We start from the raw sequence: 72,089 nt of genomic DNA, 5'->3' as shown, positions 1-72,089 counted from the left end.
TCTAATTTCTCCTGTTACCCTTGTGAAAATAAGAATTTGTGGGCGAAAAGATCATTTTTGTGTAAACAAATGTGATTTTTTATTTTTACGGCTCTACGTTATAAACTTCTGTGAAGTACTTTGGGGCTCAAAGTGCTCACCACACATCTAGATAAGTTCCTTAAGGGGTCTAGTTTCCAAAATGGTGTCACTTGTGGAGCGTTTCTACTCTTTAGGCACATCAGAGGCTCTCCAAACGCGACATGGCGTCCGATCTCAATTCCAGCCAATTCTACATTGAAAAAGTAAAACGGCGCTCCTTCTCTTCCAAGCTCTGCGGTGCGCCCAAACAGTGGTTTACCCCCACATATGGGGTATCAACGTACTCAGGAGAAATTGCACAACAACTTTTGTGGTCTAATTTCTCCTGTTACCCTTGTGAAAATAAGAATTTGTGGGCGAAAAGATCATTTTTGTGTAAACAAATGTGATTTTTTTATTTTTATGGCTCTACGTTATAAACTTCTGTGAAGTACTTTGGGGCTCAAAGTGCTCACCACACATCTAGATAAGTTCCTTAAGGGGTCTAGTTTCCAAAATGGTGTCACTTGTGGAGTGTTTCCACTGTTTAGGCACATCAGGGGCTCTCCAAACGCGACATGGCGTCCGATCTCAATTCCAGCCAATTCTGCATTGAAAAAGTCAAACGGCGCTCCTTCTCTTCCAAGCTCTGCGGTGCGCCCAAACAGTGGTTTACCCCCACATATGGGATATCGGCGTATTCAGAAGAAATTACACAACAAAATTTATGGTTACATTTCTGTTTTTACACTTCTGAAAATTTAAAAAAATGGTTCTGAATTAAAATGTTTGCAAAAAAAAGTTAAATGTTCATTTTTTCCTTCCACATTTTTTCAGTTCCTGTGAAGCACGTAAAGGGTTAAAAAACTTTGTGAATGTGGTTTTGAGTACCTTGAGGGGTGCAGTTTTTAGAATGGTGTCACACTTGGTTATTTTCTATCATATTGACCCCTCAAAATGACTTCAAATGTGATGTGGTCCCTAAAAAAAAATGGTGTTGTAAAAATGAGAAATTGCTGGTCAACTTTTAACCCTTATAACTCCCTAACAAAAAAAAATTTTGTTTCCAAAATTGTGCTGATGTAATGTAGACAAGTGGGAAATGTTATTTATTAACTATTTTTTGTGACATACAGTGGGGCAAAAAAGTATTTAGTCAGTCAGCAATAGTGCAAGTTCCACCACTTAAAAAGATGAGAGGCGTCTGTAATTTACATCATAGGTAGACCTCAACTATGGGAGACAAACTGAGAGAAAAAAATCCAGAAAATCACATTGTCTGTTTTTTTAACATTTTATTTGCATATTATGGTGGAAATAAGTATTTGGTCAGAAACAAAATTTCATCTCAATACTTTGTAATATATCCTTTGTTGGCAATGACAGAGGTCAAACGTTTTCTGTAAGTCTTCACAAGGTTGCCACACACTGTTGTTGGTATGTTGGCCCATTCCTCCATGCAGATCTCCTCTAGAGCAGTGATGTTTTTGGCTTTTCGCTTGGCAACACGGACTTTCAACTCCCTCCAAAGGTTTTCTATAGGGTTGAGATCTGGAGACTGGCTTGGCCACTCCAGGACCTTGAAATGCTTCTTACAAAGCCACTCCTTCATTGCCCTGGCGATGTGCTTTGGATCATTGTCATGTTGAAAGACCCAGCCACGTTTCATCTTCAATGCCCTTGCTGATGGAAGGAGGTTTGCACTCAAAATCTCACGATACATGGCCCCATTCATTCTTTCATGTACCCGGATCAGTCGTCCTGGCCCCTTTGCAGAGAAACAGCCCCAAAGCATGATGTTTCCACCACCATGCTTTACAGTAGGTATGGTGTTTGATGGATGCAACTCAGTATTCTTTTTCCTCCAAACACGACAAGTTGTGTTTCTACCAAACAGTTCCAGTTTGGTTTCATCAGACCATAGGACATTCTCCCAAAACTCCTCTGGATCATCCAAATGCTCTCTAGCAAACTTCAGAGGGGCCCGGACATGTACTGGCTTAAGCAGTGGGACACGTCTGGCACTGCAGGATCTGAGTCCATGGTGGCGTAGTGTGTTACTTATGGTAGGCCTTGTTACATTGGTCCCAGCTCTCTGCAGTTCATTCACTAGGTCCCCCCGCGTGGTTCTGGGATTTTTGCTCACCGTTCTTGTGATCATTCTGACCCCACAGGGTGGGATTTTGCGTGGAGCCCCAGATCGAGGGAGATTATCAGTGGTCTTGTATGTCTTCCATTTTCTAATTATTGCTCCCACTGTTGATTTCTTCACTCCAAGCTGGTTGGCAATTGCAGATTCAGTCTTCCCAGCCTGGTGCAGGGCTACAATTTTGTTTCTGGTGTCCTTTGACAGCTCTTTGATCTTCACCATAGTGGAGTTTGGAGTCAGACTGTTTGAGGGTGTGCACAGGTGTCTTTTTATACTGATAAGAAGTTTAAACAGGTGCCATTACTACAGGTAATGAGTGGAGGAAAGAGGAGACTCTTAAAGAAGAAGTTACAGGTCTGTGAGAGCCAGAAATCTTGATTGTTTGTTTCTGACCAAATACTTATTTTCCACCATAATATGCAAATAAAATGTTAAAAAAACAGACAATGTGATTTTCTGAATTTTTTTTTCTCAGTTTGTCTCCCATAGTTGAGGTCTACCTATGATGTAAATTACAGACGCCTCTCATCTTTTTAAGTGGTGGAACTTGCACTATTGCTGACTGACTAAATACTTTTTTGCCCCACTGTATCTCTCTGATTTAAGGGCATAAAAATACAAAGTTTGAAAATTGCAAAATTTTAAAAATTTTCGCCCTATTTCCGTTTTTATCATAAATAATCGCATGTAATATCGAAGAAATGTTACCAATAACATGAAGTACAATATGTCACGAAAAAACAATCTCAGAATCAGCGGGATCCATTAAAGCGTTAAATTGGGTCTGTCACTAAGGGGTTAATACAAAGGTGCGAATGATATCTTACAGAATTCATAAATAAGGCAACACTCCCATGAGAACTGGGGATTTCATAGGCGATGAGCATGAATTTCTCTAAGTGATAACTGATGCAGGGGATGTCTGGAATTCACCACTAGTTTAGCTGTTTCCTTCCTGTGTAAATTCTCAAAGGCTATTAGAGATAATAGTTTTGACCTTTTTGTGTTTTCTTTGCTTTTCTATGTAAAACAAAGTGAGCGTGACTTTCCAGCTATATTGGAACTAAGCAAGAATGTTTCATGATATGGCATATCTATCACCTGTAACTTTGTTTTTTCAATAAAGTGATCATTAGTAGAGGGAATAATGCTTATCATTTGTTAATAATTATGCATTTAAGAAATTTCCTGCAATCATTTGTTCCGGAAGGGATAAATGCTTCTTCCTCATAAATAAAGACTGACATAATCAATAGTGATTACAAGCAGACAAGAAGTGGCTAAAAACATGGAAAATAAGTGAAATGATCATCTACTGTAAAGTATTTCTTACATTTTAATTAATTCTAATTAGATATTAGAAAATATTTGTGGATTATTCTTCTTTGTTACCAATTATGTGAGTAATGTCCACTCTTACTATATGCACTAATGAGGGCTACTTTCCTGTAGCTGTCTGTAGACCAGTATTCTCTTTTAGAAATGACCCAATAGTAGCATGTATGGAGCCTCCATAGTTTTTTTTTATTTTGCAGATATATTTAGTGCTTAATCTCCCCTGTGGTTGTCCAGACTTTCCAAAGATCATAATTGATTATTAGGAGATCAATAAAAGGGTAATTTCATGAACATGTAATTATCAAGGAACCTCTTTACAGGAACCAGTCAAATGATTCCTATTGGGCAAAGTGCATCAGGGCATTACTGCCATTACTGGTATATGGGGTCCTGTGAGCATAGGGGGCATGGACTGGTGAGACACGCTGGCTGCATGTCTCAGACAGTCCAGGCCTCCCTCTTTTTGCTTCTGCTCACTGGGATGATCAATGCTGGGAGAATAATGGGCAGACAGTGAGTGAGGGAGGATCAGTGCTGGAAGGGAAATGGGCTGAGAGTTTTGTGAGAAAGGATGTCGGACTGATTGGTTGACAGTAAAGGAGGATTGGTGCTGTGAGGATGCCAGGCTGAAAGTGAGTGACGGAGGATCAGTACTGGGAGGATGGCAGGCCAAGAGTGAGGGAGTATCCGTGCTGGGAGAATACCTGGCTGACAGTGAGTGAGGGAAGATCAGTGCTGAGAGGACACCGGGCTGAGAGTGAGTGAGGGAGGATGCCGGGCTGAGAGTGAAGGAAGATCAGTGCTGGGAGGGTGTCAGGCAGAGCTGAGAGTGATTGTGGGAGGATGCCAGGCTGAGAGTAAGTGAAGGAGGATCAGTGCTGGGAGAATGCTGGGCTGAGAGTGAGTGAGAGAGGATCAGTACTGGGAGGATGGCAGGCCAAGAGTGAGGGAGTATCCGTGCTGGGAGAATACCTGGCTGACAGTGAGTGAGGGAAGATCAGTGCTGAGAGGACACCGGGCTGAGAGTGAGTGAGGGAGGATGCCGGGCTGAGAGTGAAGGAAGATCAGTGCTGGGAGGGTGTCAGGCAGAGCTGAGAGTGATTGTGGGAGGATGCCAGGCTTAGAGTAAGTGAAGGAGGATCAGTGCTGGGAGAATGCTGGGCTGAGAGTGAGTGAGAGAGGATCAGTACTGGGAGGATGCCAGACTGAGAGGGAGGGAGGATCAGTGCTGGGAGGAAACAGGGCTGAGAGTAAGTGAGGGAAGATCAGTGTGGGAAAGATGCCAGGTTGAAAGTGAGAGAGGATCAGTGGTTGGAGGAAACCGGGCTGAGAGTGAGTGAGGGAGGATGTTGGGCTGATGGGCTGAGAGTAAAGGAGGATCAGTGCTAGGAGGATGCCAGGTTGAGAGTGAGTGTGGGAGGATGCCAGGCTGAGATTGAGTGTGGGAGGATGCCAGGCTGAGATTGAGTGTGGGAGGATGCCAGGCTAAGAGTGAATGAGGAAGGATGCCAGGCTGAGAGTGAGTGAGGGAGGATACCAGGCTGAGAGTGAGTGTGGGAAGATGCCAGGCTGAGAGTGAATGAGGGAGGATCAGTGTCTGGAGCATGCCGAGCTGACAGCAGCATAGAGTGGTTCATCCTGTTTTTTTTTATCAACATAATTCCACAAAAAATACTGTATCAAGCGTTCAAAATATCACATCTATCAAAAAATGGAATCAATAAACACATTGTTTCGCCCCGCAAAAAATAAACCATCACACTCAATCACCTACTTTAACCCCTTAATCCCATATGACGTACTATCCCGTCCAGGTGACCTGGGACTTAATTCCCATGGACGGGATAGTACGTCATATGCGATCGGCCGCGCTCACGGGGGGAGCGCGGCCGATCGCGGCCGGGTGTCAGCTGCCTATCGCAGCTGACATCCGGCACTATGTGCCAGGAGCGGTCACGGACCGCTCCCGGCACATTAACCCCCGGCACACCGCGATCAAAGATGATCGCGGTGTGCCGGCGGTGCAGGGAAGCATCGCGCAGGGAGGGGGCTCCCTGCGGGCTTCCCTGAGACGATCGGTACACGGTGATGTGCTCACCGTGTACCGAGCGTCTTCTCCCTGCAGTCCCCGGATCCAAAATGGCCGCCGGGCTGCATCCGGGTCCTGCAGGGAGCACTTCCGGGTCAGGATCAGGCTGCAGCTGCAGCTCTAATCCTGCCCGGCTGTATGTTAGATCACCGATCTAACAGAGTGCTGTGCACACTGTCAGATCGGTGATCTGTGATGTCCCCCCCTGGGACAAAGTGAAAAAGTAAAAAAAAAAATTTCCACACTTGTAAAAAAAAAAATAAAAAAAAAATTCCTAAATAAAGCAGAAAAAAAAAAATATTATTCCCATAAATACATTTCTTTACATAAAAAAAACCAAAAAAACAATAAAAGTACACATATTTAGTATCGCCGCGTCCGTAACGACCCGACCTATAAAACTGGCCCACTAGTTAACCCCTTCAGTGAACACCGTAAGAAAAAAAAAAAAAAAACGAGCCAAAAAACAACGCTTTATTATCATAACGCTGAACAAAGAGTGGAATAACACGCGATCAAAAAGACGGATATAAATAACCATGTTACCTCTGAAAACGTCATCTTGTCCCGCAAAAAACGAGCCGCCATATAGCATCATAACCAAAAAAATAAAAAAGTTATAGTCCTCTGAATAAAGCGATGCCAAAATAATTATTTTTTCTATAAAATAGCTTTTATCGTATAAAAGCGCCAAAACATAAAAAAAATGATATAAATGAGGCGTCGCTGTAATCGTACTGACCCGAAGAATAAAACTGCTTCATCAATTTTACCAAACGCGGAACGGTATAAACGCCTCCCCCAAAAGAAATTCATGAATAGCTGGTTTTTGGTCATTCTGCCTCACAAAAAAATCGGAATAAAAAGCGATCAAAAACTGTCACGTGTCCGAAAATGTAACCGATAAAAACGTCAACTCGTCCCGCAAAAAACAAGACCTCACATGACTCTGTGGACCAAAATATGGAAAAATTATAGGTCTCAAAATGTGGAGACGCAAAAACTTTTTTGCTATAAAAAGCGTCTTTTAGTGTGTGACGGCTGCCAATCATAAAAATCCGCTAAAAAACTCGCTATAAAAGTAAATCAAACCCCCCTTCATCACCCCCTTAGTTAGGCTAGGTTCACATTGCGTTAATGGGTTAACGCTAACGGACAGCGTTGCACGGCGAAAATGTCACAATTAACGCCGTGCAACGGGTCCGTTAGCACAACCATTGACAGCAATGTGATTTTCAGGTGTAGCGCATCGCTAGAGCGTGCCATTTTCGGCTCGCGCTAGCAAGGTGCCATTCTTTTGTGGCGCGCCTCAGACGCTGCTTGCAGCGTCCGCGGCGCGCCCGAGGTCCGATCCCCAATCTTCCAGAGCGGGGACGTTAACGCGACCACTAAACACGACACCTAAAAAGACATTGTGTTAGCGCAATCCGCTAGTGCTAAACGGATTTCCCTAACGCAATGTGAACCTAGCCTTAGGGAAAAATAATAAAATTAAAAAAAATGTATTTATTTCCATTTTCCGGTTAGGGTTAGGGTTAGGGCTAGGGCTAGGGTTGGGGCTAGGGTTAGGGTTTGGATTACATTTACGGTTGGGATTAGGGTTGGGATTAGAATTAGGGGTGTGTCTGGGTTAGGTGTGTGGTTAGGGTTACAGTTGGGATTAGGGTTAGTGGTGCGTTTGGATTAGGGTTTCATTTATAATTGGGGGGTTTCCACTGTTTAGACACATCAGGGGCTCTCCAAACGCGACATGGCGTCCGATCTCAATTCCAGCCAATTCTGCATTGAAAAAGTAAAACAGTGCTCCTTCACTTCCGAGCTCTCCCGTGCGCCCAAACAGGGGTTTACCCCAACATATGGGGTATCAGCGTACTCGAGACAAATTGGACAACAACTTTTTGGGTCCAAGTTCTCTTGTTATCCTTGGGAAAATAAAAATTTGGGGGGCTAAAAATCATTTTTGTGGGAAAAAAAAGGATTTTTATTTTCACGGCTCTGCGTTGTAAACTGTAGTGAAACACTTGGGGGTTCAAAGTTTTCACAACACATCTAGATAAGTTCCATGGGAGGTCTAGTTTCCAATATGGGGTCACTTGTGGGGGGTTTGTACTGTTTGGGTACATCAGGGGCTCTGCAAATGCAACGTGACTCCTGCAGACCAATCCATCTAAGTCTGCATTCCAAATGGCGCTCCTTCCCTTCCGAGCTCTGCCATGCGCCCAAACAGTGGTTCCCCCCCACATATGGGGTATCAGCGTACTCAGGACAAATTGGACAACAACTTTTGGGGTCCAATTTATTATGTTACCCTTGTGAAAATACAAAACTGGGGGCTAAAAAATTTTTGCGAAAAAAAAATAAATTTATTTTAACGGCTCTGCGTTATAAACTGTAGTGAAACACTTGGGGGTTCAAAGCTCTCAAAACACATCTAGATAAGTTCCTTAGAGGGTCTAGTTTCCAAAATGGTGTCACTTGTGGGGGTTTTTAATGTTTAGGCACATCAGGGGCTCTCCAAACCAACATGGCGTCCCATCTTAATTCCAGTCAATTTTGCATTGAAAAGTCAAATGGCGCTCCTTCCCTTCCGAGCTCTGCTATGCACCCAAAAAGTGGTTTACCCCCACATATGGGGTATCGTCGCACTCAGGACAAATTGCACAACAATTTTTGTGGTCTAATTTCTTCTCTTACCCTTGGGAAAATAAAAAATTGGGGGCGAAAAGATCATTTTTGTGAAAAAATAAGATTTTTTATTTTTACGGCTCTGCATTATAAACTTCTGTGAAGCACTTGTTGGGTCAAAGTGCTCACCACACATCTAGATAAGTTCCTTAAGGGGTCTACTTTTCAAAATGGTGTCACTTGTGAGGGGTTCCAATGTTTAGGCACATCAGGGGCTCTCCAAACGCAACATGGCGTCCCATCTCAATTCCAGTCAATTTTGCATTGAAAAGTCAAATGGCGCTCCTTTCCTTCCGAGCTCTGCCATGCGCCCAAACAGTGGTTTACCCCCACATATGGGGTATCGTCGCACTCAGGACAAATTGCACAACAACTTTTGTGGTCTAATTTCTTCTCTTACCCTTGGGAAAATAAAAAATTGGTGGCGAAAAGATTATTTTTGTGAAAAAATATGATTTTTTATTTTTACGGCTCTGCATTATAAACTTCTGTGAAGCACTTGTTGGGTCAAAGTGCTCACCACACCTCTAGATAAGTTCCTTAAGGGGTCTACTTTCCAAAATGGTGTCACTTGTGGGGATTTCAATGTTTAGGCACATCAGGGGCTCTCCAAACGCAACATGGCATCCCATCTCAATTCCAGTCAATTTTGCATTGAAAAGTAAAATGGCGCTCCTTCCCTTCCGAGCTCTGCCATACGCCCAAACAATGGTTTACACCCATATACGGGGTATCAGCGTACTCAGGACAAATTGGCCAACAATTTTTGAGGTTCAATTTCTTCTCTTACTCTTGGGAAAATAAAAAATTGGGGGCGAAAAGATCATTTTTGTGAAAAAATATGATTTTTTATTTTTACGGCTCTGCATTATAAACTTCTGTGAAGCAATTGGTGGGTCAAAGTGGTCACCACACATCTAGATAAGTTCCTTAGGGTGTCTACTTTCCAAAATGGTGTCACTTGTGGGGGGTTTCAATGTTTAGGCACATCAGTGGCTCTCCAAACGCAACATGGTGTCCCATCTCAATTCCTGTCAATTTTGCATTTAAAAGTCAAATGGCGCTCCTTCCCTTCCGAGCTCTGCCATGCGCCCAAACAGTGGTTTACCCCCACATATGGGGTATCAGCGTACTCAGTACAGATTGTACAACAATGTTTGGCATCCATTTTATCCTGTTACCCTTGGTAAAATAAAACAAATTGGAGCTGAAATAAATTTTGTGTGAAAAAAAGTTAAATATTCATTTTTATTTAAACATTCCAAAAATTCCTGTGAAACCCCTGAAGGGTTAATAAACTTCTTGAATGTGGTTTTGAGCACCTTGAGGGGTGCAGTTTTTAGAATCGTGTCACACTTGGGTATTTTCTATCATATAGACCCCTCAAAATGACATCAAATGAGATGTGGTCCCTAAAAAAAAATGGTGTTGTAAAAATGAGAAATTGCTGGTCAACTTTGAACCCTTATAACTCCCTAACAAAAAAAAATTTTGGTTCCAAAATTGTGCTGATGTAAAGGAGACATGTGGGAAATGTTACTTATTAAGTATTTTGCGTGACATATCTCTGTGATTTAAGGGCATAAAAATTTAAAGTTGGAAAATTGCGAAATTTTCAAAATTTTCGCCAAATTTCCGTTTTTTTCACAAATAAACGCAAGTTATATCGAATAAATGTTACTACTAAAATGAAGTACAATATGTCACGAGAAAACAATGTCAGAATCGCCAAGATCCGTTGAAGCGTTCCAGAGTTATAACCTCATAAAGGGACAGTGGTCAGAATTGTAAAAATTGGCCCGGTCATTAACGTGCAAACCACCCTCGGGGCTTAAGGGGTTAAAAATGAAAATCCAGAGTAAAGTGAAATAAGTCAGCTCATCTGGTTAATGCATGGATTCCTAATGTTCAGGACTCGCATGGATATAGGCTGAGCAGCCGATGCAGGAAAAAAAGAAAGATAGGTAGAATCCAGGGAGAGATTGTGACCTTGTGGTAAAACATAGCTTTTAATCAGCCATTTAAAATGCAAACATCACAGCATAGTGATCCACCAAATGCAATACTAGCACACAGCAGCACAGTGCACACAATGCAGCATTAGGACCAACGCATTTCAACTTGCGCCTTAATCATGGTACCAAGTCTCTCATTAGATTCTACCTATCTTTCTTCTGTTAAAAATAAAAATGTTACGAGTTATAGAACTCCTTTTTTTCACCACTAAAATAATAAATAAACTGGACATGTTTGGTATCACTTTAATTGTACTGATGATCAGAATCATATTACCAGGTCATTTTTACAACAAATTGTACATTGTAAAAACAATTCGCAAAAAACAATGCCATAATTGTATTTTTTCACAATTGCTCCCCAATTGGAATTTTTTTCTCGTTTTTCAGTACACTATGTGGTAAAATGAGTGGTGCCATTCAAGAGTACAACACACCCAGCAAAAAACAAGTCCGCATATGTCTATGTGGGCAGAAAAATAAAGGAATTATGGCTCTGTGAAGACAAGGCGGAAAAAATGGAAACGTAAAAGAGAAATTGTCCACTGTATGAAGGAGTAAAAAACTTTTTTTTACTTTTCAATCTGCAAAAGTTTTTAATCAGAGACATGTTTAGTCTTATTTGCATGAACATGTTAATGAAATGAAAAAAAGACAGAACAGGCTGGCCATTAATGTTGCATCTGTCAGTTAGGTTTCATTCACGCGTCCGTGTTTAAAAAAAAGTACATGAAGAAAATTATACTGGTGTCATCAGTGTGTAAGTATTTACCTTCAGTCTAAAGTCCATGTGTCATCATTGTAGGGTCTGTGTGTCATTAATGTCGGGTCCTTATGTCATCAGTTTAGGGTCCGTGTGTCATTAGTGTAGGGTCCATGTGTCACTAGCATAGGGTCCATGCATCACCATTTGGTGGTTCATGTGTTTTTGGTATTTGCCCCCTGTATGTGGTATTATTGATCACTATGCGGTAGTAATATGTGATCTAGTCATGGTGTGGTGGTATTTGTCCCTTGTATGTGGTGTTATTCAGTCAGCTCACAATGTATATATGGAATGCTTTAGGGAATCAAAAACCATGTCATATAAACTTAAAAAAAAACACCTGTATCAAGGAGGACACACATAAAAACTATTACTGAAAAAAACACATCATGGTGAAACTCCTATTAATTAGGATAATAATGGAAATACAGGGTAGGGGTTTACCTCAAGAACTAAGGTATACAGGTAACACAGATAGTCAGGACTAGGCTAAGAAGATACTGCTAGAGGAATATAACCTGCACATACCCTCAATCTATTCCAATCTTGTACCTGCCTACCAGCAGAGGTGGCTGCCCCTTAATAGCTCTGAATGTTTGCTAAGCTAGTCAACTATAAGAGATAACAAGGCAAAAAACAATTCCATATCCATATTTGGAGTATATCTGCCAAATAAAGAGACAATGTGCAAAAATGAAAACCAAGTGCAAATAGTACAAGAAAAGTTCCTCAAAACAGCAGGACTGGAGATCAGTTATATTATTATTCGGCCACTATGTGGGGGTAATATGTTGTCTGGTCATGGGGTGGCAACATTTGTCCCTTGTATGTGGTATAATGCAGTCACCATGTGGTGGTAAAATGTGGTCTGGTCATGGTGTGATTGTATTTGTCCCTCGCATGTGGTAATATGTGGTCTAGTCATGGTGTGGTGTCATTTGTCCCTTGTACATGGTATTATTTGGTCACTTTGTGATGTAATATGCGGTCTGGTCATGATGTGGCAATATTTGTCTCTCGTATGTGGTAATATATGATCTGGTCATGGTGTGATGGTATTTATCTCTTGTATGTGGTAATATGTGGTCTGGTCATGGTGTTGCAGTATTTGTCCCATGCATGTGGCATTATTTGGCCCTTATGTGGTAGTAATATATGGTCTGGACATGGTGTGGCTGTATTTGTTCTTTTTGTATGTGGTATTATTAGTCTTGGTATGGTGGACTGTGTTGTTTATGGAAGTCACTTGTTCTCTCTGATATAAATAACGAGAAGATTCTTTATTTCCAACAGAGATTAATTACTTGGATGTTTAACTCCTCTCTGTTCTGTAACTATTAGACAGCAGCAATTATATACTTACAGAGGTTCTCCAGGGAAAACAGGCAATTGCCTATGCTTACAACACATTCACACATTCAATATTTGGTCTGTATTTTACATCAGTTTTTGAAAGCCAAAATCAGGAGTTGGTGAAAAATGCAGAAGTAGTGCGGTGTTTCTATTATACTTTCCCTCTGACTGATCCACTCATGGTTTTAACTTACAAATAAGTGATGTAAAATACTGAACATGTGAATGTGGCCTATGGGTAATTGATAAATTATTCATTGGTGCGGTCTGACTTCTGGGACTCTCATCAATCAGCAGAATGTGGAACTTTTATCCCCATTAGAATGGAGTTTATGTACGACATGACCACTAATCTATTCATTCCTGCAGTGGCTGCACTTGGCTTTTTCCCACTGCACAGGGTAAATCCCAGAGCCTAACACATGTCATCTGAATCAAGGTGATCAAACCACGAAAAACATATCTGGAGACCAAACTTGTCTAACTCTAGCTTAGGCTGTCTCTTCTCAGCGCTGTTGCAGGTGATTGACAGGTCTCTCCCTTATTTGCACATTGAGATGAGACAGTGGCGGAGCCAAAGTACTCATGTCTCTGGCTATATTGCATGGCTGGATCATGAATTTATTTTCTCTGAAACTCTGAAGCATTTCAGAGAAGATATACATGGCTGTAATCGTGTAGCCAGGCTCTAATTCATGTTGCCCACAGTTCAGGGTTGCTATCAGAACCTCAGGGCACCACACCGGCAAAATTTTCAGGCCCCCTTGAGACCCTTCACCCTTTGAAGCTTCCACAGTCCAGCTTCCACCATGACCAGATCACATATTACCACATACGAGAGACAAATATTGCCACATCATGACCAGACCACATATTACATCACAAAGTGACCAAATAATACCATGTACAAGGGACAAATGACACCACACCATGACCAGACCACATATTACCACATGCAAGGGACAAATACAATCACACCATGACCAGGCCACATGTTACCACCACATGATGACTGCATTATACCACATACAAGGGACAAATGCTGCCACACCATGACCAGACAACATATTACCCCCACATAGTGGCCGAATAATATGACATACAGGGCACAAATACTGAAACATTATGACCAGACCACATATTACCACCACATTGTGACTGAGTAATAGCACAAACGGGAGACAAATATTGCCACACCATGGCAAGACTATATATTACCCCCACATAGTGACCAAATAATAGCACATGCATGGAACAAATACTGCCACACCACGACCAAGCCACATATTACCACCACATAGTTACCGAATAATACCACATGCAAGGAACAAATATCCCCATACCATGAACGGACCATATATTACAACCACATAGTGACTGAATAACACAAAAAATACACTGGGGAATTATTTGGCAATATGGAGATTTCTTCCAGCTGAAGTGGGAAGGTCAGTAATCAGTGGGAGTAGTCTGGATTATTGATACAGTGGTGGATTCATGTTTGAGCATTAACCAAGCTGGTCTCTATACACATCTGAACATTGTTGATTATGGGACATCTGTATAATCAATACCAGCCTCTGAGGAGCCTGGATATGAGGAAACGTGTTGAAGCTTACTGCAGGCAACAATAACAGCATTGATCTCAGGTAAATTCCTTCTATGGTCTTGTTGTGACCTAAGCAACTTTGGTGATCAGTTTTATATCAGTCCAGGTTTACATTGTTAAGAGTTAATATGAGGGTCATACAAGGGAAAGCCGCTGTGGAGCGAGGCGCCATTATTGATATAAAAAGGGTGCCAACCTCCGCTGACAGGCATGAGATGAGTATTCAAGTAACAGTGCAGTATAACTGATCTCCAGTCCTGCTTTTTTGAGGAACTTTTCTTGCACTATTTGCACTTGTTTTTCATTTTTGCACATTTTCCACATTTGGCAGATGTGGAATATGGAATTGGAATTGTTTTTTGCCTTGTTATCTTTTATAGTTGACTAGATTAGCAAACATTCAGAGCTATTTAGGGGCAGCCACCATGGAGCGGTGGTGCTATTTACGTTGCTTATATAGGGTGCCAACCTCCGCTGGTAGGCAGGTACAAGATTGGGATAGATTGAGGGTATGTGTAGGTTATATTCCTCTAGCAGTATCTTCTTAACCTAGTCCTGACTATCTGTGTTACGTGTAAACCTTAGTGCTGGAGGTAAACCCCTACCCTGTATTTCCAGTATTATCCAAATCAATAGGAGTTTCACCATGATGTGCTTTTTTCAGTAATGGTTTTTATGTGTGTCCTCCTTGATATAGGTGTTTTTTTTAAGTTATATATAATAAAACTTTTCTTAGGGGTTTATATGACATGGTTTTTGATTCCCTAAAGCATTCTATATAAACATTGTGAGCTGACTGAATAACACCACATACAAGGGACAAATACCACCACACCATGACTAGATCACATATTACTACCACATAGTGACCAATAATACCACATAAAAGGGGCAAATACCAAAAACACATGAACCACAAAATGGTGACACATGGACCCTATGCTGGTGACACACGGACGCTAAACTGATGACATACGGACCCTACATTGATGACACACAGACCCTACAATGATGACACATGGACTTTACACTGATGGTAAATACTTACACACTGATGACACCAGTATAGTTTTCTTCATGTACTTTTTTTAAAACACGGACACGTGAATAAAACCTAACTGACAGATGCAACATTAATGGCCAGCCTGTTCTGTCTTTTTTTCATTTCATTAATATGTTCATGCAAATAAGACTAAACATGTCTCTGATTAAAAACTTTTGCAGATTGAAAAGTAAAAAAAGTTTTTAACTTCTTCATACAGTGGACAATTTTTGCTTTTATGTTTCCATTTTTTCCGCCCTGTCTTCACGGAGCCATAATTCTTTTATTTTTCTGCCCACACAGACATATGCGGACTTGTTTTTTGCTGGGTGTGTTGTACTCTTGAATGGCACCACTCATTTTACCACATAGTGTACTGAAAAACAAAAAAAAAATTCCAAGCGGGGAGCAATTATGAAAAAATTCAATTATGGCATTGTTTTTTGTGAATTGTTTTTACAATGTACAATTTGTTGTAAAAATGACCTGGTGATATGATTCTGCTCATCAGTACAATTACAGTGATACCAAACATGTCCAGTTTATTTATTATTTTAGTGGTGAAAAAAAGGAGTTTGCAAAAAAAAAAACTGATTGATTCAGATGACATATAGTAGGCTCTAGGATTTTCCCACTGCACATGGTAAATTGTACGCCTTGTCTGCTTCTGCAGTCCCCCATTCAGGTTCAGCCACTGCGGGTGCTGCTGAGCATAGACATCAGTCCCAGCATCTTGCTCAGGCTCGTAGTGTATGCTTGGTCTCTGCTGGCTCTCCAGCAAAGCCCTTAGTAACCTTTAATATTCAGGTGCAGTTCAGCACTCTGGAGTCTAAGTCCAGAGATCACCGCACTGAGCATGTCCGTGAGGTGGCATCTTCTCATTGGTGGTCGGACGTCAGCTGCTCTGGTGATGTGGCAGTGTCAGATTTGTCTATGGGCAAGGTCCTGTCCGTCTGGACAGGAGCCCAGTGTATAAAAGGTTCTCAGAGGTGCACGCCAGTGCACTAGTATCATTTTAGTGTAGAAGTTGCCAGTGGATGCTCTACGACTTTGTCTGCATGTGTTGTGTCTGTCTAGCTCTGGCACTGTACATGTAGGCAGACAGCTTGCATCAGTGGGGACAATTAGCCTTTGGCTTATCATCTGGTTCCTACATGTGTGTGGTTAGCACAGTAGAGTTCCAGAGCAAGCACAACCCTAGTCAGGGTATTATTCAGAGCATCTGTTCTGTTTCTGTGTGCGAGTGACACAGCTCTGTTGCAGAGCATCTCTATCGTTTGTGTGCGAGTGACAGAGCTCAGTTGCAGAGCATCTCTTTCGTTTCTGCGTGCGAATGACACAGCTCAGTTGCAGAGCATCTGTTCCGTTTCTGTGTGCGAGTGACACAGCTCCGTTGCAGAGCATCTGTTTCGTTTCTGTATGTGAGTGGCACAGCTCAGTTGCAGAGCATCTCTTTCGTCTTTGCGTGCGAGTTACATAGCTCAGTCGCAGAGCATGTTTTGTTTTTGTGTGCGAGTTCAGTTCATTTGCTGTTCACACTGAGTGGCGTTCAACTCCGTGTGTATGGGTAATCGCTAGCCCTGTATTCTGTCATTATTCACTAGCAGCAGATTTCCATCTCTGCACGGTGGACCCCGGGTGGTGATTGCGCTTTATTATTTATTTTATTTAGCGCAATCCGCCAACCCTAATAACATGTTTCCTTAATAATTAGAGATTGTTCCAATAGGATAGCCCTTTTAAAAACTGTTAGAAAGTATAAGAATCTGGACTCTCCCAAAAGTCTACCATTTCTTAAATCGCAGAGGAAGGTGAATAGCAGCACCAATGTTGAAACATGTAATTCTTTCTACGGAGCAGTTGAGCCAAATTATAGAGCCTTTATCAACATAAATGTCCAAATTGAATGTGCTCAGCATATGTCAAGTAAATATTAACATTTTTTTAAAAAAGAAAAAAAAGAGCATGAACCGCACATCCCAAAATCATACGTTGATCTAAAGCCACTAGGCAAAAATTTATATAACTGAACATGAGGTTTTCAGATTAACATTCTGATCAGACTGTATGAAGCCCACTGCCACGTCAAGGCAATGCACCAGCAGGGCAGACGGCCTGTTGCCCCACAGCACCCATGCTGCAAGACTGAGTCCCCATGACTCCAGACCGCGCCGCACCACCAGCACAAAACCACAGCAACAATGGCCGCCACACAGCACCAACACCAAAATGAAAGGTCCTTTAGGGCGGTAGGACCCACTACGAGGTTAGCCGTGACGTGGCAGTGGGCTTCATACAGTCTGATCAGAATGTTAATCTGAAAACCTCATGTTCAGTTATATAAATTTTTGCCTAGCGGCTTTAGATCAACTTATGATTTTGGGATGTGCGGTTCATGCTCTTTTTTTTTTCTTTTTTGCAAAGCATGTTCTAGTTTTCTTCTTGGACCAGCACTCCTCCCATTTGGCACAGGTGATTTTAATTAGCAGGAGACTGCAAAGTAAGGGGTCTAGCCCATTTTGGCTGTCACTGAAGAGCTGGAGGAAGGTGAGTTTCAGTGCTCCTTTCATTTTGGTGTTGGTGCTGTGTGGCGGCCATTGTTGTGTGGCTTTGTGCTGGTGGGGCGGCGCTGTCTGGAGTCATGGGGACTCAGTCTTGCATCATGGGTGCTGTGGGGCAACAGGCCGTCTGCCCTGCTGGTGCATTGCCGCTGTGGCGGTGGGCGCCACACGGCTCTGCTCTGTTAGGGCGGTAGGACCCACTACGAGGTTTGCCATGAAGTGGCAGTGGGCTTCATACAGTCTGATCAGAATGTTAAACTGAAAACCTCATATTCAGTTATATTAATTTTTGCCTAGCAGCTTTAGATCAACGTATGATTTGGAGATGTGCGGTTCATGCTCTTTTTTTCTTTTTTGCAAAGCATTAACATTTTTTAGTTCAATCTGTAGGTAAAAACACTGAAAACATCACTGGAGCAAAGAACAGGATAAAGTCACTATGAGGAAAAAGTGAATTGATGTTCAATTAATGTAAAGAGTGACTTTATTGTTATCCTTGTATTTACAGATAAAGATAATAAAGCTTTTGAATGAGCACACAACTCTGGACAGAGAGAAGAGAACAGAGAGCCTTGATTAGGAGAAATGTTGTGAAAACTGCTGGATTGGTGATTTATAACTGTCTGTATCTCCTCAGACAATGAAAGGGATAGCAGGGGAAAAAACAGCTAGATGTTTACAAATCAATGAACCAGGGAGATTAGTCTAGGATGTTAAGAGTTAACTCTCCTTTTGTAATGGAGCTACTGAGCACTGTGGCCAGAGTCTGGTCAGGAACTAGAGGTCATGCTCCATGGAAACCAGCTGTACACTATAAAAGATAAAAATTTCTCATTGCAGGTGAATGACAGCAGATAGAAAAACCAAGCCAATTGCAAACTTGCTTATGTTCTTGCTGTCCAACCAATTCAAGCCATTTAAGTACTTCACAACACCCCTTTAATGCTCTAAACGAAACATATAAAATGCAGCGTAGAGGTCAGTGACTTCTGAAGCTATTTATTAGTTTAATTTTGCAAAATGACCACCTCATTATGTCAAGACTTACCATTCAGTAGTGAAGGACGGATGATTCACACCCTTAGCCACTGAGCCAATTTTTTAATCTTTCTATTGGATTGCTCAAATAAATAGTAAATAGTAGTCAATATTATTTACATTCTTTACACCCCAGTTTTATTTTTGGAAAAACATTTTTATTCCTATCAATGTTGCAATAGCCATCAGTAAAGTTGCCACCAATGCCAATGCTGTCATTGTAAGAAATAGTATATAATTTATATAATCTGTATATAAAGCAGAACCAACAAATCCTCTTGACTACAGACTGTGAAGCACAGATACCAAATACGCCCTTCTGAAAATTAAAAGAGAACCTGTCAATTCTTTAGTTTTGCCTGTTTTTGCAAATACCGGCATTTATCCATAATATACCAATTCGTTTCTTTGAACTCTACATTTTATCATTGTTCTGTTTTATCTCTGGAAAATGTATGAATAAATTGAAAGCTGGGCTGGGTGTTATAAGTTTGGGAAGGATGTAATTCCGATATTTCAGGGAAGAATGGTACAAAATATTGTTCTAAAAATCGAGATACTACTGAATTATTTCATGAGGGTTACAAATATCTAATAAAAATGATGTCAGGATTGATGAATAGCACCCCAAAAAAACAAATTAAAGGATTCGCCAATAGTAAAACAATTTCAAAAGGTCAGGTGACTAGATGTTTCTCCATTGATGTGTGACCATTAGAGGCTGCGGAATTCCTTTGACTTTTGGACATGGTAGACATAGCTGGTACAGTCCTTCAAAGTGCCTGTCAATATGAGTATAGAAGATTATGCTATTTATTATTTTTAATTAATTTATGCCTAAAATATATATCTTACAGTCCTACACTCTCATTAAGATGAGGAATTTTTTTCGCATTTACCGACCTCATTCCATCAGCTGTAACTTTTTTCTATTTAATATTGCTATAACTGTCTGATGCCCGTATTTTTGCTGAAAGAGTCATGGAATTATTTCTTAGACTGGACTATATATTATATAATTTTACTTGTTAAAAAATTCTGTTGTTACTATTTTTATATTTTTTTGCCATCTTATACTTTTACATTTTTACTTTGTATATCTAAAAGTACTTGATAACTTAATTTTATGGGTTTTTAGCAGTGAAATTTTAGCTTTTCGAGTTTTTGAATTGCAATGTAATAACTACAAAATAATGCTCTTCCGTTCACAGTATTGCATATAAAGCCTTTCCCACTACAGTTGTTTTTTTCTTTTTTATTCTTTCCTCCCTTTCTCCTAAAAGTCATAACTTTTTTATTTTCCGTCGACATAACCGTATGAAGGCTTTTATGTTGCAGGACGATGTGGTTTTGAGTGACACCATCCATTTAATACAATGTACTGAAAAAGATAAACAAAATCCAAGTCCAGTGCAATTGTTTTTTAAAAAAAAAACACAATTTCGCCATTATTTTGGTGTTTTGTTTTTACATTGTATATTATTTGGTAAAAATAGCCTAGCAGCATGATTCTGTAGGTGAATATGATTATGATAACACCAACTTGCAAAGTATTATTCATTTATGTAATGAAAAAATTTATATTTATTTTTATGAAATTAATAAATAAATTAATAAATGAATATTTATTTATTCTGTGTTCTGTCACTTTTTTATTTTAACATCGATTGAGCTGTAAGAGGGCTTGTTTCTCACCTTGTGATCTGTAGTTTTATTGCTACTATTTTAGGGTAACTACAGTACAAAGTTTAGATTAATTTTTAATTGCATTTTTTATGGACGTGCTCAAATAGACCTGCTTTAGGCCTTAACTAGGTCAAGGGCTGTCAGTATTAAGGGGTTGTACCAGACTAGAAATACATGGCGTGTTTTCTTAGACATACTGGCCCAGCTCTCCTTTCATGGTGGCTGATATTACTGCTCATCTCCATTGAAGAGAATAGTGTTAGACTTCAATTACACAACCTAAGGATCACTGTGCTACTGATTTTGGGAAACACCTGCTATGTTTTTCTAACCCCATGCATGTCACATGTTTTACTCTGTTACAGAGCTTAAAGGGGTAGTCTGAAGTGCAAAGTTATTTTAATCCTAAATCCCTATCTATTAAGTGCCGCAATCTAAACTATTTTTTAATATACGGTACTTGAATTAAAAATTCCCTATCATTCCCTATCTACACTATCAAGCTGCTTTTATTTTTTTTTCACTACTTCCTTTATTTTCTGCCTCCTCCCTGAAACAAAGCATCATCAGTGACACTCAATTCAGGAGCTGGGATAGTCCCTGTGCAATGTGCACAATGACAGCGCACTCTCGAATCAGTAGTAATGAACCGCCAACAAAGAGGGGTCAGAATATCTAACGTGCAGAGACTAAGTGACATCGCTTGTGGGGTCAGCACTGGTCTCTGCATGCCAGGTATTCTGACAGTGCACTTAGATGTAGGCTCCTTACTGCGGATATGAGCTGGCAACAGAGAGCATGCTGTCATTGTGCACATTGCACATTGCACATTGCCTCTGACCCTGGATGACCTTTAGTTCCAGGATTCCAATATGCACTGGGATTCTCAAACAAAGCATCATCAAAAAAGTAAGTAGCAAAATAAAATAAGAAGAGCAGTTTGATATTGTCGTTATGGAACGATAGGACATTTTTAATTCAAGTATATTAGAAAACAGTTTATATTATGGCTCTAAATTGATAGGGAATTTGGAGGAAAATTACTTTGGACTTCAGACCACCCCTTTAAATGGCTCGGTTCATAGTTTTAAGATCCCAATTGTGTCAGTTATGTTTTCCCGTTTTCTAGAGTATGCACATGTCTCAGAATTCATGATTTACCTGTCATTATATAAATATATGCCCGCTAGTGTCAAAAGGTAATGTTTAAGCATGGCTAAAAAAGTTTTTTTGAGGCAAAAATTACGGTATTTAGCAAGTTTCAACTTTTAAAAGCTGAATTAAGCATTCATATTAATAAATAGGGTATTCTGTATTTTTTCCTAAATGACCTTTCATGAGCACAAAGAAAAAAGGCTTCATGAAATGTACGGAAAGAAATTATGGCGGATAATCGTCATTACAGCCTACGTTAATGTCCTCCATACTACCCATACTACAGTATCCCTGTTATCCCACGAAATTCCAGAGGATATGGAGTGGGCGGCTAATTTATGTTGCATTGGCTTATTTTTCTTTAAAGACGATAGATTAACTAGTGATTCATTTCTATTAGATCCGGTTGCCAACACTGAAACAATTATTGTACAGTTGATTATGGTGAATTGCAAGAGAAAATATGTGAAAAATGCTCAATAGACTCTCCTCACTACCATCTCCTTAAGGGCTCATAGACAGCAATCATCTACAGAAATGTTTTTCATACCAACACGAGAAGCCAATTTCCTGTGTCACTTTCAATTGTATTGTCGCAGAAGCCAGACATCATTGAGTAGAGACCATTAAGTAAATCTGTTCTTCCTGCTTTACATTGAAGCTGACAAAATGCACCTAATCTCTTGCTTAAGCTATTGAGCTTTGCAGGTGGTTAGGAATTGATCCACCCATTCATGTTATAGCAATTGACTATAAGCATCCGCCAGCTTGTTCATTGGAAAGGAATGTATCAGGTGTGGGCCGACACTGGTAAGGTTTACTTACTGAAAAACAAGTTTACATTGAAGGGAAACCTCTTCGCGATTTGGCATTTATTTATAGGATTTGATTTTTCAAGTGTCAATTGCATTCAGCTTCTCACAAGATAGTAAACTCAGTCAGCAATAAAACAGGATTTCTGCTTCTGCTCAAAACTTCATGCTTAAGGAACTAAACCGTTGAGGAAGAAACCAAAGTTTGTCCAAAATATTTGATTTACCTACAGAGATGTTGTCATTTTTCCTGTTCAATTGCAATGGCTATTTACCGTATTTTTCAGACTATAAGATGCACCAGACTATAAGACGCACCCAGGTTTTAGAGGTGGAAAATTGGGAAAAAATATTTGAAGCAAAAAATGTGATAAAATATTTAATAATGTAAATAACATACTATCATATGTGGTGTTATTATATATAATAGAATGTTATTATGTTGGAATCTACGGATAGAAGATGGTGCTGTGGGACCAGTGTGGTGTCTGTGAAGTACTATATGAAGATGCTGGAGGGTGAGTATAAGAATGGGGGCACAGGGCTTATATTTAAAGCACCACTCCAATACTGAAAAATAACACTGGGGTGCAGCTTTAAGATCCCATGGGAGAATTATAACTCCCAGCATGTTATGTGGATCCTATGGCATGCTGGGAGTTATAGTTCACCACAGAAGTGGCAGAGTTCTTTTTTATGTGTTGCAATTACCAAACTTTTAATTCTTACTTGTATGGGCTGTGCTCACATCAGTGCAGGTCCTGCAGCCTGCCAGCCACGCTAGAAAACCGAAAGTATCTCTCTCTACAGCTTACAGGACCTGTGGTGAGGTAATGAAGGTCTGGTGCATCACATGACCACACAGAGCCCTCCCTTTATTTACCCTACCACAGGTCCTGTAAGAGGAAGCTGCATTGTTTCTAGTGTGGTGTCTGCAGGACCTGTGGTGACATAATGAAGAGGGAGGGCTCTGTGCGTCATGTAATGCTCCAGTCCGCCCTCTTCATTACATCACCACAGGTCCCATAATGATGGGAGCACTCAGCATCAGCACAGCCCGTGATGTGCTTTCAGGTATGCGACTGCGGCGATCTCTCCTGTGGCACCCTACTCTTACCGCCTCCTTCTCCACCAGACATACGATCTCCCCAGCTGCTGCAGTAATCCGCTCCTGGGGAAACCATGTGGGTCTGCTGTTTAAGTGAAGGAATATTCATTTGCTGCTCCTCACTTGCTGCTCAGCGCTGACAGGTGGGCGGGGAAGCAGCTAATGAATATTCCTTCACTTTAAGCTTCGGGACCATGTGGTTTTCCCAGCACCGGATTCCTGCAGCGTCAAAATTTTCCTGCCTCCTGCGAGTGTGATCTCACTCCACCGCTGCCCCTCTACACATGTTACATTCGGACTATAAGATGCACCCCACACTTTCCTCCCAAATTTGGAGAAAAAAGTGTGTCTTATTGTCCAAAAAATACAGTAAGCAAGAAGGAAGAACAGCCATATTGGTTGTCAATTTTGAAGTATCTTCTTAGCATATGCATTACAGTACTTTGCTCTGCCCTCAGCAAGGCAGAGTGAAATGTGTCTGGACAGGACCGCGATTGGAGACACTGAGTATATGATGTAGGACATGTCATCAACATGAAGCAGGGAAAGAGGACAGCACTGAAAGAACAGTGATGATCATCTGACCAGACCGCATTGTTTTGGGGTATAATAAAAGTTTTATTTTAATTATGCAGAGGAGATTGGGGACTAGAGGTTAATAGAATGCTGTAAAAGAGGCATTAAAGATGGTGGCTGTTCTTTATACTGGGAAAACCTAGTGATAGGTTTTCTTTAAATTCGGATAAGCAATTATTATTTTTGCAGTGACTTTAACAAAATAGTTGTTGAGGACAAAAGTTTTGAGACTCATACAAATTTTGTTTTGCACAAACTTTTCTGCTTCAGTGGTTTTTAGATCTTTCAGTCAGATCCATGGGGACATATCATTGGTACAGCCTGGGTAGTCACATAGCAGCCCAAGGGTTCAGTGGGCCCATATTAATCTCCAAAGCAAGTGGTGGAATTGTCCATTATAATGATCTATTGGACTTCAAAGGGTGCATATATTGCTCTTGCATAAGGACCATCTTCTGTCCGTGTTCACCACTGGTCAGATGTTTCTAGATGTTACTAAAGTACAATGTTGATTCTTATTTTTCATGACTTATGCCTTTCACTCTGGCATGCTGAATATCAGTTTCTGGGTCAAATCCTGACTCATGACAACCCATTCTTGAATAACCAGTGCTTGGAGTTAATCACAATTTCTGTGTTTTTGCTTGTTCACTTTTTTTTTAAGGAGAATAATAACTTTAGAGATTCCTGGTCATGGACCCAAAATTTCAATGTTTTGCTCTCAAAGCTACTTAGTTATCACTTTTTCTTTGTGATATGGTCTTCAACATGCTAAAAAAGGCATTGTTCTTCACCAAATTGCTCTTGGATTGTCGGGTGAAGTTGCTCTTAAGGTACCGTCACACTCAGCAACTTTGCAACGAGAATGACAACGATCCGTGACGTTTCAGCGTCCTGGATAGCGATCTCGTTGTGTTTGACACGCAGCAGTGATCTGGATCCCGCTGTGCCATCGCTGGTCGGAGCTAGAAGTCCAGAACTTTATTTCGTCGTCAGGTCGGCGTGTATCATCATGTTTGACATCAAAAGCAACAATGCCAGCAATGTCTTACATGGAGCTAACAACCAGCGAGAATGATAAGTGAGTCGCCGTTACATCACTGGATCGCTCCTGCATCGTTCTGGAGTTGCTGTGTTTGACGTCTCTACAGCGACCTAAACAGCGACGCTCCAGCGATCGGCTCATTGTCTATATCGCTGCAGCGTCGCTGAGTGTGACGGTACCTTTAGAGGATGTTTAGATACCATTGTTTATTCATGGTCGTGTACTTAACCAAAATTGTGAGAGCATCATGAAGACCATGTCACAAGGCTAAAATGATAACAATGTGGCTCTGTGAGCAAAACATAAAATGTAGGGTCCATGGCCAGGAAACTCCCCAAATCAACAAAAAGTGGACGGACAAATAAAAACACAGAAATTGTATAAAAAAACCTCCAAGTTAGTAAGAATGGATTGTCATCAGGATTTGGACCAGAAACTGATATCCAGCGTGCCAGGGTGAAATGCAAAGGTCTTGAAAAACAAGGGTCAAAACTGTAAATTTTGAGTCTTTCCATAAGCTTGATGTATTTGTCCATAAAAGTGTAAAATCTTATGAAACGCCTATAACTGTACTTCAGTTCCCATAGAAATATCTGAATGAGATCTAAAATTACTGAAGCATCAAATTTTCTAAAAAATAAGCAAAATTGTTATCAGTCTCAAAACATTTGGACAATAATTGTATTGGGAAAAGCAGCCAGCCCATTTACATCTCCAACAGTGCCCTTTATGCAGCCTATTAAATTCAATGGTCAAATGGAGCAATTGGTAGGTACTACAGGCCATTAAAAGTAAATTCAAGTCTAGCAATCACTCTAAAGTTGGTTGCCGACTATTACAACATAGTAATAGAAATAGGAAAAGCTCAGCCAATCTGACAACTTAAAAGTAGTCAGAACCATGATCAGCATTTCAATGGTGACAAAATGATTAGTGGAAGCTCATTTCATACTTCATTTGCATTTTGTGTTGCATTATGTCAATGTTCTCATAGTTTTCAGTATTTTATTGTTTCAGTTTTATTTATACCTTGCAGCCAAGTACTTTCAGAGGTTACCCGGGTTTGTGATGAAAGTCTGCTGTCACCTTGTGTCCCTGCAGACTTTTGAATGCTCATCACTTGCCATCGGGATTCTCTGATGCCAGCAGCGAGAGCAAATGGTCACTTGACCGCAAGTATGAGATTTGCATACATATGGTTATGTGCCGACTGGATGTGTGCGGCTTCACTTAATTCACTTGTACTGAGCGAGACTGCACACATCTAGGCAGAATATGACCAGAAGTATCTAAATCACATACTTGTTGTCAAGTGACAGCCCTCTTTCACCACCGGCATCGGAGAATCCTGACAGGATCCGGGGTGCATGCTTTGAGGACTCAAAAGTCTGTATTCATCATTCTATCATCACAAGCCTGGAAGAACCCTTTGAAGGAAATGTAGGTTTTCAAATCTCCTGTTTTATGAATGTACATCAGTGGTGGAGAATGGGGCAACTTTGTGTTCCTCATTGACACTTATAGTCAATCATGCTCTAGGGCAGTGTTCTCCAACTCCAGTCCTCAAAAGCAACCAACAGGTCATGTTTTCAGGATTTCCCTACTATTGCCTAGATCAGGGGTGTCAAACTGCATTCCTCGAGGGCTGCAAACAGGTCATATTTTCAGGATTTCCTTGTACTGCACAGGTGATAATTTAATCACCAACTCATTATTTGTGTAGGTGATTAAATTATCACCTGTGCAGTACAAGGAAATCCTGAAAACATGACCTGTTTGCAGCCCTCGAGGAATGCAGTTTGACACCCCCGGCCTAGATGACAATTGCATCACATGGACAGGCAAGAATCTCATCACCCGGTGAAATACTAAGGAAATCCTGAAACATGATCTGTTGGGAGTTCTAGGAACCGAAGTTGGAGAACACTGCTCTAGAGTATCCCACAATCATCACTGCTTATTTCTCAACCTACTTTTCACAAAGGATGAAATATAAAAATAATTTTTAGATGCATCTGTTGATTGCAAGCGTCTATGAAACTGTAATAACCTATATAAATGTAAATGTTCTTTCCTGAATTGGCATCCCAGAAAGATGTCTCAGTAGCAGAAACAGAAGGGATTACACATTTGACTCTACAGCAGGTGAAGAAGATAAATAGATTTAGTTAGGGGATTCTATAAAGTGCGTATATATCACTGTGGTACTCAAAAAAATGAGAGATTATTACAAATAGTTTGAAGGTGATTCAAGGCCATACACATGAACATAATCAACGGTTTATTGAAAATAAATCAAAATATCTGCAGTATTAAAATATGTTAAGGCAATATTCAGTTTCTTTCTTTACAGTACAATATGTATACATTAATAAATAACAGAAATAAATATATTCCACCTTTTAAACCAATGGTAGACATGCCATAAGATTGATTGGGATTTACTTTAGAATGGTCTTAAAGTAGGGCAACTGATCTTTATAAATTTAGCATCCAGAATTTCACTTTTTTTTTAATTTGGAAAAGACATTATCAAATTTGAAGAACGTCTTTTCACGTGTACGGTTCCTCTGACCATGTGCAGATCATCAATCGAAGGACAGATTCATGCTATTTTCAGCAATAAATGGAACAGTCCATGTGCAGTGCAGGTGAGATGGATCTGCTGTGCTCAATAAAGCAGAGTCCTGATCATTGTACCCCTTTTCCATAATGGCAGGATATCATAAAAGGGCACATTGGGGTTATCTAGACCAAAAAAGTGTTTTATGGGCCACATGCCTTTTGAAAGTTACTAAAAACACCTTGGCAAGAGACAACATAGTGTTACTTCTCCAGTACATAGAAAATTAATGAACCAATAGTTTATAGTCTGAGAATATTAAAGGCAATATCGCGAGGTTTTTTTTCATAAAATTATTTTCTTAATTTTTTAAAGTGTCCTTAAAAGGGTTACTATCACCTTGTAATAATATTTGGAATTGAGAGTCCTCTGTGGTTGATATACTTTCCTGTATCACCTTGTAAAACACTAATTACATCCAAATATAGAGTTAATCTGCAGGTTAATAGTGCTACAATGCTCTCCAAATGCCATATTGAAATGACAACTATCAAGATAAAATTAAATTATTTCTTCCCGGGAGCCACCGGCTTTCAGGCATCTGTCAGTCAAAGATGCTTATATCCATCTCTATAGTGAGCGGTGCTGTGAGTGGTGACTGGAGCCATTCTATGCATGTCTCATTGACTGAAAACCGGAGGTTCCTGGTAGGAAATAAGTTAATTTTCTTTTGGGAACTAAACTTACAGTAAGATAGCCATGAAGTATTGAAACAATATTTATCTGCAGATTAACCCTGCAAGTTAATAGCGTTTTCTGAGGTGACAGGTTCCCTTTAACCCGTTATCTACAAATGTCCTTTTTTTGGGACGCCTAATCTTTAGCTTCTAGCAACTAAGATTTTATAATTTTTATAATTAGGTCCAATTTTTTGTGTTGTGTTTGTAAAATGAATGTTTTCAAAATAGGAAATCATGTCATTGTCATTTTTAATTGAATATTGGGACGCCCTTTTCTGAAAAATCCGTACTTGAAAAAATGTTGCTAATTATGTTTCTGATTCATTAGGACACAAATCATTAAAAATCATCAATAGTCATTAAAAAAAAAAATGAAAATTGCTAATTTGGCAAGTAATGGGTTAAGTTTCACATTCAAGAAGAATTCATATAAAGTTGTGCACCATTTGTGCACCACTTTAAGACCCATATTATTTATTAAAAATTTTGAAAGGTCATATTACATTTTTCTATGAACCATTGGCATTAAGGGATAATGACAGCGATCCCTTGAAGGATCTTTATTACACCTGGATGACTTTTAATAATTTGGGTCTAACTCAGGGGTGTCCATACCCAATGGCCCCTAAACACATGTGGGGCAGTGGTTCAATATTTCTTGAATTTGTACATCACAATCATTGGTTGAGCGTTAAAGAGTCAGGTGGGGGAGATGTATGAGTTGCAATTAAAGCACAAAAGACCCTTATACTGTTCTCACCCGGGTGCCTTTAAATGTCTCTATCTGTATCTTTATGGCAAGAATAGGGATGGCTGGAATTGGGGGGGAGGGAATTTTTGATTCTATGTAAAAGAAGACATGAATTACATTTTCATACAGCAAAGATATCATTTAAGGTAAAATTTCTTTTTTATAAAGAGCGTCAGCTAGCGTATTTACACTTTTATTCATGGCGCAAATTGGACGCTTGTCTTTGGGCTATAGTACAAAGCATATACAAGCAGTTAGTTTCAAAGTCCTTTTCACTTCATGCAATCTCCAAAATGTACATCATTTCCTATGGTAGAACTTTGCAGTAGTCTCTCAACCCTTTTCATCTCTGCATAGTAGCCGTCCGTACTAGCGGGCTGCCATTATATACATAACTGAATGCCCTGGAATATAATATGTAATATTAGAAATAACATACTGAGTATTTTCTCTTCTCTACTCCAGTCCAGTCATTCTTTTTAAGACTGCTAAATGGCCTGTTCAACTTAATCTGTAGATACTAGGTCAGCCTTAATCTTAAATTCCTTAAGTAACTCCTCAGACTGAACCTGTATGTGAGTCACAGATAAGACACATACAGTCACCTTATCCTTACAAAACATATAAATAGCATCAACCTTAGCACTGGGTGATTAATATGCATTTTCCAACTCGTGCTGGTTTGTTTTGCTCCTCAGCCTTGCAAGTCGAGGCTTTTTGTTCTTTGCAGGCCTCGCTATATCTTTTCCAAAATCTTTTAGTTCTGATTGATTGTGGAAGCGGGTATATCTCTTGCATCGGCATGAAGTCACCACTCGAATTTTGTATGTTCGCACTTCATTGTCAGGGCACATGAGTTGAATGCGTTGAGAATGACTGTGAGCTGGAACACAGCGGTAATCCATTGAGCTCTGGCGCCACCATTTTCCTCGACCAATAGCATTTGGAAGGAGATGAGATGGCAAACATTGGCCAGAACAAACCAGCTCTTTCACTGGTTTTAGACTGCGACATGGACCATCTGTGATATGTTGAGCAGAACGTAGTTCTCTGCAGCTAAATTCTGAGGGATCTGAAGAAAAATTAGAAAAGTAAATATACTTAGTATGGATTGTTTAGTATGAGAATTTACATCAGTGACACATTAATCACCATTATACAAAGTGGTATTATTTGTGTATGGAACATAGCAAATATGTTGTAGACTCATATACTATACTATATACTATAGTATGATCTCAGACACTGGTAACCCAAAATGTCCTAAAATTGAGTTACTTTAACAAAACACTAATTGAATAAATAAAGCAAATATACACAGGGCAGTAACTTGAAGCTCCTGAGCCACAATGCAAAACGGGTTCTTCCAACTTCCATAAGTCGTCTATATTACTTGTATCTTCTTATGGTACAGAAGGGCCTTTGGACTTGATTGCAACTCGTATTTCTGCACAAGTGCAAAATAGTGATGGAGCAACCACTCACAAACCCATCAATTGTGAGTTACTCCATCAAGTGAATGGTTGCTCCATCAGTATTTTGCACCTATGCTGCTCCCACCTTTGTCATGGTGGTCTACTTCATACTACTAGTACATTGGTAATCTGACTTGGTGTTAGTAAGGCTGTATCTATTTGATGTTTTTTGAGTTTTTGTCCTTCTGTGAGCAACTCTAATCATTGCACCCCTTCTTAGCTTCATCTCCACTTTTACAAAATGGTATCTATTTCAAAGCGATAGATCCAGAAGCTTCTATTGATATGTGAGCAAAAAGAGAGCAGCTCAGGTGGGCCTCACTTATTTCTTTCTAATGATTCCCTTTACATAGAAACTCCAAGATTGACAAATTATGGGGTAACAAAAGGGCCAAAGTGCAAGTTACACTTCTCTAGAACAAGGTTGTTCACTTTGATGTTTGCCATGAAGCCTCCTGGTCTTTTTGTATAGATCTACTTTCTACTTCTAAGTTTTCAGTTAATGAGATTCTCGTGCTTTGGGACGGGACTGTAAGCAGAGTCTTTTCTTCCGGCTCTATCCTGCTCTATGCCAGAGAAACCAAGGTGAGACCTGACCAAAGGCCTGGCCCAAAGCACAAACATGTTCCTCATAATAGAGACTGACTGTTTGTGCATTGGGGTGGCCTGTGGGCAGGTCTTTCTTTTGTTTCTCTTGCTTAGAGAAGGAAGATAAGACTCTGCCTACAGTCCTGCCCAGAAGCACGAGAATCCCATTAACTGAAAACTTCTAAAGGTACCATTACACTAAACGATGTACCAACGATCACGACCAGCAATACGACCTGGCCGTGAACGTTGTCACACAGACAGCTCTCTCCAGCGACCAAAGATCCGGGGAACGACTTCGGCATCGTTGAAACTGTCTTCAACGATGCCGAAGTCCCCAGGTAACCAGGGTAACATCGGGTTACTAAGCGCAGAGCCGCGCTTAGTAACCCAATATTTACCCTGGTTACCATTGTAAAAGTAAAAAAAAAAACACTACATACTTACATTCTGATGTCTGTCACGTCCCCCGGCGTCAGCTTCCCTGCACTGTGTAAGCGCCGCCGTAAAACAGAGCGGTGATGTCACCGCTGTGCTCTGCTTTACGGCCGGACGGCGCTGACACAGTGCAGGGAAGCTGACACCGTAGGACGTAACAGACATCAGAATGTAAGTATGTAGTGTTTTTTTTTTTACTTTTACAATGGTAACCAGGGTAAATATTGGGTTACTAAGCACGGCCCTGCACTTAGTAACCCGATGTTTACCCTGGTTACAGGTGAACACGTCGATAGATCGGCGTCACACGCGCCGATCTAGCAATGACAGCAGGGTGATCAGCGACCAAAAAAGGTCCTGATCATTCCCCACGACCAATGATCTCCCAGCAGGGGCCTGATCGTTGGTCGCTGTCACACATAAAGATATCGTTAGCGGGATCGTTGCTACGTCACAAAAAAGCATGACGTTGCAACGATATCGTTAATGAAATCGTTATGTGTGAAGGTACTTTAAGAATAATTAGACAAGAACCACAAGATGAATTTCTTCACCCCAGTTATCTTTTAATCAGTTTAACACTGTCAAACTGACAGTGTATGTAGGTTACTTAGCAAAATCCTGCTGACAGGTTAACTTTAACCCCTTAATCCCATATGACATACTATCCCGTCAAGGTGACCCGGGACTTAATTCTCAGTGACGGGATAGTACGTCATAGCGATCGGCCGCACTCACGGTGGAAGAACGGTCGATTGCAGCCGGGTGTCAGCTGACTATCACAGCTGACATCCAGCACTATGTCCCAGGAGCGGTCACGGATCGCCCCCGACACATTAACTCCTGACACTGCAATCAAGCAAGATTGCAGCATTCCGGGGGCATGGGGAAGAATCGTGCAGGGAGGGGGCTCCCTGCGTGCTTCCCTGAGGCCCTCGGAGCAACGCGATGTGATCGCATTGCTCCGAGGGTCTCCTACCTCCATCTCCCTGCAGGCCCTGGATCCAAAATGGCCGCAGGGCTGCATCCGGGTCCTGCAAGGAGGTGGCTTATTAAGCGCCTGCTCAGAGCAGGCGCTCATAAGCCAGGAGCAGTGCACGTCAGATCGCTGATCTGACATAGTGCATTGCAAAGTGTCAGATCAGCGATCTGACCTTATAACATGATGCTCCCCCTGGGGCAATGTTATAAAGTAAAAGCAAAATTCCTAAATAAATTAAAAAAAATATATTGTCCCCAATACATTAATAAATTGCTTTATCTAAATTTAAAAAAAAAAACAATAAAAGTACACATATTTACGGTAGTATTGCCACGTCCGTAATCTGATCTATAAAACTGTCCCACTTATTAACCCCTTAAGTGAACACTGTAAAAAAAAGAGGCAAAAAACAACGCTTTATTATCATACTGCCAAACAAAAAGTGGAATAGCATGCGATCAAAAACACAGATATAAAAAACCATGCTACCGCTGAAAATGACATCTTGTCCCACAAAAAACGAGCCTCCATACAGCGTCATCAGCAAAAAAATAAAAAAGTGATAGTCCTCAGAATAAAGCAATGCAAAAATAATTATTTTTTCTACAAAATAGTTTTTATTGTATAAAAGCGCCAAAACATAAAAAAAGATATAAATGAGGTATCGCTGTAATCGTACTGACCCGAAGAATAAAACTACTTTATCCATTTTACAAAAAGCGGAATGGTATAAACGCCCCCCCAAAAGAAATTTATGAATAGCTGGTTTTTGGTCATACTGCCTCACAAAAATCAGAATAAAAAGCGATCAAAAAAGTCACGTGCCCGAAAATGTTGCCAATAAAACGTCAACTCGTCCAGCAAAAAACAAGACATCACTTGCACAATTACCCTTGGAAAAATACAATACTGGGGGCTAAAATATAATTTTTGTGGAAAAAAAAGAATTTTTATTTTCACGGATCTGCATTATAAACTGTAGTTAAACACTTGGGGGTTCAAAGCTCTCACAACACATCTAGATAAGATCCTTATGGGGTCTACTTTCCAAAATGGTGTCTCTTGTGGGGGGTTTCAATGTTTAGGCACATCAGAGGCTTTCCAAATGCAACATGGCGTCCCATTTCAATTCCAGCCAATTTTGCATTGAAAAGTCAAACGGCGCACCTTCCTTTCCGAGCTCTGCCATGCATCCAAACAGTGGTTTACCCCCATATATGGGGTATCAGCGTACTAAGGACAAATTGCACAATAACATTTGGAGTACAATTTCTTCTGGTAACCTTGGGAAAATAAAAAATTGGGGCGAAAAATTCATTTTTGTGAAAAAATATTATTTTTTTATTTTTACGGCTCTACACTATAAACTTCTGTGAAGCACTTGGTGGGTCAAAGTGCTCACCACACATCTAGATAAATTACTTATGGGGTCTACTTTCCAAAATGGTGGGGGGTTTCAATGTTTAGGCACATTAGTGGCTCTCCAAACGCAACATGTCGTCCCATCTCAATTCCAGACAATTTTGCATTGAAAAATCAAATGGCGCTCCTTCCCTTCCAAGCTCTGCCATGCGCCTAAACAGTGGTTTACCCCCACATATGGGGTATCGGGGTACTCAGGACAAATTGTACAACAACTTTTGGTGTCCATTTTCTCCTGTTACCCTTGGTAAAATAAAACAAATTGGAGCTGAATTATATTTTTTGTGAAAAAAATTAAATGTTCATTTTTTTTAAACATTCCAAAAACTTCTGTGAAATATCTGAAGGGTTAATAAACTTCTTGAATGTGGTTTTGAGTACCTTGAGTGGTGCAGTTTTTAGAATGGTGTCACACTTGGTTATTTTCTATCATATAGACCCCTCAAAATGACTTCAAATGTGATGTGGTCCCTAAAAAAAAATGGTGTTGTGAAAATGAGAAATTGCTGGTCAACTTTTAACCCTTATGACTCCCTAAAAAAAAAATTATGTTTCCAAAATTGTGCCGATGTAAAGTAGACATGTGGGAAATGTTACTTATTAAGTATTTTGTGTGGCATATCTCTGTGATTTAAGGGCATAAAAATTCAAAGTTGGAAAATTGCAAAATTGTCAAAATATTTGCCAAATTTCCATTTTTTCACAAATAATTGCAGGTAATATCAAAGAAATTTTACCACTCTCATGAAGTACAATATGTCTCGAGAAAGCAATGTCAGAATCACCGGTATCCGTAGAAGTGTTCCAGAGATATAACCTCATAAAGGGACAGTGGTCAGAATTGTAAAAGTTGGCCCGGTCATTAACGTGCAAACCACCCTCGGGGCTTAAGGGTTTAAAAATTATAAAAACTAACTTGTGACCTCAATGTTACAAATTGGATAGAATTTAAGAGATATTATAAAGCCAAAATAATACTAAGGTCATAACCATAGCATAATAATGCATTTCTATCCAGACACGGTTGAAAGCCTCAAATCCCTTTCTTCCAACAAGAATATCAATGTGTTACATTGGTAACTCCTGAAGGCTCAACATTTAGTTTGATCATAACATGGATGAACTATAGCAAAAGACTTTGGGCAAATGTAAAGTTCAATAATGTGTCTAAGAACTATCAAATGCAAAGGTCAGAAGGATCATTCATCTTAGAATAACTCAACATATAAGAAAAGAAAAACAATCAAATGTAAGTCACACAAACATTATCTGGCTTGACTGTAATTTACTTACATCAACATCCAGAGCTGATATGTTCTTAAGTGAAGTCAATGCTTAATTTCCTATTTTGCCAATGGAATTGGCATCTGGAAAAGCTTCTACAGTTCAAGTGTACATGTTCCAAGAGTGAATCTTATTGAAAGATACTTTTACAATAATTTATGAATTTGAGACAAATTGTAGATTTTCGCGTTACTTCCAAATTAACATATCACTGTCTTATTTCAAAGTAGTTCAGTATCGAGCCCTGCAGCTAGGACAACAAAACCATTGATTGTAACACAAGAAGATTCTTGTCTACAGAAATTCTCAACTTTTTCATAGAAGCTTTGATTAGTTTGAATGAGGGGAACTGCATGTTTCCAACTTCACAAGCAATATCTCCCCTACTTCTTCAGAACTTTGAAGGAGGCACAAAATGTGCATAATGCTAACACCGTAGAAGTAAAAAAATGTAGGTATGAAAGTACTTAGCAGGTTAAGGAGTCTGGATGTCTAAATAATCATAACTTTGTAATTCACCCATATACAATTTGTCAGTTTTTTTATTATAAGACACTGAAGATCAAGAACAAATGCTAATCACCACAGAGGAGATATGTTTATCAATGATCTACAAAACAGATAGAGGGTCTAATAGCAAAGTTCAAAATGGGTTCTCTCCAATTTGGTTTTGCCACCAACTGAGAGAAAGGAATAGCATTTGTCTTCCCCATCTGTGACTCTTTGGCAGGTTCAGCCCCACCCCCATTCGTAGTAATGCAGTTGCTTTGAATAAGGGAATATCAGCAATTTTTTTATTGTTGGAGCGTGCGGTCATTTGTATTCTTTTATACAACCATTAAAGACTATTAGAGAATGAAGGACACCCCAACCACATTTCAGCATATGTCACAACTCCCCAGGAACATCTAAGAGGCTACCAGGAATAGGGGCAACTTCTTGGATGGGTTGGTGGAGCTCCCATGCATCGCCAAAACCACCTGAAACTTCCTGGTAACTAGTGATGAGAGAATATACTCGTTACTCGAGATGTGACCTCCGAGTATTTTTTGGTGCTCGGAGTTTTAGTTTTCATCGCCGCAGCTGAATGATTTACATCTGTTAGCCAGCATAAGTACATGTGGGGGTTGCGTGGTTGCTAGGGAATCCCTACATGTAATCAAGCAGTCTAAGAGATGTAAATCATTCAGCTGAGGTGAGGAAAACTAAATCTCCGAGCACTAAAAAATACTCGGGAAGTCTCGAGTAACGAGTATATTCGCTCATCACTACTGGTAACTAGGGTTGAGCGACCTTTACTTTTATAGGATCGGGTCGGGTTTCACGAAACACGACTTTTTCAAAAGTCGGGTCGAGTGAAATCGGCCGATCCTATAAAAAAGTCGGGGTCGGCCGAAACTCGAAACCCAATGCAGTGCATTGGGTTTCCAATGGTTCCCAGGGTCTGAAGGAGCGGAAACTCTCCTTCAGGCCCTGGGATCCATATTTAAGTGTAAAATAAAGAATTAAAATAAAAAATATCGCTATACTTACCCTCTTACGCGCCCTGGTACTAACCGGGAACCTTCCTTCCTTCGAATCAGCCCTTCCAGGACCTTGTGGTGACGTCGTGGTGACGTCGCGGCTTGTGATTGGTCGCGCGGCCGCCCATGTGACCGCTCGCGCGACCAATCACAAGCCGCGACGTCACCGCGACGTCACCGAAGGTCCTGGAAGGGCTGATTCTTAGGAAGGAAGGCTGCCGGAAAGAAGCAGGGCGCGTCCGAGGGTGAGTATATACCTAATAGGACTTCATGGCCGACCCCACACAGGGGTCGGGTCGGGTTTCATGAAACCCGACTTTGCCAAAAGTCGGCGACTTCTGAAAATTGCCGACCTGTTTCGCTCAACCCTACTGGTAACCTGAATTTTTAGAAGATTTCTAGTGCATGACATCAAGATGTTTCTTAATTAGACAAAGCTTTGGTGTGAATAATCCATTAAGAGTTTTGTAATCAGGCTTAGAGGGGCATGGTCTACAAAAAGGGCATAACTATGGGTGAAAAGTTTCACCAAAATACATTGCGAGCTGATGCCTTTTGGGTATACAGCTGGAAAAATCTGGAAGTATAATCTCAATTGGGTATCAGTATTAGGGGATGTGATGTCCTGGTGCCTAATAGTATCCATGAAGTAAACTCAGTATGATACAAAATAAACATGAATTGTTTTATATACAAGAGCATTCCAGGGAAAATTATGAAGTTATACGCATACTACAGAGTGCATGACAGTGATTCATAGACCACAAAAGATAGAGTCCTGGTATCATCCTTCACTCCCAGGCCCCATTTGTTTTTCCTGGAGTCTTTCTTCTAACTATAATATAAGAAAATGAAGATTTCCTATACTAGTGATGATTCAGTCATTTACATTAACCTAAATAAAATCTGTTACTAAAAGTCACATCATCACTTTTTTCTTTTTCTGTACCATTGCACTCATCCCCAGCACCGCAGAGTAGTTTTGCTCTATCTCTGACTGAGGAAAGGAGTTCTTATATATGAGCTCTGCACAGTTTATCTCAGATTAAATAATAAAGGAAGTGCAGACATTTATTCGTTAACCTAGTTCCACTACAATCTAGTAAAAGATACATCCTCTGTAAAAGCATCCCTTATTTAGCCAATGTTAGACTAAGAAAAGCAGAAAAAGAAATGCTGATACAGTACAGATCTATAATACATGTCACGCCGTTTATGGCGATAAAAAGGCAGGACGGCGTACTGGGACCCGCACCTGTCCCTGCCACTATAAAGGGGCCCTGTCTTTCCCTTATCTCAGAGGTACCTATAATGGTTAGGAGGCCTGAGCCGCCAGAGTATCCCTGTCTCCTGTGCAGGCCCTATCAGTGGCCCCCTCTTCCCCCCAGGGAGGAGGACTGCACCAGTGTATAAATATGACAAGTAAACAGGGTATGCAGACAAGGTAACTAAAATCTCAAACTCACCAAATGCTCACACAGCCACAGAGGAAACACAGAGAAGGGAAGAGGGGGGGAAAAACTAGGAAGGAAAACAGGTTTAACATGCAACCAAAACAGCAGACAACAATCTAAGCAGATAAACCTCCAAGCTCCAACACCACGCTCCTTCCCACTTTAAGCCAGGCAGCAGAACTGATCACTGACAACAGTTGTAGTCAAAACTGAGTCTATATAGGAGAGGAGATTACAAAAACCAATTCAGCTGAGAGACCAAGCTCTCAGCAACTTCAGCAACTAGGTTTAACTCCTGCCCTGCTGGCACAAGACAGCCAGGTCAGAATTCAGGAGAAGAGCTTCATCGTGTGTGAATGAGGCCCAGAGCGCTGCGGTTCTCTGGAACCTGTCTGTCGCGGTAGCCCCCGTGACAATACATTTCCAATAACATTTTAGTGCCTGGAGAAAATAGAATTTTATTCAATTTTTCAAGTCTGTTTTTCTCTGATCAACACATATATAAAAAAAGCCAATTTTAATAAAGGAAGCTGGAAAAATGTGTTTCATTTCTTAAAGTATATATTTTTCACCCTACGGACATCACATCTAATCCAAATGCTTCATCAGATTAATGGGTTTGCAAATTCAACTTATCAAGCTTTCTAGAATTCTGGAGTTACATGGTCTAATGCTTCAAAGCACATTTTAAATGTGCTTTGTGGCCATTAACAGAGGCTTTACTTTATAAATGGTTTATTACGTGTCCTGGAGTAAACACTACCAAATGCTCCATCTAGATGTAGAACTGATGTTTACAAGAAGTCAACCCTATGGATTCTACAATGGATTCCTGCAGAATGCTTACTTATTATGATGAACTGCATTTTATGCATGTATGGTATATGTAGCCATCACATGTAGTATTATGTAAATGTGTACATAAGGTGGAAGGGTTGAACTGAGAGGTCAGGCAACTGGGCACTGCATAAGTGCCTAGAGCACTGGAAAAATATTTAGAATTGAGAGTCCTCAGTGGTTGATACCTTTTAATGGCTAACTGAAAGGATGGTAACAAATTGCAAGCTTTCGAGACTACACAGGTCTCTTCATCAGGTAAAGACTAAAACAAATTCTGGAGAATCACATATTTATGCATAAGACACCAGAAAAAAAAAAAAAAAAACAGAAAAAACATGGATAAGACAGGTGACATGAAGCAGAATTACCACAAGGGATAAACAGTTATGTCCATAAATATTGGACCAGTTCTTAGATAAGGAATGTTTTATTGTCCTCTGATTGGGGTCCGGTTCTGTTGTGATGGGGGTCTGAGGGGCAAACTCCTTAGTTCCTTAGTTGATGTAAAAGACACATGGATATAACTGTTTATCACTCATTGTAATTCTGCTTCATGTCACCTGTCTTATCCATGTTTTTTCTGTGCTATGTTGTGCATAAATATGTGATTCTTCAGAATTTGTTTTAGTCTTTGCCTGATGAAGAGACGTATGTAGTCTCGAAAGCTTGCAATTTGTTACCATCTTTTTAGTTAGCCATTAAAAGGTATCAACTATCAACCACTGCAGACTCTCAATTCTAAACATTTCTATCTACTGGCTAACACGGTACCAAGATATTTATCTTTCCTGTATCAAAATAGAGTATTGGAGTGTCCCGCAACCCTCCACCTAGATTCTTCATCACATATAGAACATCAAATCCCCTACTTCCACACTAATTTAAATAAGAAAATTGTAGTTTCTTACAGCTATAACTAGACGACGCTCTTCGAGGACAGACTTATACATTTAGATAAAGGAAACCTGGGATTTTGTGGTGCAAACATGCTTATGTCAAAACCGAGCATGTCAGAGTGAGGAAGTAAAAGACCTTATAAATTACACATCATAAACCCGAATCTCTTATCCAGAACCAAGGGGCATTGCACAGATCATGTTTCCTTATTTTGCTCACTGTCAGATTTAATAATGATATAGCCCTCACCCTTCCATTTGTTATTACATCTGAATGTAGCAAAAAGTTATTATTAGGGTCAATTTACATAGTTTGACTATACAGGTGCTTCTCACAGAATTAGAATATCATCAAAAAGTAAATTTATTTCAGTTCTTCAATACAAAAAGTGAAACTCATATATTATATTGAGTCATTACAAACAGAATGATCTATTTCTAGTGTTTATTCCTGGTAATGTTAATGATTATGGCTGAGGCTAGCTTCACTCTAGTGTTCGGCAGGGCTGCGGATGCAAGCCTTCTACCTCTGTGAAGCCCCACTAACTGCTGCGCCTCTTCCTTCAGCCTCGCCTACACCTGCATGCATCCTGCGTACCCTATCTTTAACATTGAGTACGCAGGCCATGCGGATGTATGTGGATGCCACCGCATGCGTAGTTTTGAAGCTGCACCAACTGCAATAAAATGCAACATGTTGCATTTGACGCAGGTCAGTGCAGCGTCAAGATGATGCATGCGGAGGCATCCACTTACATCTGTATGGCCTGCGTACCCAATGTTAAACATAGGGTACGCCGGACGCATGCAGACTTGGGATGACCTGAAGGAAGAGGTGCAGCAGTGGGCGGGCTTCACTTAGGAAGAAGGCATTCATCCGCAGCCCTGCCGAACACTAGTGTGAAACTAGCCTTACAGCCAATGAAAACCCAAAAGTCATTATCTCAGTAAATTAGAATAATTAACAAAAAAAGCCTACAAAGGCTTCCTACAAAATTTAAAAAAGGTCCCTTAGTCTGTTTAAGTAGGCTCCACAATCATGGATAAGACTGCTGACTTGACAGATGTCCAGAAGGCAGTCATTGACACACTTCACAAGGAGGGTAAGCCACAAAAGGTCATTGCTAAAGAAGCTGGCTGTTCAGAGTGCTGTATCCAAGCATATTAATGGAAAGTTGAGAGGAAAGAAAAAGGTGCACAAGCTGCCAGAATAACTGCAGCCTTGAAAGGATTGTTAAGAAAAGGCCATTCAAAAATTTTGGGGAGATTCACAAGGAGTGGACTGCTGCTGGAGTAATTTCTTCAAGAGCCACTACACACACAGCAGTATCCAGGACATGGGCTATAAGTGCTGCATTCCTTGTGTCAAGCCACTCATGACGAATAGTCAACACCAGAAGTGTCTTACCTTGGCCAAGGAGAAAAAGAACTGGACTGTTGCTCAGTGGTCCAAGGTGTAGTTTTCAGATGAAAGTAAATTTTGCATTTCATGGAATCACAAGGCCTGGAGGAAGAGTGGAGAGGCACACAATCCAAACTGCTTGAGGTTCAGTGTGAGGTTTCCACAATCAGTGATATTTTGGAGAGCCATGTCATCTGCTGATGTAGGTCCCCTGTCTTTTATCAAGACCAAAGTCAGGGCAGCCATCTACCAGGAAATTTTAGAGCACTTCATGCTTCCCTCTGCCAACAAGCTTTTTGGAGATGGAAATTTCAATCTCCAGCAGGACTTGGCACCTGTCCAAACTGCCTAAAGTATCAATACCTGATTTAAAAACAACAGTATCACTGTGCTTGATTGGCCAGCAAACTTGCCTGACCTTAACCCCATAGATTCTCCATGGGGTATTGTCAAGAGGAAGATGAGAGACACTAGACCCAACAACGCAGATGAGCTGAAGGCTGCTATCAAAGCAACCTGGGCTCCCGTAACACCTCAAAAGTGGCACAGGCTGATCGCCTCCATGCCACGCTGCATTGATGCAGTTGTAAGGAGGTGGCGAGGATCCTCAATTGCTTTCTCTCTCCGGAATAATGAGCACATGTGTTACATGCGGCTTCCTAATGTTTTATAAATGTAATGTGCGGTTTTCTTATATTGTGTCACGTGTGGTATTACTATGTGATGTTCTCTTAATGTCTTTTTACTGTATATGCAAATGTATTCTTTAGCTTAGAGATAGAGTACTAAGGGTTAAATTGTTGGGAGGAGTTAAAAGGGGACGATGCAAAGCCTCAAGGACTTAGGGGAGGCACTTCTGGCTCTTAGAGCAGAGCCCAGGCAGGTTGGCCAAGGCAGGACATGCACCATAGCAAGGACAGAGGATTCCCCGGTTGGGGTATAGAAAATTCCTTAGCTTGATGGGCAGCGTGGATAGACACTGGCTGTGCGGGATCAACCCCAGGAGAAATAAGGGGTTCGGTACCAGGATGGGAGCTAGTGTTGTACAGCCTTCTGAAGTCACAGGGACAGAGGAGGAAATGTTGTCTTGTTTGCACCGTATTCAGTAAAGTTTTGCCGTTAGAATTGAACTTTGGCTTGTGGTGTGTTCTGAGACCTCATCCCCTGCAACAGAAGTGAACGTGTGCTGAAGGTAACTGACTGTACCAAAAGACTGGGATGTAACGTGCCTTTTCACGTGCAAGGTGCCGGGGTGTTCACTGACTGTGACTCACCCCCGACTACAACCCCATGCCACCTTGTTACACAGTAATTAATGCAAAAGGAACCCCAACCAAGTATTGAGTGCATTTACTGAACATACATTTCAGTAGGTCAACATTTGGAATTTTAAAATCATTTTTCAAGCTGGTGTCATAAAGTATTCTAATTTTACGTTGATACTGACTTTTGAGTTTTCATTGGCTGTAATCCTCAATCATCAATATTAACAGAAATAAACACTTCAAATAGATCACTCTGTTTGTAATGAATTTATATAATATATGAGTTTCACTTTTTGTATTGAAGAACTGAAATAAATTAACATTTAAAATTTTTATAATACAGCTATTATAGCACCACTGCCAGAATTGCTTTCATATCTCTCTAGCACACCTCCAGAAAGAAAACCTTCTCCTAGAGGTAGCTTTCTGCCCTCTGAGGGAAAGCTACTTTCAGTCTCTTTGCTTTGGATGAAAGACTTTCATTTTGACTCCAGTTCAATCTCCTTAACCAGTACTGAGACAGCCTCACGAGTCCAGAATTGCACAAGGGAGCCCTACATCCTAGACTACAGATTTTATATTTTTTAGGACAACCAACTGTAACATGTCAAATTATATGTATCAAACATACATGAATCTTGATGTATAAATGAGCTAGGTCTCGGCCTCCAGTAACTACCCTGATTTTACCATAAGCAATTATTCTTGCCTTAACCCGTGGGACATAAGGAACTTAATCCTTCTGCTCCTCAACATCTGCTGTTGGGGTCAAAGACTATTGATAGACACTTGTACACAATTCTAATAAAAGGTTTGCCTTTCTGATTTTAATGTCGCCATCCTTCAAGCATATGATAAGTTGTAAAGGCATAAAAAATGATCATGTTGTCATCCAGGGAGAACAAAGCATCATAGGTATCTATATCTCTTCAATGTTTGGACTGTTTGCAGATTTCTTTAGCTGAATTATGATCATGAGGACACAACCTTAAATAATTACACGGTGTCTAAACAGAGAAGGATACAAACAGGTATCAATGGAAATGGAAGAATTTTGTAAACCTTTGTAACTCTACAAATCAATCCCAATCCCCTACATTTGCTACAGAATATCCTTTACACGTCGCCCACAATCTGTAATAATTAGTGATGAGCGAGTGTATGCGTTGCTCGGGTTTTCCCGAGCACGCTCGGGTGGTCTCCGAGTATTTATGACTGCTCGGAGATTTAGTTTTCATCGCCTTAGCAGCATGATTTACAGCTATTAGCCAGCTTGATTACATGTGGGGATTACCTAGCAACCAGGCAACCCCCACATGTACTCAGCCTGGCTAGTAGCTGTAAATCATTCAGCTGCCGTGATGAAAACTAAATCTGCGAACACTAACAAATACTCGGAGGTCATCCGAGCGTGCTCGGGAAAACCTGAGCAATGGGTACACTCGCTCATCACTAGTAATAATATATTGCTTAATCTAAAATATCAGATTTGGAACGCTTCCTTTAAAGCGAATGTGCCATTAGAAAATGACCTATTGATTACATTAACTAAAAATCTATTTTTATGTTAAATGTATTCAACTATTATTTTATCTTTCATATGATGACTTATTTTAAAAATAGCAATTTATCAATTTTCACACTGACCATTGGAGCTAATTTTAGATTCTTTGCTCTTGTTTTTCACAGAAGACTTTTCAACAGTCTCAGTATCACGACAGGCAGAACTACAAGGACAGAGCTTCTATACAAAAGATAGGGTCTAAGTCTATTGCTGCTAATATGCATGTGGAACTCTAAAAAAAACAGGACGCATGGATCTAGAATTAGTCTTAGGCTTCTTTTACACTTGCCATGTTTTTGCAGGCTGGTTTTTTCAGGCCCCAATAGATTTCTATGGGGCCGAAAAAACGGGCCATAAAAAAATCGTCGGATTTTTGCCATTTGATCGTGAGGGCCATATTTATGGCCGTGAAAAATATCGAGTCTGCTCGATATTTTTCACGGCTTATGGACACAGCCCCCATTGAAATTAACCCCTTCATGACCTTGGGATTTTTCATTTTTCCGTGTTCGTTTTTCACTCCCCTCCTTCCCAGAGCCATAACTTTTTTATTTTTCCGTGAATTTGGCCATGTGAGGGCTTATTTTTTGCGGGACGAGTTGTACTTTTGAACGACATCATTGGTTTTAGCATGTCGTGTACTAGAAAATGGGGAAAAAATTCCAAGTGCGGTGAAATTGCAAAAAAAGTGCAATCCCACACTTGTTTTTTGTTTGGCTTTTTTGCTAGGTTCACTAAATGCTAAAACTGACCTGCCATTATGATTCTCCAGGTCAGTACGAGTTCATAAACACCTGACATGACTAGGTTATTTTTTATCTAAGTGGTGAAAAAAAATTCCAAACTTTGCTAAAAAAATAAAAAATAAAAATTGCGCCATTTTCCGATACTCGTAGTGTCTCCTTTTTTCGTGATCTGGGGTCGGTTGAGGGCTTATTTTTTGCGTGCCGAGATGACGTTTTTAATGATAGCATTTTGGTGCAGATACGTTCTTTTGATCGCCCGTTATTGCATTTTAATGCAATGTCGCGGCGACCTAAAAAATGTAATTCTGGCGTTTCTAATTTTTTTCTCACTACGCCGTTTAGCGATCAGGTTAATGCTTTTTTTTAATTGATAGATCGGGCGATTCTGAGCGCGGCGATACCAAATATGTGTAGATTTGATTTTTTTTTATTGATTTATTTTGATTGGGGCGAAAGGGGGGTGATTTAAACTTTTATATTTTTTTTATTTTTTTCACATTTTTTTTAACTTTTTTTTTTTTACTTTTGCCATGCTTCAATAGCCTCCATGGAGCAGGCACAACGCGATCGGCTCTGCTGCATAGCAGCGATCTGCTGATCGCTGCTATGTAGCAGAAATGGAGGTGTGCTGTGAGCGCCGACCACAGGGTGGCGCTCACAGCCACCGGTCATCAGTAACCATAGAGGTCTTTAGGACCTCTATGGTTACAATGGAGACGCATTGCCTACTGTTCAAAACAGCTGACATGTCCCGGCTTTGATGCGGGCTCACCGCGGAGCCCTGCATCAAAGCAGGGGATCTGACCTTGGACGTACTATCCCGTCCGAGGTCAGATAGGGGTTAATGGGGCCGCAAAAACAACGGAAGCTTGCCCAGTGTGTTGACTTTGTGGTACACCATGAAGACCGCATTTGCGGAGCGCCATATTTTTACTAGGACACTCCCATGTACTTCCTGTTTATCACTTCGAAGGCCTGCACAGACACGAGATGGACCTATTCCAAACCAGAAAAATGCCGATCTGCAAAAACGGGCCGCAAAATACACTGCAAGTGTAAAAGAAGTCTTAGTAGCCAGTATGAAAATGTCAAGATTGCTATTTTTAATCTTGAGATGAATAACCAAAACTTTCCAAAAGAATTTAAAAATACATTTAGCATAAAAAATGTATTTAAACAGTAGGTTATTTTCTCATGACGTTTCCTTAGACAATCAACAGTGAATAGAACATATGCAGTATGTAGATTTATGTATCACGAAAATTACTGAATTGAATGACTATTTTATGCTAAACACATTTTTCCCAGGGTAAATCCACTGTTAACAAGTGAACGCATTAGTGCACTCTGGCTCTTGAGAAGCAAAGTAGGCTGCAAAGCATGCACGCCAATGTTGTACCCACAACCCCTGCCGCTTTGTCACAATGTTTGCCCTCTTTGAGGTCACCAGTTATGATAACCCCTGGGTTCCTTCTTCTCTTTGGTAGCTGTCAGTAGTTTGTCAATGTAAAATCTTCACAGCATGGCCCCTTGCTCTCATTGTACTTCTACATACCACCAATGGACATGAAAGAGCTGTTCCATTTAATTGGCAGCCTTTAAATGGATTGCCTTGGTTGAAATTAATTAAAAGCAGAATGCAAACTCTACTGCAGTATGTGAAAAATCCATTCAATCATTTCTTGTGTGGGTGTTGAAAGCATTCTTATGCTGAGAATGATATCACTGCTAGTATAAAAAGAACTTGTATTCTGCGCTCAAACACAGTAGAATACAACAAAGAGTTAACTCTGCATATTAGATTATGTGCATCCACATTCTGTCTACAGAGTCGAAAGTCAAATGCCACCATATCGCTCTTCTGACGTGTAAACACCAATTTCACAGACGTTCAGGATGACGTTTCATTCAGGAATCAACTGCAAATATTTATATTTTCTATTAGATTTATCCCAAAAAAGCACTTTTGATGGACACACCATTTGCGATGACCAGTGAAGCATATTGGGGTTATGCTGATATACTTGAATTTATACACAAAAGCTATTTATATAGGTGAAAACCGAGAATATCTTTATATAAATTGATGACTATGATATTAAGAAAGCACTATCATCAAATTTGTTATTCTCTTAATATGTGTACCTACAATTGCTCATTTTGTCTTTCTACCCAGCTAATTATTATCTTTTACATTAGGTCTATGACATCACATGAATAAAAACTGACTAGCTGAATCCTTCTAAGCTCTATCTAGAAATAGGAGGTCAATTTTCACTGAATGAGTCATGTGTTGCTGCCAAAGTCCCTGGCAGGGATTAGAAGGGAGCAACTGGGTCAGGAGTGGAAAAGGGGGATGACTCATGCAGGAAAAATAGCCTTCCTGTTTCTATATAAAGCAGAGAAAAGGGAAGAATTAACTGGGTAGAAAGACAAAATGAGCAATTGTAAGTACACAGTGCTATATAATGTGATTACATGTGATTTACCTGAGGATGGAGTCAGTTTGACTTTGAAATGCGATGACAATAAACGATCTTCATTTTATTGATCCTTCTTAAGGGTACCGTCTCACAGTGGCACTTTGGTCGCTACGACGGCACGATCCGTGACGCTCCAGCATCGCTCCATTATCGCTCCAGCGTCGTAGACTGCGGTCACACTTCGCAATGCATGACGCTGGAGCGATAATTTCATGACGTGTTTGCGATGTAGAAGCCATTGGTTACTATGCGCACATCGTATACAATATCGTGCACACCTTTGTTACACAATGCGATCATGCCGCCACAGCGGGACACTTGACGACTAAAGAAAGTTTCAAACGATCTGCTACGACGTACGATTCTCAGCGGGGTCCCTGATCGCAGTAGCGTGTCACACACAGCAAGATCATAAGTATATCGCTGGAACATCACGGATCGTGCCGTCGTAGCGACTAAAGTGCCACTGTGAGACGGTACCCTTAGAGTTCAGCAGTGCAGATGTTGTCCATTTCCCCTTTCTTCTCTTCTATATCATATGATGACTGCAATATAGTAAGAGGATAAAAACTTTGATGGGAGTGCTTCTTTAATTAACATAACTTGAAGCTCCAGGGCATCCTGGAATTGGAGGCAACCTGAAGTGGAGCCTCGATTTTGACAAGATAGTCACAGTATTGGTTTGCTCTTAGAATAGCTAATTAATTTTCATCAAGCACAAGGGACCTCATGGTACCACGTAATCTTGCAGAGGACTTTACCATTTTTCATAGGAGAAAAGGTCTGCATAACCTAAGGTAATTTTCCTTACTCCATCTTCAGATACAATTGTTGCCCTGCTTATGGAGAATAACCCTCATTCTGTTTACAACTCAAGATTAATGTACTATGTGACATTACAATGATAAACTTTTCAGAATAACTACTGTAGTTGATGTAAAAGTGTGTACAAGCCTGTAGGTCGTAGCCATTTAATTGCACAGTAGTTGAAAATGAGGTGTATACAAGGGAGCACTGCCGCTTTGACAATGGTAAGGATTATAGCGTGGTTCTTGAGAAAGTGCTTACAAAGTTTCCTACACAATAAGGTTCACATATCCTACTTTTGAGTTACCGAACTTCTGATTCAGAGGTCAACCATAGGAAAAAAGAAGTCTTCTGTTGCTCATGGCTTGAAAAAACTCTGCGAATTGAAATTTTTTTGTAACTTTTTGAAACTCCAATGCTATGGACTTCTTCTAACCATAGAGAAGGAGCAAAATACCCATACTATGCTCACAAGAGTTTTGCCATTCCATACGCCTTATTGCTACCACGTGATCAAAATGCTTTTAGGATCAAAACTATAAAAGGGTTTATAATCTGGGTCCTTTGTTGATCTCTTTCTTTTACTTCTGAGAATAAGCGACTACTTCCTATCATACAATGGGGAAAAAAAGTATTTAGTCAACCACCAATTGTGGAAGTTCGCCCACTTGAAAAGATGAGAGAGGCCTGTAATTGACATCATAGGTAGACCACAACTCTGAGAGTCAAAATGAGAAAACAAATCCAGAAAATCACCTTATCTGATTTGGCATGATTTATTTTGCAAATTATGTTGGAAAATAAGTATTTGGTCACCTAAAAACATGCAAGACTCTCACAGACTTGTAACTTCTTCATTAAGAGGCTCTTCTGTACGCCACTCATTTCCTGCAGCAGTGGCACCTGTTTAAACGTGTTATCAGTATAAAAGACACCTGTCCACAACCTCAAACAGTCTGACTCCAAACTCCACTATTGTGAAGACCAAAGAGCTGCCGAAGGACACCAGAAACAAAATTATAGCCCTGCACCAACTGGGAAGACTGATTCTGCAATAGGCAAGCAGCTTGGTGTGATGAAATCGACTGTGGGAGCAATAATAAGAAAATGGAAGACCTACAAGAACGCTGATAGTCTCCCTCGATCTGGGGCTCCACGCAAGATCTCACCCTGTGGGGTCAAAATGATCATAAGAACGGTGAGCAAAAATCCCAGTACCACACAGGGGGAGCTAGTGAATAACCTGCATAGAGCTGAGACCACCGTAACAAATGCTACCATCAGTAACATACTTCACCGCCAGGGACTCAGATGCTGCAGTGCCAGACGTGCCCCACTGCTTAAGCCAGTACATGTACGGGCCGGTCTGAAGTTTGTTAGAGAGCATTTGGATTATCCAGAAGAGTATTGGGAGAGTGTCATATGGTCTGATGAAACCAAAGTAGAACTGTTTGGTAGAAACAAAAATCGTCGTGTTTGGAGGAGACAGAATGCAGAGTTGCATCCAAAGAATACCATACCTACTGTGAAGCATAGGGGTGGTAACATCATGCTTTGGGGCTGTTTCTCTGCAAAGGGACTAGGATGACTGATCTGTGTACATGAAAGAATGAATGGGGCTATGTATCGTGAAGTTTTGAGTGCAAACCTCCTTCCATCAGCAAGGGCATTGAAGATGAAATGTGGATGGGTCTTTCAGCATGATAATGATCCCAAGCACACTGGCAGGGCAACGAAGGAGTGGCTTCATAAGAAGCATATGAAGGTCCTGAAGTGGCCTAGCCAGTCTCCAGATCTCAGCCCCATAGAAAACCTTTGGAGGAAGTTGAAAATCCATGTTGCCCAGCAACAGGCCCAAAACATCATTGCTCTAGAAGAGATCTGCATGGAGGAATGGGCCAACATACCACCAACAGTGTGTGCCAACCTTGCGAAGACAGAAAACATTTGACCTCTGTCATTGCCAACAAAGGATATATAACAAAATATTGAGATGAACTTTGGTTAATGACCAAATACTTATTTTCCAAAATAATTTGGAAAATAAATCTTGCCAAATCAGACAAGGTGATTTCCGGATTTGAATTCTCATTTTGGCTCTCAGGGTATGTGCACACGTCAGGATTTCTGGCAGAAATTTTCCTGACAAAAACCGGACATTTCTGCCAGAAATCTGCATGCGTTTTTTTCGCTTTTTTTTACTTGTTTTTTGCTAGTTTTTTATGCGTTTTTTTGTGTTTTTTCCAAATGCATAGAATAGCGGGAAAAACGTGAAAAAAACGCAAAATTAATGAACATGCTGCTTTTTTTACCGCGATGTGTTTTTTTCTCGGGAAAAAAACGCATCATGTGCACAATAATTGCAGAATGCATTCTAAATGATAGGATGCATATGTCTGCGGTTTCTAATGTGGTTTTATCGCGAAAAAAAACGCGAAAAAACCTGAACGTGTGCACATACCCTCATAGTTTTGGTCTACCTATGATGTCAATTACAGGCCTCTCTCATCTTTTTAAGTGCGAGAACTTGCACAATTGGTGGCTGACTAAATACTTTTTCCCCACTATATATAGAATGTACTGAGAGCCTACACTCTAATGATGTCAGTTGAAGTCAGACCTGAGTTTTCTCTTATGTAATGTGCTAGGTTGCCTTTTTACAATGTGATACCTACACAATGTAATTTTTATGTGCCAATAAAACTAGCCACTTCTGGTCCTTGTCACTACTGGAGGCTGGAGAGTGGAGAGTGGAGAGTGGACCTTAGAGATAAGTGTTAATGTTTAGGTACACAATAGACTCAAGTGATGAATGAGCTTCCATTATCTATATTATTACACAAAACTCTCACATCCTCAGACAATCCAAATAACCAGAAGTCATTACTCTAATATGGTATTTAACCCCTTTGCTGCCAGGTGTGACATACATTAGGTATGATAACCTATGATCACAGACAAACAGTGGCATTCCAGGACATGACAAACATTTGCTTATTTACCATAGAATAATTAAAGGGATTAGAACATTTACATTTGTCACCTGGTGAAACACCTTTATTACCCAGCAAAGAGGTAGTCTTACCAGCCATTGTGTAAACTTCTAAAAGATTATCTAACAGTCATATCTAGGTCAGAAGATGCTCTATGATAATTAGGCTTGGGCTTTTCATGCCATCTCCTCTGTGAGAATGTATGACCCAGGGGACACCTGCTACCTTCATACAGCAAGAGACATCCATCCTACAAGTGATAATGTTTGGGACAATGAAGCCTAAAAATAAAGTGAGGACTATTATTAATGATCAACCATTATGGAGGTCCTGATAAGGAGAAGTTTGTTTGTCCTGGTCAGGCTGTCACTTTGGTTCCCCACACTCATACTCTGGCCCTAACAAATCTAATATTTATCACTGATGCAATAGATCTTGGATGGAGCACATTTTCTCTTAGCAAAAGTAGATGTACAGCAATATGGAAAAACAACATTGAAAAGTAACTAATGGAAACAAATAAATATAAACCAAATAAATTTGCCCCTTTAAGACTATTATTAAAAATTCAAAAATTGTGTTTTTAAAGCGATATGTACAGAGGCAGATTCTCTGGATGATCTGTGTCCGGCCCATAGATCTTAAAATTACAAAAATTGTGGATTTTTCTGAAATAAGACATTGGATCGCAGATATCAAGTATTGTTTTATTCAACTTTCTCTGATCTACTTGCCCGTATAGACTAGTGCTATGGATGCACTACTTATCAATCATAAAGATCGCAATCCTTCAGGCAGCGTGTCCTTGTTAACCAGTCTAAGTCAGATTACTTGGGTCTTTAGCAGAACCACCTCTGAAATAAGTGCAGAGAGATTCCAAAAAAGCTTGGGAGAACATAATATGATGCTCTCTCAACCTTTTACTGCCACATGTAAACTGTGGTCACGTTATATAACGACATGCTGTGGTGGTTAGTTGACAGCTTGGAATGAGGCATTTTAGTGTCATTCCATCAGATTCCACCTGCCAGTGTTTATGAAGATTAATAGATCTCCCACATTAAGCTGGTCATGCAATAACCTCCAATGTACATTCATGCGATGATCAGGTCCATGCAGACCCTTCTAGATGAAAAATGACAGAGAAAGCAAAACGCCTTACACTTTCAGGTAGGATGTAGAGTGGAAAATCCCTAGTTTCTCACAGCCAAAACATGGCCACATTATTGAGTCAGAGCTTTGCCAACAAATTCTTCATCTTTAAAGGTACTACTGAACCAACATAATGATCTAAGAGTGATGCAGTAGAACCTCATGGAGAATACAGGTGTGTTGGTTATATGGGTTTTACCTGCAATGTTCATGGTACGAGAGAACCAATGTTTTTCATAGAACCCTAAATCTGGTTCTATAGGACCTCATAAGTAACACAGCTAGAATACTGTTTGCCCCATAAACAATATGTCACTGATTTCAAGAGCATGTGATAAATGTATGACTGCTAAGGCTCTGACCATTGAAACCCAACCATTCCTGAGAAATAGGGGGTCCCAATGTTTGTAGAGCAGTATGCATGTCTGACCTCTGACTCTAAATTTTTATGGGGCTGACAGAGACATTGATCCCAATATATTGTGGTGTTGACATGCATAACAATTCTATTTAATTCGGCACTTATGGAGTACATCTGTGGATATTCTGTAAAAACGATTAGCTCACACAATATTACATCATATAATATTCATTTTCCACATTGCACAATAACATTTTCAACAGACTCCTGGCCTTAATAAGAAAATGGAAATGATAATTGTAGAATGACCATAATGAACGCTTGTTAAAGGGGAATTCCATCTGAGTGTTTCACCTTGATAAATCGTGTCCTACCTCCCATCTGAATTAGATCAGTGTGCGCCAAGTCTGTGATGATCCACTGCTCTGCATAGTAAAAGCAAAGAACAACTGCTACATGAGCGCCCCCTACAGACAAGGTGTATAACCTGGGGGACAAGAGCTAAAGACTTGTAATATTACTTATTGTGACTACAAGTTATTCCGGCCCAAAGTTGTTAGTAATTCATTTACTAGTCATTTGTAATTTATTGCGTTTAATCTTTAATCTTTTAATAATCCTTCTTATAAATGTTCGTATAACGGCACAAAACCATGACTTTGTTTTCTAATCTGCAGTACGGATGTAGCAGAGCTAAATTTCTTAATTTCTCTATTTTGGGACTGTAATGCGTTGGTCTTCAAAATACTTTTTCCATATTTTTCCTCATCATTAAATGTGGTAAATGACAACTCACAAACTCAGTTTTGCTATAATGAACGATCTCAGCTCTGCTACATGTGTGCCGGAAGCAATATGTGAAAAGTTTGTAACTTGTGTAGTTACCTGTTGGGTCTGTGGATTGGTGCAGGTATCGCCCCCCGTGTTTAGCTTGGTTCAGAGTGTAATTGTCGCTGGTGATGGTGGCTTCTACGACTACCTCCGTATTTTCGATGTTGCCCGGAATGATCTCAGTGGCGTCATTTTTGAGTGATGGCCATCCCAGCACAGGATCTAGGACAGTGTGGATCAGCAGAAGGGCGCAGTGTACAGCCAAGGCACAGTACATGGTGCTGCCTCTGATGCTTCTTCCAGCTCAGTCACAGCTTTATGTTACTCAGACACTAATTATTCTCCTTTTTTAAATCTTTTTCCTCAGCCGGCTCAGCCAATGACGAGAGGGATAGGAAGGACTTAATCCCGGCTTCATTCATGCTAAAGAAGTGTTTTACAAGGGAGGTGTGGTCTGCTTATCCGGCCACACTAACTACTTTATCCCTTTCTGTCCCCCCTCCCTTCTCACAGTTTAGGTAGCCAAAGTATCTGCTTTCATAGCAACCTAGAACGTTGTCACATTCACAAATCCACTTGTGTGTAATCTATTGCATTGCAGAATGATCAAAAAGGTAATGGAGGGGGAAAAGAGATTTGACAGAAACCTATTCTGCCCCAAACTATTGATCAATCATAGAAGGCGAACTAATCGGAGAGATGGCAGCACAGGTGAACATTCGGCCAATTTATCGGCACCATGTCGCAAACTTGACCAGCTATAATATTCATTTCGGCTTTTCGGCTATGCATTGTTATTCGGTTACTGTGGCCCACAATTAACACATGCTTTGGTACAAATCGAGATTGGACTAAATGAATTGGATAAAAGTCATTTTTAGCCAACCTTTAGCTGGACTTACTTTAAGCTATTGTTTAACTATTAACTAAACAAAAAATGTTCTCCATCCAAGCCATGGCCATTGAGACTATACAAAATCAGTAGAGAAGAAAGAAATGAAAGAAAAACATGCATAAAATGATGATAAATGTTGTGCACATGAAAAAACAAACAAATTTGGCAAGAAATGTAGCACAATGAAAATAATCAATGTAGTACTATATGTGGTCAGTGTACAACAATATTATGATGCTACTATATTCCAGTATTGTTTGGACATTGTATATTAATATTTGACACTGTTTGGTAATATCCTTTGCCTTGCTTCATTTTAGGTACCATTACTTCTCACCTTTCAAAAAATGTGTTCCTAAAAACTAAATATGATTCAATGGTTTAGGCAAAGATACAAGATAGATAGATAGATAGATAGATAGATAGATAGATAGATAGATAGATAAAAGTATAGGTAATAGAGAGATAGATAAAAATATAGCACCTGGACCCGTGGAAGCACATTTGTGCGAAACGGCCGTCGTCCGTTCTCCTGTCCCCGCACCCCTCACTTTTACCTGCCGCCTCTCCACAGATGTCTAAAGCCGCATAAAGCGAATTAAAGGACATTGTTTTTTCAGCAATCTTGGGGTGAGTGCCACATCTTTTATGCCTGCATAAAAAATAAAGGTGATCAATAGAAAAATAGATAGATAGATAGATAGATAGATACATGGATAATGGATAGATAGAAGATAGAGAGAGATATATGATAGATAGAGAGAGATATAATAGATAGATATGGGATAGATAGATAGATAGATAGATAGATAGATAGATAGATAGATAGATAGATAGATAGATAGATAATAGGTAGATAGATAAAAATATATGTGGTAGATAGATAAAAATATAGGTGATCAATAGATAGATAGATAGATATGGGATAGATAGATAGATAGATAGATAGATAGATAGATAGATAGATAGATACATGAATAATGGATAGATAGATAGATAGATAGATACATGGATAATGGATAGATAGATAGATAGATAGATACATGGATAATGGATAGATAGATAGATAGATAGATAGATAGATACATGGATAATGGATAGATAGATAGATAGATAGATAGACTAGATAGATGATAGAGAGATTTAAAGATAGATAGATAAAATATAGGTAATAGAGAGATAGATGATAGATAGATAGATAGATGATAGATAGATAGATAGATGATAGATAGATAGATAGTTGGATAGATAGATAAAAATATAGGTAATGGAGAGATAGATAGATAGATAGATAGATAAATAGATAGATAGATAGATAAAAATATAGGTAATGGAGAGATAGATAGATAGATAGATAATAGATCTGCTATAAGAGAACGTGATGACGATGAGACGGGTCTGCTTCTCCCTTTGAATCTATGGAGATGACAGAAAAGGTCATGTACAGTGCTCCACTGTTTTTGTTGCCCCATAGACATTAAATGGATCTACAGAGCACGTGTTACCATTGCTCCATTGATGCTTTTACACTGCAGTCGCATAGTGATACTTCCACCCCATAGGGGAGCTCCGGCCATTCAGATATTTATTTCCTATCACGTTGATATTAGGGTTGAGCGAAACGGGTCGTTCATTTTCAAAAGTCGCCAACTTTTAGCAAAGTCGGGTTTCATGAAACCCGATCCGACCCCTGTGCGGGGTCGGCCATGCGGTACGCGACTTTCGCGCCAAAGTCGCGTTTCAATGACGCGAAAAGCGCCATTTCTCAGCCAATGAAGGTAAACGCAGAGTGTGGGCAGCGTGATGACATAGGTCCTGGTCCCCACCATCTTAGAGAAGGGCATTGCAGTGATTGGCTTGCTGTCTGCGGCGTCACAGGGGCTATAAAGGGGAGTTCCCGCCGACCGCCATGTTACTGCTGCTGATCTGAGCTTAGGGAGAGGTTGCTGCCGCTTCGTCAGAAGCAGGGATAGCGTTAGGCAGGGTCCATTAACCACCAAACCGCTTGTGCTGTAGCGATTTCCACTGCCCAACACCACCTTCGGTGTGCAGGGACAGTGGAAGCTACTTTTTTTTTTTTTTTCCCTCAGCGCTGTAGCTCATTGGGCTGCCCTAGAAGGCTCCCTGATAGCTGCATTGCTGTTTGTATGCCACTGTGCAAACCAACTGCTTTTTTCAAAGCACAAATCCTCTTGTTCCTTCCTTTCTGCACAGCTATCTTTTTGGTTTGTACACACTTTTTATTTAATTTGGGCATCAGTCCACTCCTTTTGCTGCCTGCCATACCTGGCTGAGATTACTGCAGGGAGATAGTAATTGAAGGACACTCCCTGTTTTGTTTTGTTTTTTTGTGGGAGATTAAGATTGGCATTTCTGCTAGAGTGCCATCCCTGTCTGTGTCATCTCTCACTCAGTGGGCCATAGAAAGCCTATTTATTTTTTTGCTTGATTTTGGTTCTAAAATCTACCTGAAAAAATCACTACATCAATCAGTGGGAGAAAAATATTGGCCTCAGGGCTTGTGTGCCACTCCTGACTCCTGTATGCATCATCACTCACTCAGTGGGCCATAGAAAGCCCATTTTTTTTTTTGCTTGATTTTGGTTCTAAAATCTACCTGAAAAAATCACTACATCAATCAGTGGGAGAAAAATATTGGCCTCAGGGCTTGTGTGCCACTCTTGACTCCTGTGTGCATCATCACTCACTCAGTGGGGCATAGAAAGCCTATTTATTTTTTTGCTTGATTTTGGTTCTAAAATCTACCTGAAAAAATCACTACATCAATCAGTGGGAGAAAAATATTGGCCTCAGGGCTTGTGTGCCACTCCTGACTCCTGTGTGCATGTGCATCATCACTCACTCAGTGGGCCATAGAAAGCCCATTTTTTTTTTTTTTTTGCTTTATTTGGGTTCTAAATTCTACCTGAAAAAATCAATAAATCAATCAGTGGGAGATTAATATTGGCCTTTGGGCTTGTGTGCCAGTCCTAAACGTGCCATCTCTCTCTCTCAGATAGTAAGCCATAGAAAGCCTATTTATTTTTATTTTTTTTAATGGGTTTATAAATTTTCCCTGGAAAAAAAAAAAAAAGTGGGAGATTAATATTGGCCTCTGGGCTTGTGTGCCAGTCCTGAGCGTGCCATCTCTCTCACAAATAGTGGGCCATAGAAAGCCTATTTATTTATTTTTTTTTGGTTTTATAAATTCTCCCTTAAGAAAAAGGGAGATTAATATTGGCCTTTGGGCTTGTGTGCCAGTCCTAAGCGTGCCATCTCTCTCTGTCTCTCAGATAGTGGGCCATAGAAAGCCTATTTATTATTTTTTTTATTGGGTTTATAAATTTTCCCTGGAACAAAAAAAAAAAAGTGGGAGATAAATATTGGCCTCTGGGCTTGTGTGCCACTCCTGACTCCTGTGTGCGTCATCTCTCACTCAGTGGGCCATAGAAAGCCTTTTTTTGTTTTATTTGTTTTCTAAATTCTCCCTGAAAAAATCATTTTATTTTCTTTGGTTTCTAAATTCTTCCTGAAAAAATCATTTTATTCTATTTTTTTTTTCCTAAAGTCTCCCTGAAAAAAAAAAAAAAACAAACAAATCAGTGGGAGATTAATATTGCCCTTTCTGCTTGTGTGCCAGTCTTGACTCCTGGGTGTGCCATCTCTCTCTCTCTCTCTCTCCAATTGTGGGCCATAGAAAGCCTATTATTTTTTTAGCTTGATTTGGGTTCCAAAATCTACCTGAAAAAATCACTACATCAATCAGTGGGAGATAAATATTGGCCTCTGGGCTTGTGTGCCACTCCTGACTCCTGTGTGCGTCATCTCTCACTCAGTGGGCCATAGAAAGCCTTTTTTTGTTTTATTTCTTTTCTAAATTCTCCCTGAAAAAATCATTTTATTTTCTTTGGTTTCTAAATTCTTCCTGAAAAAATCATTTTATTCTATTTTTTTTTTCCTAAAGTCTCCCTGAAAAAAAAAAACAAAAAAAACAAATCAGTGGGAGATTAATATTGCCCTTTCTGCTTGTGTGCCAGTCTTGACTCCTGGGTGTGCCATCTCTCTCTCTCTCTCCAATTGTGGGCCATAGAAAGCCTATTATTTTTTTAGCTTGATTTGGGTTCCAAAATCTACCTGAAAAAATCACTACATCAATCAGTGGGAGATAAATATTGGCCTCTGGGCTTGTGTGCCACTCCTGACTCCTGTGTGCGTCATCTCTCACTCAGTGGGCCATAGAAAGCCTTTTTTTGTTTTATTTGTTTTCTAAATTCTCCCTGAAAAAATCATTTTATTTTATTTGGTTTCTAAATTCTTCCTGAAAAAATCATTTTATTCTATTTTTTTTTTTCCTAAAGTCTCCCTGAAAAAAAAAAAAAAAAAACAAATCAGTGGGAGATTAATATTGCCCTTTCTGCTTGTGTGCCGGTCTTGACTCCTGGGTGTGCCATCTCTCTCTCTCTCTCCAATTGTGGGCCATAGAAAGCCTATTATTTTTTTAGCTTGATTTGGGTTCCAAAATCTACCTGAAAAAATCACTACATCAATCAGTGGGAGATAAATATTGGCCTCTGGCCTTGTGTGCCACTCCTGACTCCTGTGTGCGTCATCTCTCACTCAGTGGGCCATAGAAAGCCTTTTTTTGTTTTATTTGTTTTCTAAATTCTCCCTGAAAAAATCATTTTATTTTATTTGGTTTCTAAATTCTTCCTCAAAAAATCATTTTATTCTATTTTTTTTTTCCTAAAGTCTCCCTGAAAAAAAAAAAAAAAAAAAAAATCAGTGGGAGATTAATATTGCCCTTTCTGCTTGTGTGCCAGTCTTGACTCCTGGGTGTGCCATCTCTCTCTCTCTCTCCAATTGTGGGCCATAGAAAGCCTATTATTTTTTTTAGCTTGATTTGGGTTCCAAAATCTACCTGAAAAAATCACTACATCAATCAGTGGGAGATAAATATTGGCCTCTGGGCTTGTGTGCCACTCCTGACTCCTGTGTGCGTCATCTCTCACTCAGTGGGCCATAGAAAGCCTTTTTTTGTTTTATTTGTTTTCTAAATTCTCCCTGAAAAAATCATTTTATTTTATTTGGCTTCTAAATTCTTCCTCAAAAAATCATTTTATTCTATTTTTTTTTTCCCTAAAGTCTCCGTTAAAAAAAAAAAAAATCAAATCAGTGGGAGATTAATATTTACATTTGTGCTTCAGTGACAGTCCTGCGTGTGTGGCATCTCTCTCATTTGTTGCCACCAACAACAGAGTGTGTAACATTGTGCCTGATTTTCGTTGTGGTCTCACTCACCTGTAAAGGGGTAGCTAAATCATACTGAAGTTATAGCTCACCGTGTAATTTGTGTGACAGCAACAAATACCGTTAGTTTGTTTACGTTTTTAAAACAATGAGGAAGTATGGTGGAAGAGGTCGTGGCCGGGGGCGTTCATTGTCAGCTGGTAATGAGGGTAGTGGTAGTGGTGGAGCATCAGCTGGTCGTGGGAAAAAAAATATTGCACCTAAGTCTGGAGCTGTGGAGCCAGGTTCGTCGTCTGGCTACACAAGGCCTCGAACGCTCCCTTTTCTGGGAGTAGGAAAACCGCTTTTAAAGCCGGAGCAGCAAGAGCAAGTTTTGGCTTATCTTGCTGACTCAGCCTCTAGCTCTTTTGCCTCCTCTCGTGAAACTGGTAAATGTCAAAGCAGCGCGTCGTTAGTGGATGTTCACGGTCAGGGACAAGTCGCTTCCTTGTCCTCTTCAGCAAAAACAACAACAGAGAAGAATGCAGCAGGCGACACAACGGGTTACTCCATGGAGCTCTTTACACATACCGTCCCTGGCTTAGAAAGTGAAGCAGTTAACAGTCCATGCCCATTACAAGTTGAATCTGACATGGAGTGCACTGATGCACAGCCACAGCCAGACTACTATGCTGGTCCTTTGACTCAGACCACAACATTGCCCTCGCAGGGTGCTGATCAAGAATCAGACCCTGATGAGACTATGTTGCCCCATCACGAACGCTATACCACCGACCGACACGGTGACACAGACGAAGTTGCACACGAGCTACAAGAAGAGGTAATAGATGACCCAGTTCTTGACCCCGATTGGCAGCCATTGGGGGAACAGGGTGCAGGCGGCAGCAGTTCTGAAGCGGAGGAGGAGGGGCCGCAGCAGGCATCAACATCGCAACAGGTTCCATCTGCCGGGCCCGTATCTTGCCCAAAACCCGTGGCAAAGCCAAAACCTGTTGGAGGACAGCGTGGCCATCCGGTTAAAGCTCAGTCTGCAATGCCTGAAAAGGTATCCGATGCTAGAAAGAGTGCAGTCTGGCATTTTTTTAAACAACATCCAATTGATCAGCGCAAAGTCATCTGTCAAAAATGTTCAACTACCTTAAGCAGAGGACAGAATCTGAAAAGTCTCAATACAAGTTGCATGCATAGACATTTAACCACCATGCATTTGCAAGCCTGGACTAACTACCAAACGTCCCTTAAGGTTGTAGCACCCTCGGCCAATGAAGCTAGTCAGCAACGCAACATCCCTTCCGGCAGTGTAGGGCCACCATTTTCCGCACCACCTGCAGTATCTGTGCAGGTTTCTTTGCCAGGCCAAAGCAGTCAGGGTCAGGGAATCACCAGTTTCGTAGTAGGAAACACTGCATCTAGGGCACCGGTGGCAACAATACCATCTCCCACCGTCTCTCAGTATGCCATGTCCACCGGCACCCCCGCTAGTTCCACGATCTCCAGCTCTCCAGTCCAGCTCACCCTACATGAGACTATGGTTAGAAAAAGGAAGTACTTAGCCTCGCATCCGCGTACACAGGGTTTGAACGCACACATAGCTAGACTAATCTCGTTAGAGATGATGCCCTACCGGTTAGTTGAAAGCGAAGCTTTCAAAGCCCTGATGGACTACGCTGTACCACGCTACGATCTACCCAGTCGACACTTTTGTTCCAGAAAAGCCATCCCAGCCCTCCACCAGCATGTTAAAGAGCGCATCGTCCATGCACTCAGGCAACCTGTGAGCACAAAGGTGCACCTGACAACAGATGCATGGACCAGTAGGCATGGCCAGGGACGTTACGTGTCCATCACGGCACACTGGGTAAATGTGGTGGATGCAGGGTCCACAGGGGACAGCAAGTTTGGGACAGTTCTGCCTAGCCCATGGTCTAGGAAACAATTGGCTGTAGCCGTTCGCACCCCCTCCTCCTCCTCTTCGTCCTCCTGCAGAAGCGAGAGCTCGTCCACAGACCGCAGTCGCACAACCACTCCATCCGCAGCTGCCACTGTTGCACACCAGGTCTCCCATTATGGGGCAGCTACTGGCAAACGTCAGCAGGCTGTATTGGCTATGAAGTGTTTGGGCGACAACAGAGACACCGCGGAAGTTCTGTCCGAGTTCTTGCAGAAAGAAACGCAGTCGTGGCTGGGCACTGTAGATCTTGAGGCAGGCAAGGTAGTGAGTGATAACGGAAGGAATTTCATGGCTGCCATCTCCCTTTCCCAACTGAAACACATTCCTTGCCTGGCTCACACCTTAAACCTGGTGGTGCAGTGCTTCCTGAAAAGTTATCCGGGGTTATCCGACCTGCTCCTCAAAGTGCGTGGACTTTGCTCACATATCCGCCGTTCGCCCGTACACTCCAGCCATATGCAGACCTATCAGCGTTCTTTGAACCTTCCCCAGCATCGCCTAATCATAGACGTTGCAACAAGGTGGAACTCAACACTGCACATGCTTCAGAGACTGTGTGAACAGAGGCGGGCTGTTATGTTTTTGTGGGAGGATACACATACACGGGCAGGCAGTAGGATGACAGACATGGAGTTGTCAGGTGTGCAGTGGTTGAAGATTCAAAACATGTGCCAAGTCCTTCAGTGTTTTGAGGAATGCACACGGCTGGTTAGTGCAGACAACGCCATAATAAGCATGAGCATCCCCCTAATGCGTCTGCTGATGCAAAGTTTGATGCACATAAAGGATCAGGCGTCTGCAGCTGAGGAAGAGGAAAGCCTTGATGACAGTCAGCCATTGTCTGGCCAGGGCAGTGTACAGGACGAGGTAGCGGGCGAAGAGGAGGAGGAGGACGAGGAGGATGATGGGGATGATTATATTTTTAATGAGGAAGCTTTTCCAGGGCCACTGGAAATTGGTGGCGCGGCAAGGCCGGGTTCTGGTTTTTTGAGGGACACAAGTGACGTGGATTTGCCTGAAACTGCCCCTCAACCAAGCACAACCGCAGATTTGAGAACTGGAACTTTGGCCCACATGGCGGATTATGCCTTACGTATCCTCAAAAGGGACACACGCATAACTAAAATGATGAATGATGACGATTACTGGTTGGCCTGCCTCCTTGATCCTCGCTATAAAGGCAAATTGCAAAATATAATGCCACATGAGAACTTTGAACTAATATTAGCAACCAAACAATCAACTCTTGTTGACCGTTTGCTTCTGGCATTCCCTGCACACAGCGCCCGTGATCGTTCTCACACGAGCTGCAGGGGCCAGCAGACCAGAGGAGTTAGAGGGGCAGAAATCAGAAGTGGCGTTGGCCAGAGGGGTTTTCTGACCAGGTTGTGGAGTGATTTTGCTATGACCGCAGACAGGACAGGTACTGCAGCATCAATTCAAAGTGACAGGAGACAACATTTGTCCAGTATGGTTACAAACTATTTTTCATCCCTTATCGATGTTCTCCCTCAACCGTCATTCCCATTTGATTACTGGGCATCAAAATTAGACACCTGGCCAGAATTGGCAGAATATGCATTGCAGGAGCTTGCTTGCCCGGCAGCTAGTGTCCTATCAGAAAGAGTATTCAGTGCTGCAGGTTCAATACTAACAGAAAAAAGGACTCGTCTGGCTACCCAAAATGTAGATGATCTAACCTTCATTAAAATGAACCACAACTGGATTTCGAAATCTTTTGCCCCACCTTGCCCGGCTGACACCTAGCTTTCCTATGAAAAGGTCTTGCCTGTGGACTATTCTGAATGCCTTTTCCAATCTCGTAATTTTCTGCACCTGATTGTCCAGCATACGACATGTTTACACCTCACTAAATGGCCAAACTCCCCACACGGGGCCGTGGTATCGACACTTGGCGACAGCACCCGTGAGAGTGCAGTTTGTCTGAAGAGGTGGGTGAGCCCGCTTTTGGTCGACGGCACTGCCACTGGGTTCCTCCTAGTACAATAAAGTGTCTCTGGTGGTGGTGGTGCGCACCCAACGTCAGACACACCGTTGTAATATGAGGGGCCCTGGGCCTGTACCGCCGGCCACAAGACAGTTTCCCCCCACCCCAGCTCAAACAGTGCTCTACCACTTGCAAAATTATCTCACAGCTCCACCAATGTTTAGTCTATGCGCTGACATCCTTCAATGCCTGCCACTGACAATACCATTGTATTGACATTTTTGTTATGTTAGGCCTTCGATGCCTGTCTGTGGTCACTCCTTCCACTAGGCCTCCACTGACCACACCACTGCTGCCCGTGTACCCCTGGAACCAATTTAAAATTGCCTACAGCCATGTGTTATTATTTTAGGCCTTCGATGCCTGTCTGCGGTCACTCCTTCCACTAGGCCTCCACTGACCACACCACTGCTGCCCGTGTACCCCTGGAACCAATTTAAAATTGCCTACAGCCATGTGTTATTATTTTAGGCCTTCGATGCCTGTCTGCGGTCACTCCTTCCACTAGGCCTCCACTGACCACACCACTGCTGCCCGTGTACCCCTGGAACCAATTTAAAATTGCCTACAGCCATGTGTTATTATTTTAGGCCTTCGATGCCTGTCTGCGGTCACTCCTTCCACTAGGCCTCCACTGACCACACCACTGCTGCCCGTGTACCCCTGTAACCAATTTAAAATTGCCTACAGCCATGTGTTATTATTTTAGGCCTTCGATGCCTGTCTGCGGTTACTCCTTCCACTAGGCCTCCACTGACCACACCACTGCTGCCCGTGTACCCCTGGAACCAATTTAAAATTGCCTACAGCCATGTGTTATTATTTTAGGCCTTCGATGCCTGTCTGCGGTCACTCCTTCCACTAGGCCTCCACTGACCACACCACTGCTGCCCGTGTACCCCTGTAACCAATTTAAAATTGCCTACAGCCATGTGTTATTATTTTAGGCCTTCGATGCCTGTCTGCGGTGACTCCTTCCACTAGGCCTCCACTGACCACACCACTGCTGCCCGTGTACCCCTGGAACCAATTTAAAATTGCCTACAGCCATGTGTTATTATTTTAGGCCTTCGATGCCTGTCTGCGGTCACTCCTTCCACTAGGCCTCCACTGACCACACCACTGCTGCCCGTGTACCCCTGGAACCAACATCAGAAAATATAAAAATAAGTATTTTGCTTATAAAAAAGAAAATACTGGAGAGATATCAAATGCAGACATTTTAACATTAAAAACAAACACATACAACAAAAATCTGGTACAGTACTAAAAATGGCCACCAGCTACAATAACTTTCTCCTGCAAGTAGTTAACTGAAAGGTTTTTTCAATTTTAAACACAGATATGGCATCCACCGAGTGTTGTCCTGTCACGTCTTCTTTATATTATTGCCAAGAAGATGCAAAACAATGAAAATAATAAAATCATTATTTACCAAAAAAATAGAGTAAGTCAAAACCACATTGCAAATAAACATTCATTACAAATAAAGAAGCAGGGCGCGTCCGAGGGTGAGTATATACCTAATAAGAATATAATCACCCTCGGACGCGCCCTGCTTCTTTCCGACAGCCTTCCTTCCTAAGAATCAGCCCTTCCGTGGTGTAGAGAGAGGGTTTGTTACACTCCAAGGTGTTCCCCAGGTTGCCTTTCCTGAGCTTCGATCTTCCGGCTCTCGTTTAGTAGTTGTTGGAAACCACGCTGCATTAGGCCTACAAATTGGGTATGGGGTGTAGAGAGATGGTGTGTTACACTCCAAGGTGTTCCCCAGGTTTCCTCTCCATTGCTTCGATCTTCCGGCTCTCGTTTAGTAGTTGTTGGAAACTACGCTGCATTGGGCGTACAAATTGGGTATGGGGTGTAGAGAGATGGTGTGTTCCACTCCAAGGTGTTCTCCAGGTTGCCTTTCCTGAGCTTCGATCTTCCGGCTCTCGTTTAGTAGTTGTTGGAAACTACGCTGCATTAGGCCTACAAATTGGGTATGGGGTGTAGAGAGATGGTGTGTTCCACTGTAGAGAGATGGTGTGTTCCACTCCAAGGTGTTCCCCAGGTTTCCTCGCCAATGCTTCGATCATCATGCTCTCGTTTAGTAGTTGTTGGAAACTACGCTGCATTAGGCCTACAAATTGGGTATGGGGTGTAGAGAGATGGTGTGTTACACTCCAAGGTGTTCCCCAGGTTTCCTCTCCATTGCTTCGATCTTCCGGCTCTCGTTTAGTAGTTGTTGGAAACTACGCTGCATTAGGCCTACAAATTGGGTATGGGGTGTAGAGAGATGGTGTGTTACACTCCAAGGTGTTCCCCAGGTTTCCTCTCCATTGCTTCGATCTTCCGGCTCTCGTTTAGTAGTTGTTGGAAACTACGCTGCATTAGGCCTACAAATTGGGTATGGGGTGTAGAGAGATGGTGTGTTACACTCCAAGGTGTTCCCCAGGTTTCCTCTCCATTGCTTCGATCTTCCGGCTCTCGTTTAGTAGTTGTTGGAAACTACGCTGCATTAGGCCTACAAATTGGGTATGGGGTGTAGAGAGATGGTGTGTTACACTCCAAGGTGTTCCCCAGGTTTCCTCTCCATTGCTTCGATCTTCCGGCTCTCGTTTAGTAGTTGTTGGAAACTACGCTGCATTAGGCCTACAAATTGGGTATGGGGTGTAGAGAGATGGTGTGTTACACTCCAAGGTGTTCCCCAGGTTTCCTCTCCATTGCTTCGATCTTCCGGCTCTCGTTTAGTAGTTGTTGGAAACTACGCTGCATTAGGCCTACAAATTGGGTATGGGGTGTAGAGAGATGGTGTGTTACACTCCAAGGTGTTCCCCAGGTTTCCTCTCCATTGCTTCGATCTTCCGGCTCTCGTTTAGTAGTTGTTGGAAACTACGCTGCATTAGGCCTACAAATTGGGTATGGGGTGTAGAGAGATGGTGTGTTCCACTGTAGAGAGATGGTGTGTTCCACTCCAAGGTGTTCCCCAGGTTTCCTCGCCAATGCTTCGATCATCATGCTCTCGTTTAGTAGTTGTTGGAAACTACGCTGCATTAGACCTACAAATTGGGTATGGGGTGTAGAGAGATGGTGTGTTCCACTCCAAGGTGTTCTCCAGGTTGCCTTTCCTGAACTTCTATCTTCAGGCTCTCATTAAATTGTGGTTAAACGGAACAACTGCATTTGGCGTACTAGTTGGTTTGGGGCCTACTATCGGTGTCTGCCGCTCCTTGCTGTTCTCCTGGTTTCCTGTCCTGAAATTCCATTTTCAGGCGCTCGTTAAGTAGTTGTTAATGTTAGACTGCATTTGGCCTACTAGTTGGGTTGGGGCCTACTATCGGTGTCTGCCACTCCTTGCTGTTCTCCTCCACTGAACAAAGCTGTGCCGCCTGTTTACTACTGTTGCCAATTTTGAACTGCATTTCGACTACTTACTGATTTGGGCCTACTCTCTGTGTCAGCCTCTCATTCCAGTTGTCCTCCACTGCAATGCCCCCTGATTAGTCCTGTGTTACCAATTTTGAACTGCATTTAGCCCACTTTATTCTTTGGGCCTATATCTGTGTTTCCTCCTCATCCTGCCCATTGCCCAGCCAGTGATAGATGAGTCTGCTGGTACATTGACCCATAACGCAACATTTCCCGTGCACGCTACACTGCAAGATTGTGACCCTGCTGAAAGTCAGGTCCCCCTTCCCGCATACCATACCACCTTACACGGGGACAAACAGGAAGGTGCAGATGAAAGTGCAGGTTCCTTCATCAGGTGGGGGGAGGAATACTAGTTGGCGACGTCACTGGCACAGGGCCTCTCATGGTACGCAAAAGTGTTGCTGCCGGTGGGAGGCGCCCCCGCCGTGCAAACACACCGCTGTACTTTGAGGGGCCCTGTGCCAGTGCCAATGCCAACGAGTGGGCCCCCCCTGCTTGCTCAGGTTCACAGCACTTGCAAAGTTGAAATACTTACCTCTCCCTGCTCCACTGCCGTGACGTGGTCCAGATTTCCTGGGCCCACTAATTACTTGAACCAGCCCTACCCACCACAACTTTAGCCAAATGACCCCCAATTTCAAATGCCTTCCAATTATTATAAGGTAAATTACGCTTGACAAGCTTCATTAAGAAGAATGGATGGTTTTGACATTAAAATGGGCACTCTAGGTGTTTTCCTGGCCCCCACTCACTGCCGACTATGCTGCCCCATTGACTTGCATTGGGTTTCGTGTTTCGGTCAATCCCGACTTTACGTCATAATCGGCCGATTTCACTCGACCCGACTTTTGAGATAGTCGGGTTTCGCGAAACCCGGCTCGACTCTAAAAAGGTCAAGGTCGCTCAACTCTAGTTGATATGTGATAAATCTCTTTTATGGGACAAGCACTTCATCTAGTGAATTACAAACTCAACCCTTCTGACAAACTTGCCTCTGCTACTCCTGTATCGACTCACTGCCAAAATGCTGCCTTTTCTTGGATGGAAAGTATGAAGGTGAACTCCCCTTAAGCACAGGATATAAACGTGTTGCAGCCAAGAAGGGTAATCACTATATTTTACTTAGGAAGCAGTAGAGAGTCTACAAATAGTGATGAGAAATGGACATTTTTAACATATCCCACTTATATTTAGTGAAATGAAGGTAAATGTGTTTTCGATGAGAGAGCCTTTTCGTGTTAGCATGTCGTTCTGTGGGCCACCTAGGAGCAAACTCTGCAGAATGAAAGGTTGTCAAAGTTGAACCGCTGAGCATTGAGCTTAAAATATATATTATATCCTTGGTGCAAAAATAAACTTGTGTTGTGTCTATGTCTATAACATGCATGCAGTCATGCTCAAAGAATGACAATAAATACTAGAGATAAATGCGCTTCCTCAATAGATGGGAAGTATTAGGCACAGGCATGCAGCACAAAGAGTCATGCTAGAGGAGAAGGACACTTATGCACCCAACAATGTATAATAATTAAGGCCCTGTTATGCCAATTTACTATGGAGATTTATCAAAAGTGGCACAAAATATGTTGTACAGAGCAGCCAATCAGATGCTTACTTTATATTCAAAAGGTCTATCAAATCCAATTATTCCTCTTTTCCTTCACATCAATATTAATGAATTTTCCTTATTTACGTACAGCATATGTACCTATGGGGGTAGATTTAGTAATTTGTGTATGCCGGTTTCCAATCCTGGATTATAATATTCAGGCCAGGGTATATTTAGATTTGTGTTTAGCACCGGCTGATACATCTGGCATACGCTGCACTGCACTGTGGTGGTTCCATTCCATTCTAACATAGCCATCCAAATTGTCCCTCAAGGGCCGTATAGTACATGTAGTTGCATCTTTTATAGATTTCCTAGAAGTATCAGGTCGATTTAAATATTGCCTTGGAAATTAGTAGAAATATCTGCCACATGCATTTACTGCAAGGGCATAAAATTGAATACTCTCAATCCTCCTTTCCCACCAAATCATCTGTTGAGGGATAGGCAGAAGGAGACAGAAAGACCCCATTCTCTAATGATAGTGGGCTGGTCCTGCCTAAATCACTCCACTGTATCCTTAACAACTGAGATGCACACAGAAAAAGTGAAGACCTCTAAAGGTACCTTCACACTGAGCAACTTTCCAACGAGAACGACAACGATCCGTGACGTTGCAGCATCCTGGATCGCGATCTCGTTGTGTTTGACACGCAGCAGCGATCAGGATCCCGCTGTGACATCGCTGGTCGGAGCTAGAAGTCAGGAACTTTATTTGGTCGTCAGGTTGGCGTGATTCGTCATGTTTGACAGCAAAAGCAACGATGCCTGCAATGTTTTTTCATGGAGCGAACAACCAGCGAGAACGATAAGTACGTCACTGGATCGTTCCTGCATCGTTCTGCTGTTGCCGTGTTTGACGTCTCCTAGCGACCTAAACAGCGACACTGCAGCGATCAGCTCGTTGTCTATATCGCTGCAGCATCGCTTAATGTGACGGCACCTTTAGATTATCAAAATAAACTGAGAAAGCCTCCTGAAACCCTCCATAAAGCAGGTGGGTGCATGATCTTGAGATCTAACCTTGAAAATAAGTCACACATTAAGGGGGCAGGAAACCAGGGCAAAGCATGGGCACGGCTGATTCTCCCGCATGATTGCTCCAATGTGGGCGGCCATCTTTCAATGACTGGCCCACCAAAGTGATCAAATGAAGGGTCAAATATCTGATAAATAATCCACTTATGATAAACAATATACATTATATTTCTTTTTATTTCAAATTGTCACTGCGGCAACAAATGACATAATTTGTCTCAATTCACTGCCTATAAATTATTTACTGTACTTTATACACATTAAACCTTTATTAATTAATTTTAACTTATGAATAAAGTATAAAAGATACAGAACTTCTTGTATGAATATTAACCGTGGTTGCAATTCCCATAACAGAGGAAACCATGTGCCATTACAACACTAAAGAGCTCCATTCCTCCCATCCCCCCACAGGCGCAACTATATGTTTCGCCAGATACTGGAATTCTCAAGGGGTTCACGGGGCAATGAGGGGATAATGAGCATATTTTATATTTGTGGGCCACAGAATCCCAAGAGCATCCATTATACTATACATGATATTAATGTGCAGTAAAATGAACCCTTTGTAAAGAAATCCTCAGCAATAAATACAATATAGAATTGCGTATAAAATATTAATATAATCTGTATTCCTCTTATTTGGAAAAGATAGTGGCTGAATAGATGTGTGTAACCAGGTTTCCTTACATTGACATTGTACTCCTTCGTCTTTCCCCTATGGATCTGAGTCACCAGACTGCAGAAAGAGAACAGACAAGCTTAAGTAATTGAGGCCGCCTATCTAATCCAAGGAGTGCAGACAGTGGCTGGAGGAGAGGGATAAGCAGCAATGACCTGAATAATGACCTGAGAGGTGGCACCAAGGATTATCATAACCTAATACAGATAAATGGGACCTACTGCAAAAAATGAAAACATTATATTCTATACAGTTTTTTATTATCTCAGTAGTGGAACATTAATGCTTGGCTCACTCATGTGCATAAATAAAAACACAGAAAGGAGACCAAAATAATCAGAATTTTTTTTTTGAGTACTCTGCTTGTTAAATGTAATCAGCATATTACAAGTCCCATTGTGGAACTTACTGATGTTCTCTTTCCTCTTCATCCCCACCATCAATTGATATGAGCCACATTTATGGTCGTTATTTGGAAGTTTTAGAAGTAATGTTCTCACCACATTTAATTCGGGTGACCACTGCAATATTTCTACTTTGCCTCAACATTTCCTTCATCTTAAAAATCCCTAGTGATGACACTTCCATTTGAGAGCCTGTGTGCTGTGACTGTGACACAGCCGGGACACATGCAGCTGTGGAGCCGGACAACTGATCAGCCGGAGTGCTCCATGTGTACAGGTTCCCTCTGCAGGTTACTCAGCAAGTGCTATAGCTTGCCAAATAAGCAGGGACCTGATCAAATTCGCTCAACTCTACTAAGAACCAAAGAAGAAAAGACAGCGGTGGTCCCCGAGTGCTGCCAAGAATCGCTGACAAGGAATGGCGTTACTACAACCTTCACTTAGGCTATGTTCACATTAGCATTTTGTGGGGCTGCGTCGGGCGCAGCCGTGGCGACGCATGCGTCATGCGCCCCTATATTTAACATGGGGGCGCATGGACATGCGTTGTCTTGCGTTTTGTGATGCATGCGTTTTTTTTGGCGCAAGCGTCAGGGAGGACACAGCAAGTTGCATTTTTTTTGCATCCAAAATCAAGCCAAAAATGGACACATGCGTCACAAAACAATGCGTTTTTGCGTGCGTTTCACATCCGTCATGCGTTGCGGCGACGACGCTGCGTCCAAAGACGCGAATGTGAACGTAGCCTTAATACGACGTGTTTGGAAGTTGGATAGACTCCTTCTTCATGTATAATGGATGGATTTTACCTGAAGAAGGTATCGATTCAACTCCGAAACGCATTGTGTGAAGAATAGACTATAGTAACACAATTCCTTGTCAGTGATTCTTGGCAACACCATGGGACTCTTCTTTGGTTCTTAGCACCTCGATTTCCAGGATAGAGGATTTTGTATAATATGCAAAGTTAATATTTTCTTAGAGGTGACTGTAAATGATAGCTGCTTAATCCAGGTTATCTGATGACACTTTAGCAGTCAATATATAACAGGTGCATGCACCTGGGGCCTAATATAAAATGCAAGAACAAGAGAATATCAATCTGTATGTAGATAGTGTAAAAAGTAGTGGAGGCAATCTCATAAATCAGGTAAACACAGCTGATCTGCGATCCCGAATAAGTAAGAGTTTAAGTGT

At 41.2% G+C, this 72,089-nt stretch overlaps 1 protein-coding gene across 1 annotated transcript; it reads right to left on the bottom strand.

Moving 5' to 3' along the window:
• Window positions 1–27,355: 27,355 nt before the first annotated feature.
• Window positions 27,356–54,030, bottom strand: SOST (sclerostin). Its single transcript, XM_069751859.1, has 2 exons — window positions 53,702–54,030; window positions 27,356–30,213 (listed from the first exon to the last, which is right to left on the bottom strand). The coding sequence occupies exons 1-2, from the start codon at window positions 53,922–53,924 to the stop codon at window positions 29,795–29,797; spliced, it is 642 nt and encodes a 213-aa protein (XP_069607960.1). The 5' UTR covers window positions 53,925–54,030; the 3' UTR covers window positions 27,356–29,794.
• Window positions 54,031–72,089: the final 18,059 nt, after the last annotated feature.

This window comes from Ranitomeya imitator, chromosome 2, assembly GCF_032444005.1.
Source record: "Ranitomeya imitator isolate aRanImi1 chromosome 2, aRanImi1.pri, whole genome shotgun sequence".
NCBI classification, from domain to species: Eukaryota; Metazoa; Chordata; class Amphibia; order Anura; family Dendrobatidae; genus Ranitomeya; species Ranitomeya imitator.
This window is presented reverse-complemented; position numbering and strand designations above follow the sequence as displayed.

Coding starts and splice junctions, on each gene's coding strand:
- SOST (XM_069751859.1), bottom strand. CDS start 53,924: ATGTACTGTGCCTTGGCTGTACACTGCGCCCTTCTGCTGATCCACACT. Junction 30,214..53,701: donor CCAATCCACAGACCCAACAG/GTAACTACACAA, acceptor ATTTTTCTTCAG/ATCCCTCAGAATTTAGCTGC.